This window comes from Oncorhynchus clarkii, chromosome 10, assembly GCF_045791955.1.
Source record: "Oncorhynchus clarkii lewisi isolate Uvic-CL-2024 chromosome 10, UVic_Ocla_1.0, whole genome shotgun sequence".
NCBI classification, from domain to species: Eukaryota; Metazoa; Chordata; class Actinopteri; order Salmoniformes; family Salmonidae; genus Oncorhynchus; species Oncorhynchus clarkii.
This window is the reverse complement of record NC_092156.1, coordinates 34,231,013-34,291,960: the sequence shown is the minus strand read 5'-3', so window position 1 is coordinate 34,291,960 and position 60,948 is coordinate 34,231,013. Positions and strand designations below refer to the sequence as shown.

Below are 60,948 nucleotides of genomic sequence, written 5' to 3'. Positions count from 1 at the left end.
TCCAGGTTTACGTTGGGTTATGGCAGCAGTCTGCACTGTTCGTCATAATGACGAAGACATATGTCACATAATCCAAAACACGTAAGCATGCAAGCTTTCCTGCCTGAACCAACACTTTGTAGAAGATGCAGAGCGGTGCACAGGACATCTAACAGTTTTCTGCTCTGGCATGTTTAGTTCTAGTCGTTTTTCGGTCTGACACTGCCTCCTTGAATAAAACTTCCATTGTTACTCTGGCGTTGGTGGAAGCCACATTGTTACCTTTGAGCTCTAAGTTCTTGTAATAAAATAACATTTGTTGTGTGACCCTGGGATAGGTAGAACACATTCCCTTACTTTCACCCTCCTTCCCTTCCTTTCTGATCCCTTCTTACTTTTCCTCCCCCACAAGCCTTGACTGCACTCTCAGGGCTCCAACACTGTTACTTATGGATTAAAAGCTAAAGCCAGTTGAGAAGTCAAAGCTTCCCTGTCCCCCCAACCCTTCCCTACCCTTCACCTACTCTCTTTCACCAAGTATCATTCTATCTATTTGTTACCAGACTGGGTGAATCTCACCCTTCTTCTCACATCCTGATTAGTCCCTTGCTCCTAGGTTTGGGGCAGGTCCCAGTCCAAAACAGGGGTAGTGACCACAAGGACTAAATTACAGGAAGCCTGTGGATTTGTTTTTAACAAGAGGATTCTAAAAACAAGAGGAAATATGTAAAAAAAAAAAAAAAAAGCCTTACTTGGATTACTATTTATTTCAATTTTCATGCCAAGATACTGCACCTGCTCTACTGCTGAGTGTCAATCTGCTCATCACCTGGATTCCTGCCATTCAAAGACAGAGAGCATTGATATGGCACTATAGACAAACTACTCCAGGTCAGCAACACTTCCAATCAATATGATTTAGTTGTATTATGTTTCAGTACTAGGTAGGTAGCTAGTGTTTTCATTTCAGTACATTCCAACCTAACGTTTATGCTGTTGTGCTGTTTTATGTGGTCAGTGGTTGAAATACTTACAAATGAACTTGTCAGGATACATTTTGTGACATTTCTGGGCCCACCTGCACAAGTGTGTGATCAGCATAGGTGTATGGCCAATATCAGCTATGAAAGCTGCAGTGATATCAGGATAGCTGTATTACACCCTAGACTAACATTTCAGATTCATAGAGGAATTTGTTTTTGATTGATTCAATAATCCTAGAGTCACAGCGTCACATTTTAGTTGTAAGATCAGTAAATGTCCCCAAGAGACATTACATTGTGCTGGATTTTTACATTCTATATTTATCCAGAATTTCTTTCTTATCATTTTTTTCATAGCTTAAGTCCTCACAGCTAATGTCAGTCAATTGAAATCAATGGATTTCAAGTCATAATTTGATTAATATACAACAAACATTTTATATGATGCTTGTGACAGCCATGTAGCTTAGCTACTGTTTGTACACTGTGTGTTCACTGTATGTGCTGGCCAGGGTTGAGGTTAATTCCATTTAAATTCCAGTCAATTCAGGAAGTACACTGAAATTCCAATTCTAATTCTCTTTAATGTTTTTTAATAAGGAAAATGTGTAATTGGAATTTGGTTTAATATCTGAATTGACTGGAATTAAACCCAACCCTGATGCTACCTGCAACCCACAATAAACTATAACTTGATCATGTTGTACACTCACCAAACTCAGAACAGGTCATGTTTTATCATGTCAGCAACTGAGGGGCAACCATCCATTTCATGAATTTACATTTTTGTCTTTTAGCAGAAACTCTTATCCAGAGTGACTTAAAGGAGGAATTAAGGTTAGGTGCCACGTTCAAGGGCACATCAACAATTTCCTTTACCTAGTCGGCTCAGGGATTCGAACCGGCAACCTTTTGATTTCTGGCCTAACCTATCCAACCTGTCCACATCATTTGCACATAGCTGTGTGTAGAGTTAAGGAAAGAGGGACAGTAAGCCTACACTTTTGCTGCTTAACCAATATACTACATACATAACACACTTTTAGTTTGAAGGGTTAGGGGTCAATTCCATTTAAATTCAGGAAGTATTCAGTTGAGGAAGTAAACTGAAATTCCAATTCCTATTTTCTTCAATGTATTTTCTGTTTACTTCCTGAATGGTCTGGATTTAAAAGAAATTGGCCCCAACCCTTAACTGCACAGTTCCATTGATAGGACATGTGCTAATAAAAGGTCAGTGACGATCAAATCAAAGATGGTCTTCCAAATCCAGTTATGTCTGGAGATATTACAGAGTGAGATAGAGGCCCCCGCGGTGAGATAGAGGCCCCCGCGGTGAGATAGAGGCCCCCGCGGTGAATGAGAGGCTGACCAAGAGGTCACAGGGAGCGAGTGACTTCAGAGAAAGCGATAGGAACATGGAAGACAGATTTAGAGCCACGTTACATGGGCCCCACCTGTCACAGCCTCATAGCAGCTAATCTGATTTCCATTTGCATGTCACGAAAGCTGACATTGCAAAGAGCTGGGCATTGATTCAGCTATGGTTTCAGGGCACCCTGGTCTGAAGAGACAGATGGACAGGGACTGAGCTCCTCCAACATCACATTACATTCTTATTTAATAAGGATGATTTTTGACCAAACATGTTAAGGCAGTTTTGAGAGTTTAGTGCTACAACACTGTCAGTCTTGTTCACCTGTGATTTGTCTTACATCATTACTTCATATGTATCATTACTTCATACTTCATACAGTTGTCCAAAAGCAGTTGGTAATTCAGTTTTTTTTTCTTGACATTGTCAAGCATAGATTGGTAACTTTTTTTCTAATTTGGCACACAGAAACTAGATGCCATGAGCAACTTGGCCAAAAAGAATGGCACCGATAGGTGGTTCTGTTATAAGCAATCTCACTTAAACCCTCATATCCGCGTCCCCGTTTGATCTTGAAACTTTCAACTTTGTATTGATCACTGATCAAATTGCGTCAAGGATTCTCCTCCATCTTAGAAATTTGGGAAACTTTTGAAAAATGTATTCTCATGAACATGTCCAAAATTACACAAAATTCACTATGTATGCCAATGGTAAAAAATTTTAAGTTGTGAGAAAAGCTAAGGGATCGTGTTAAGAGTTATTGATAAATCAGGATTTAAGATTTTAAGTGTCCATTGAAATCAACTTCACAATGGCCCCTCAACTTGAAACTTTTTAGGGGTCATCAGACATTTGCCTGATGGCCCAAAATGGATTATTACGCTGCTCTATGGTTCGGCTACATACTGTCAGAAAGAATTCAGACCCTTTGACCGTTTCCACATTTGATTACGTTATAGTCTTATTCTAAAATGGATTAAATTGTTTTATTTTTCTCATCAATCTACACACAATACCCCATATTGACAAAGCGTAAAAACAGGTTTTTAGACATTTTTGCAAATGTATAAAAACTAAAACTAAAACTCCTTATTTACATAAGTATTCAGACCCTTTGCTATGAGACTCGAAATTGAGCTCAGGTGCATCCTGTTTCCATTGATCATCATTGAGATGTTTCTACAACTTGACTGGAGTCCACCTGTGGTAAATTCAATTGATTGGACATGATTTGGAAAGGCACACACCTGTCTATATAAGGTCCCACAGTTGACAGTGCATGTCAGAGCAAAACCAAGCCATGAGGTCGAAGGAATTTTCCATAGAGCTACGAGACAGGATTGTGTCGAGGCACAGATCTGGGGAAGGGTACGTAAAAATGTCTCCAGCATTGAAGGTCCCCAAGAACACAGTGGCCTCCATCATCTTAAATGGAATAAGTTTGGAACCACCAAGACTTTTCCTAGAGCTGGCCGCCTGGCCAAACTGAGCAATCCGGGGAGAAGGGCCTTGGTCAGGGAGGTGACCAAGAAGCCGATGGTCACTCTAACAGAACTCCAGAGTTCCTCTGTAGACATGGGAGAACCTTCCAGAAGTCCAACCATCTCTGCAGCACTCCACCAATCAGGCCTTTATGGTAGAGTGGCCAGACGGAAGCCACTCCTCAGTAAAAGGAACATGACAGCCCTCTTGGAATTTGCCAAAAGGCACCTAAAGACTCTCAGAACATGAAAAACAAGATTCTTTGGTCTGATGAAACCAAAATTGAACTCTTTGACCTGAACACCAAGCGTCATGTCTGGAGGAAACCTGTCACCATCCCCACGGTGAAGCATGGTTGTGGCAGCATCATGCTGTGGGAATATTTTTCAGCGGCAGGGACTGGGAGACTAGTCAGGATTGAGGGAAAGATGAATGGAGCAAAGTACAGAGAACATCCTTGATGAAAACTTTCTCCAGAGCGCTGATGACCTAAGACTAAGGTGAAGGTGCACCTTCCCACAGGACAACAACCCTAAGCACACAGCCAAGACTACGCAGGAGTTTCTTCGGGACAAGTCTCTGAATGTCCTTGAGTGACCCAGCCAGAGCCCAGACTTGAACCCGATCGAACATCTCTGGAGACACCTGAAAATAGCTGCGCAGTGACGCTCCCCATCCAACCTGACATAACTTGAGAGGATCTGCAGAGAAGAATGTGAGAAACTCCCCAAATACAGCTGTGTCAAGCTTGTAGCGTCATACCCAAGAAGACTCAAGGCTGTAATCGCTGACAAAGGTGCTTCATCAAAGTACTGAGTAAAGGGTCTGGAAACTTTTGTAAATTAGATATTTCCGTTTAAAAAAAAAAAACGTTTTGCTTTGTCATTATGGGATATTGTGTGTAGATTGATGAGGGGGAAAAAATGATTTAATCAATTTTAGTAACAAAATGTGGAAAAAGTCGAGGGGTCTGAATACTTTCCGAATGCACTGTACTTTAGTCTGAGAATGCCATCATTGAAGTTGTTTGTGGTGAAGTCAAAATGAGAGTTGGTGTACAAAACAAAGTCATCAGAAAATTGATTTTCTCTAACCAATCAGAGTACCAAAGCCAATTACACATTTTCAAAATGCAGTTGTACCCACGTGTGTCATGGTTCTGGCCCAATGCATTGGTTTCTGGCACCAATTCCATTCTAGAAATCATCAGGGAGGTACTCAGATCTAGACTCATTGCAAAGAAGAACATTGCAGAGAAGAACAATTAACTTTTTTGACTATGTAACATTAAAGCTTAAAATAATAAGTCAAAATCTTCTTCTCATGGACTAAAAGTCAGATTCACTCCAAATTTGGTCTTAGGACTCATCACAATAGTCCCTAAAGAGTTTGAGAAAATAACATTGATGCACTCAAAGATGCCCAAACTGTACCAGAAGATGCATATTAGCACATACACTAATATGCTAAAATATGTTAAACAGATCAAAATAAATCTTCTCCTCATGAACCATATGTCAAATTCCCTCCAGATGTTGTATTTAGACTCGTGATTGCACATAAATGAAGGTTGTTTCTACATGATAGGGTGCCTGCTTTGTTATTCAACTTGCTTTGTTATCTTGTGTACTTTCTGTTATCCTGTGAACCCTCTTCATTGCTCCTGGCAGCTATATTTTAATATGTTATGTAATAAACCTATATTAATGGTAATATAGTTCAAGTCCAATTATTATAGAAACAGTGCATTTCTGAGCCTCTGGTGACACTGTAGCTCACCAACAAAAACAGAGTTTTGTCCTAGAAAATTGAGACAGTAAATAATACATGTGTCAATATTCTAATTTTGTTCTCTCTCTCCCTCCCTCTTTCTCATATATTCCATGGAAGCAGTAATGGCTGGGAGTCCAGTGGTGACCTTCCCAGCTCTGGGCTAGTGTCCTACAGAGCGCTAGGGGTCAGAACACACACACACACACACACACACACACACACACACACACACACAAACACAAACACAAACACACACACACACACACACACACACTTCCCTCCCTCACACTCTTCCACACACACAAACTCCCTCACTTCCAACCCTCCACTCCTCATCTGTGGTGTCTGACTAGATAGAAGCCCTGTAGGACAATGGCAACTCACAGAAACTCTAGTTTCCTCATCAACCTCTCCCACCACCCACGATGGACACAAGATCCCTCAATGAGGGAGAGAAGGAGACAAAGAAGGACAGAGGATACAGACCCAATGAACAGTACAACCCCCACATCTAAATCTGCAGTGCTACGCTCCAGAAGCTGGTGGGGCAACTGGCTTATGTTGCCCCTGCTGATGGCCACCTATCTACCGTGTGAGGCCTGGGGCGCCACTTTCACTGTGGCCGTAGTTGGGCCCTGGACATGTGATCCTATGTACTCCAAAGCCCTCCCTGACCTGGCTGCCCGCCTGGCCACCGCCCGCCTCAACAAGGACCCCTACACTAAGAAAGGCTACTGGTACGACTATACTCTGGTCAATGAGGACTGTAAAACATCCCGCGCTCTGGCCCGCTTCACCTCTCTGGAAGGCTATGGCTCAGCTTTTCTCGGCCCTACTAACCCAGGCTACTGCTCTTCGGCTGCCCTGTTTGCGAAAAACTGGAATAAGCCCCTTCTTTCCTGGGGCTGCCTGAAACCCAACATGGAGGATGGACAGTATCCCACCTTTCATCGGCCACTGCCTCTGTCCTCCCGGGTTCTGTTTTCTATGCTGCGGTACTTCCGCTGGGCCCATGTAGTCATTGTGACGTCAGAGGATGACCTGTGGGAGGCTACGGGACACGAACTGGCGGAATCTTTGAGGGCCCTGGGCCTGCCGGTCAGCACTGTGGTCACCATGGAGCCTGACAAAGATGGGCCCACAAAAGCCTTGAAAAGGATACGGGAGTTAGACCGTGTTAGAGGTGTGTATGCGCATTTGTGTTTGTTTGTTTATGTGTGTGTGTGTGTGTATTTGTTTAAGTGTGTGTGTGTTTGTACATGCGTGCATTCTTGTGTGTGTGGTAAAAGGTGAGAGGAAAGATACACAACATCACTGACTAACTGTCATCTATTCCATTGTATGACACTGCCACATTGCAATGACTAATAATTGTCTCTACTATTTCCTTCTTCTGTCCCTTATCTCTGACTTTACTAAATTTTTTCTCTCCTCCTCCTCCTCCTCCTCCTCCTCCTCCTCCTCCTCCTCCTCCTCCTCCTCCTCCTCCTCCTCTTTTCCTCCTCCTCCTCTTTTCCTCCTCCTCCTCCTCCTCCTCCTCCTCTTTTCCTCCTCCTCCTCCTCCTCCTCCTCCTCTTTTCCTCCTCCTCCTCCTCCTCCTCCTCTCCTCCTCCTATTCCTCCTCTTCTCCTCCTCCTCTTCTCCTCCTCCTCTTCTCCTCTCCTCTCCAACTCCCCCTCCCCTGCCTCTGCCTCTGCAGTGGTCATCATGTGTATGCACTCAGCTTTGATTGGTGGTGTGGCCCAGTATCAGCTCCTAACCTCTGCCTTGAATATACGCATGATAGATCGTGGCTACGTTTTTATCCCCTACGACACCCTCACATACTCACTGCCCAAGGGCACACACTTTAATGCCCTGACCAATGACAGCTTGTTGAGAAAAGCCTACGACGCAGTTCTCACAATCACCATGGATTCTGGCGAGAATACTTTCTATCAGCGCTTCAAAGATGCTCAGGAGAAATTTGAGATCCGCACCAGCACTCCACCAGATCAGGTGAGACATCCCAGAACACAGCTCCTGGGATATTCATCTAGTCATCATTAGTCACACATGCCATGGACATGCAGTACTGTAGCAAGCACCTTTGGATGAACAACAGTCCTCTTGAGTTTTAGTTCTTCACAAACAGGTTACCTATAGGTCTTTGGACCTCTCCAGCCTTAAAACCAAATACATATGAATGTTGTTGGATTGTTTCATTATTGATGATAATGACCAGTGGTTTGTCAGTGCTGTACCACTGTCTTAGTAATGGTATGTTCCTCTATTTCTGTACTCCTTGCCTCCTTGACTTCTTGACAGAGTCTTCAATAACAGTCGGTCAGATAAATGACTTATACATTATCACCACTCTTCTCCCCTGACGTAGGTATCTCCATTTTTCGGCACCATCTACAACATGATATATTACATGGCCTATGCAGTAGAGAAGAGTCGGATGGCAGCGGGGCGCTGGGTGGATGGGGAAACCATGCTCGAGAGCGATGGAGGGGTCAAATTTGAGGGCTTCAACCAGCACATCTCATCCGACAAAGATGGGTTGGGGATGCTGGCTCGCTACGTGGTCCTGGACTCAAGACGGGGGAGACAAACTCTACATGACACACACTCTGGAGCCCCCCCACACCCTTGGCAAATTTGGGGTGGTCAAGTACAATGGGCGCTCCATCCACTTTGCAGGCAGTAGCCCCAGCACAGACTCCCGTTGCTGGTTCAGTCCATACATCACCTGCGGTGGGGGTAGGTAGTCTAGCGTTGGGGTCAGTGATGTACCAGTAGCCTATGGTAAAATTAGGTCTGTGTTCCCTCAAGCTATTTCTCTTCATAACTCTCTCTCTATCCCCCTCTCTGCCTTTAGGAATGGATGCGGGTACTATTCTCTTTCTGTTTGTCCTGTTCTGTGGGTTGGTTGGAGGTGGAGCTGCCTTCTATATGAAGTAAGTTAAGCTTAAACACAGAGAGGAGTGTGCCAATCAGTGGCCAATGTTGTCTTCTGCATTGAACAAACTTTTGATTGTAAATGAGGTTACTGATGTTTTGGGGTCTTCCCTTTGTGTCTGACCAGGAGAGGTGGCCAGATTGGAATCAGCTTTGGAGGATCAGGGGAAGGAGAAGGGTCCTTAAAAATAGTCTTGAATCTGAATGACCTGATTTTCATCAATACCCAGACCAGCATAAGGGTCAGCTTGATGCCTATCATACCATAAAATGATTATAGCCTAAATACTGTATTTGTATGTGTGTGTGAGTTTTTCTGTTTAAATTCCCTTATCTTTGATGGACTGTCTATTCTGAAGCCATTGTAATCTCTCTCTCTTTCTTTCTTTCTCTCTCTCCTCTCCTCTCCTCTCCTCTCCTCTCCTCTCCTCTCCTCTCCTCTCCTCTCCTCTCCTCTCCTCTCCTCTCCTCTCCTCTCCTCTCCTCTCCTCTCTCTGAGTAGAAGCTGAATGAGGACAGTATGATGAAGAGTCAGCTGGACGTGAAGACGCCTCGCCACTCAGTGTCAGGACGCAGCTACTTTGCCTCCACCCCTGACAGCTCCAACGTCGCCGTCTTCGAGGTGGGTCACATGTTAATGTGGTGAATCTACTTAAAACTACTTTCAAACAGAGACAGCAATCCAATATTCCAACGTGTGATGCGCTGCACATGTAAGAAATAACACCCAATGTTGCTAATTTTGCCTGTCTTGGTGACAAACAGTTAAAAACAAATCCATCTCTGTTTAGTGTCCCTGTCCCTAGCTTTCGGGGTTTCCCAGATAAACATTTGCTAATACCTTTGTATTATGTATTCACTAGGGTGACTGGGTGTGGTTGAAGAGATGTCCCAATGGAAACACTGTGTCTAGTGTCAGTAATAGCACAAAAACTATTTTCACCAAGGTGAGTGAGTGACTGACTGAGTGAGTTAGTCAAAACAGCAAGACAATGAAGCGCTGTCTGAACGCTGCACTGTTCCTCTGTCATAACCTACTTCTCCTCTCTATCCTCTCCCCCTCTCTCAGCTCAGGGACATGCGTCATGAGAATCTCAACCTGTTCCTTGGCCTGTTCCTTGACTCAGGGATATTTGGTATTGTGACAGAGCACTGTACCAGGGGCAGCTTGGAGGACCTTCTCAACAACGAGGAAATGCGTCTCGACTGGATGTTCAAGTCCTCCCTGTTGATGGATCTGGTCAGGGTGAGGAGGAAAACAACTCTCACATTCATAGACATTTCTGACCATATCTCTCTCCTCGTTGTTTACACTGTCCTCAATCTTTTCTGACCCTCCCTCCCAGGGAATGAAGTACCTGCACAACCGGGATGTCATCCACGGGCGCCTGAAGTCCCGAAACTGTGTGGTGGACGGACGCTTTGTGCTGAAGGTGACTGAGTACGGCTTCAACGAGATCTTATCCACCCAGAGCATCAACTTTGACAAAGGCAGGCCTGAGGGTAAGTCCATGGGGACATGAGTACTCAACATATCAGAGACAGCAAATCATCCTCATCATTTACCAAGTAATTACAAGAACAAAAGACACTTGTTCGTTTATCCCTCTGGTTAGGTTGTGTGTGAAAAACATTTAATCTAAACCGCTACTTTTGTGCCCTAACTCCCTGGTCCACCTAACAGATCACTTAATCCAACCCTCCACTATTTTCCCCTAACTCCATGGTCCACCTAACAGATCACTTAATCCAACCCTCCACTCTTGTCCCCTAACTCCCCAGTCCACCTAACAGATCACTTAATCCAACCCTCCACTCTTGTCCCCTAACTCCCCAGTCCACCTAACAGATCACTTAATCCAACCCTCCACTCTTGTCCCCTAACTCCCCAGTCCACCTAACAGATCACTTAATCCAACCCTCCACTATTTTCCCCTAACTCCCTTGTCCACCTAACAGATCACTTAATCCAACCCTCCACTATTTTCCCCTAACTCCCCGGTCCACCTAACAGATCACTTAATCCAACCCTCCACTCTTGTCCCCTAACTCCCCAGTCCACCTAACAGATCACTTAATCCAACCCTCCACTCTTGTCCCCTAACTCCCCAGTCCACCTAACAGATCACTTAATCCAACCCTCCACTCTTGTCCCCTAACTCCCCAGTCCACCTAACAGATCACTTAATCCAACCCTCCACTCTTGTCCCCTAACTCCCCAGTCCACCTAACAGATCACTTAATCCAACCCTCCACTATTTTCCCCTAACTCCCTGGTCCACCTAACAGATCACTTAATCCAACCCTCCACTATTTTCCCCTAACTCCCTGGTCCACCTAACAGATCACTTAATCCAACCCTCCACTCTTGTCCCCTAACTCCCCGGTCCACCTAACAGATCACTTAATCCAACCCTCCACTCTAGTCCCTTAACTCCCATGTCCACCTAACAGATCACTTAATCCAACCCTCCACTCTTGTCCCCTAACTCCCCAGTCCACCTAACAGATCACTTAATCCAACCCTCCACTCTTGTCCCCTAACTCCCCAGTCCATCTAACCGATCACTTAATGCAACCCTCCACTCTTGTGCCCTAACTCCCTGGTCCACCTAACAGATCACTTAATCCAACCCTCCACTATTTCCCCTAACTCCATGGTCCACCTAACAGATCACTTAATCCAACCCTCCACTATTTTCCCCTAACTCCATGGTCCACCTAACAGATCACTTAATCCAACCCTCCACTCTTGTGCCCTAACTCCCTGGTCCATTTAACAGATCAGCTGTGGGTGGCTCCAGAGCTGCTAAGGAACTCTAAGCTGATGAAGAGAGGAACGTTCCAAGGGGACGTCTACAGCTTCGCCATCATTATGCAGGAGGTCATCGCCCGCTGTGCTCCCTTCTGCATGCTGGACATGCCTCCCAAGGGTTAGACCTCCTATCAAACAGTACCACCATACATGGGGCTAGTTGTGTCAGATGTAAAACAAATACAGCAGGAATGGCCTCCATGCCAATGTGAACAGTACAATTATTGGAGAGTATAGGTGTGTGTGTGTGTGTGTTTGACAGAGATCCTCAGTAAATTGAAATCCCCCCCACCACTGTGTCGGCCCACTGTGTCAGCGGATGAGGCTCCACTAGAGGTGATCCAGGTCATGAAACAGGCCTGGAGTGAGGAGCCAGACAAGAGACCCACCTTCGAGGAGATATTCAAACAGGTAGCCTACTTTACTATACACAAACATACACAAAGCTACATACAGTACCTTCGGAAAGAATTCAGACCCCTTGACTTTATCCACATTTAGTTTCGTTACAGCCTTATTCTAAAATGGATTAAATAAAACGTTTTCCTCAGCAATCTACACACAATACCCCATAATGACAAAGTGAAAACAGGTTGTTATAATTTTTTGTACATTTGTTATAAATATAAAAAACAGAAATACCTTATTTACATAAGTATTCAGACCCGTTGCTATGAGACCCAAAGTTGAGCTCAGGTGCATCTGTTTCCAATGATCATCATTGAGATGTTTCTACAACTTGATTGGAGTCCACCTGTGGTAAATTTGATTGATTGGACATGATTTGGAAAGGCACACACCTGTCTATATAAGGTCCCACAGTTGACAGTGCATGTCAGAGCAAAACCAAGCTATGAGGTCGAAAGAATTGTCTGTAGAGCTCTGAGACAGGATTGTGTCGAGTCACAGATCTGAGCAATCCGGTGAGAAGGGCCTTTGTCAGCGAGGTGACCAAGAACCCAATGGTCACTCTGACAGAGCTCTAGACTTCCTCTGTGGAGATGGGAGAACCTTCCAGAAGGATAACCAATCAGGTTTTAATGGTAGAGTGGCCAGACGGAATCACTCCCCAGTAAAAGACACATGACGGTCAGCTTGGAGTTTGCCAAAAGGCAACTAAAGACTCTCAGACCATGAGAAACAAGATTCTCTGGTCTGATGAAACCAAGATTGAACTCTTTGGCCTGAATGCCAAGTGTTACGTCTGGAGGAAACTTGGCACAATCCCTACGGTGAAATATTGTGGTGGCAGCATGAGCCTGTGGGGATGTTTTTCACCTGCAGGGACTGGGAGACTAGTCAGGGTCGAGGGAAAGATGAAATGAGCAAAGTACAGAGAGATCCTTGATAAAAACCTGCTCCAGAGTGCTCAGGACCTAAGACTGGGGAGAAGGTTCACATTTGAACAGGACAACTACCCTAAGCACACAGCCAAGACAATGCAGGAATGGCTTTGGGACAAGTCTCTGAATGTCCTTGAGTGGCCCAGTCAGAGCCCGGACTTGAACCCGATCAAACATTTCTGGAGAGACCTGAAAATAGATACACAGCAACGCTCTCATCCAACCTGAGAGAGCTTGAGAGGATCTGCAGTGAAGAATGGGAGAAACTCCCCAAATACAGGTGTGCCAAGCTTGTAACGTCATACCCAAGAAGACTCAGTGCTGTAATCGCTGCCAAAAGTATTTTTAAAAGTACTGAGTAAAGTGTCTGAATACTTATGTAAAAGTGATATTTCAGTTTATTTATTTTTTATACATTTGATAAAATTTCTAAAAACCTGTTTTTTGCTTTGTCATTATGGAGTATTGTGTGTAGATTGGTGGGGGGGGGGGACAATTTAATACATTGTAGAATAATGCTGCAACGTAACAAAATGTGGAAAGGGGTCTGAATACTTTCTGAAAGGCACTGTATACACATACACATGCAGTGGGGCAAAAAAGTATTTAGTCAGCCACCAATTGTGCAAGTTCTTCCACTTAAAAAGATGAGAGAGGCCTGTAATTTTCATCATAGGTACACTTCAACTATGACAGACAAAATGAGGAGAAAAAAAATCCAGAAAATCACATTGTAGGATTTTTATGCATTTATTTGCAAATTATGGTGGAAAATAAGTATTTGGTCAATAACAAAAGTTTATCTCAATACTTTGTTATATACCCTTTGTTGGCAATGACAGAGGTCAAACGTTTTCTGTAAGTCTTCACAAGGTTTTCACACACTGTTGCTGGTATTTTGGCCCATTCCTCCATGCAGATCTCCTCTAGAGCAGTGATGTTTTCGGGTTGTTGCTGGGCAACACGGACTTTCAACTCCCTCCAAAGATTTTCTATGGGGTTGAGATCTGGAGACTACCTAGGCCACTCCAGGACCTTGAAATGCTTCTTACGAAGCCACTCCTTTGTTGCCCGGGCGGTGTGTTTGGGATCATTGTCATGCTGAAAGACCCAGCCACATTTCATCTTCAATGCCCTTGCTGATGGAAGGAGGTTTTCACTCAAAATCTCACGATACATGGCCCCATTCATTCTTTCCTTTACACGGATCAGTCGTCCTGGTCCCCTTGCAGAAAAACAGCCCCAAAGCATGATGTTTCCACCCCCATGCTTCACAGTAGTTGTGGTGTTCTTTGGATGCAACTCAGCATTCTTTGTCCTCCAAACACGACGAGTTTAGTTTTTACCAAAAAGTTCTATTTTGGTTTCATCTGACCATATGACATTGTCCCAATCTTCTTCTGGATCATCCAAATGCTCTCTAGCAAACTTCAGACGGGCCTGCACATGTACTGGCTTAAGCAGGGGGACACGTCTGGCACTGCAGGATTTGAGTCCCTGGCGGCGTAGTGTGTTACTGATGGTAGGCTTTGTTACTTTGGTCCCAGCTCTCTGCAGGTCATTCACTAGGTCCCCCCGTGTGGTTCTGGGATTTTTTCTCACCGTTCTTGTGATCATTTTGACGCCACGGGGTGAGATCTTGCGTGAAGCCCCAGATCGAGGGGGATTATCAGTGGTCTTGTATGTCTTCCATTTCCTAATAATTGCTCCCACAGTTGATTTCTTCAAACCAAGCTGCTTACCTATTGGAGATTCAGTCTTCCCAGCCTGGTGCAGGTCTACAATTTTGTTTCTGGTGTCCTTTGACAGCTCTTTGGTCTTGGCCATAGTGGAGTTTGGAGTGTGACTGTTTGAGGTTGTGGACAGGTGTCTTTTATACTGATAACAAGTTCAAACAGGTGCCATTAATACAGGTAACGAGTGGAGGGCAGAGGAGCCTCTTAAAGAAGAAGTTACAGACCAGTTAACTAGGCCTTAGACCCCTACACTTAGAGAGAGCAACAATATTAGTATGCTAGTTAATAGTTTTCGTAACAACATTTTGTAGAAGAATGGTGTAATATGCTATTCTTAAGGACACCATGCCACTTCCTCCCGATTCGGACCATACCTGGCGCGAACTCGGGACCTCTCCAGCTTACTAGCACACGTGACTGTCCTCGCTTAGCCGATTTCTCCACCTCAAAATCTAGCTCATGAGGCGACCCAAGCCGGACACATAAGGCTGAGGAATAAGTTTCACACATCCCCATGTGCTACAGTATGATACATGTCTAATTCATTAGGTTATTAATTGACAATATTACCTGTGAAGATCGAAGCACCACCTACTCTTTTGTAGTTGGTAGGAAACTATAAATAGCTACAATTATACAGGGTAGGTCCTTGCCTGTTGCCCTGGGCCAGACCTTAAAAATACAGATTTTCCAGGACGTTCAAAAGGCATATTTTCTCGATGTTGAAAAATACATATTTTCCGGACATTGAAATCAGGTTCATTTTCAGTTCTGAATGAAAGTTGAAAATATGTCATTTATAGACGTCTATATTGTGCCAAATCCAGACCGGACAAAATCTGAACCAAAAATGTATGTCCGTGGACGTTGAAATCAAGTCCTGTCTGGACCGCACCAAATCTGAACCAAACATAGACATCCTATGATTGGTTTAGATTTTGTATGGACCAGACCAAAAACCAATGTCCATGGATGTCCAGACTGTACCAAAAAAAGATGCCCAAAAGGCATGGTGTCGGACCGTGCTTACTGAGGTGTAGCCTAGTGGTGCCTGAAATATACTTTTATGAATGTCCATCTACGTGGTAAGCCTACTGTTTGTAAAACACAAAAAATGACAAAAAAAGACATACAAAAGACGTCGGCTCGTGCTTACTGGGATGTAGCCTACCATGTCAACCGCAAAGAAATTTGATGAATGCCCATCAATGTGGTAGGCTCACCACTTGTAAAACAGGCCGTTGCATTGGCATTATTAGTCCTGAATCCTGTGAATAATCCGTTTGGCTATTTAAACTCTGAATATCAGCTACCCAACTTCATCAGGAGGTATCGTGTCGCTATTTGCAATGTGTTTATATGGCGGGAAATGCAGAAGTATTTTCTTTTTCGCTATGATCAGCTTGTTAGAAATGGACGGATGAAAACGTGAACCCACTGTTCATGACAATGGGGTGAAACTCCTGGACAACAGTTGTGATAGTCCATTCCATTTTGTCCATTTTACATTGACCTGTTCTGTTTTTCTGATATGTTGTTTAACATGACAGCGCATTTCTTTATCGATTGGGTGCCATTTTGGTTAGGCTATTTGAAAAAAGTATCCGTCTCATTATATTGTCATCACATTACACTGTCACACATTTTATCTCCAGCCTGTAGGCTACAGAAAAAGCTGCATACTCTTTCTACCATATCTAACATGATTTATGTTAGATAGTTTCTTTGATGGAACGCCTCTCCCACAGCACCCTGCCCAGACCTTTGACAAAATTGGCTTTTTTTTAAACCTTTATTTAACTAGGCACGTCAGTTAAGAACAAATTATTATTTTCAATGACGGCCTAGGAACAGTGGGTTAACTGCCTGTTCAGGGGCAGAACGACAGATTTGTACCATGTCAGCTCGGGGGTTTGAACCTGCAACCTCCCGGTTACTGTTTTTTGGACTGGCTGACAAGGTGCCATCAGCGCTCAACTAAAAAACCCATATTCCACTGGTAGTAGAGAGTATGTCATTGTTTTTGTGCAGAATTATGTGAGGTTTTATGTGTTGTTGGAGGTGCGTTTTGGTCCGTTTAACTCAGAAAATGCCGCCCTCGTCAATCTCTCGCCATTGGCAGCCACCTAATGCTGCCTAATGTGTGGGCCGATCTTGCAATTATAACTAACTACAATTATTATAATTCTGAAAGCAGTTGAGTTATTGAACGACAAGACAAATTAATCTCTCAGAGGCAGTGAATGCTTTATAAACGAATAAGACTTATTTTAAGCGCATCAAGATAAAGCAATTCATTTTACAGGATTAATGATTAATGAAGGATTTGGATCAAAATTATACAATAGGGTTACAGATTCAAAATCAACAGGGAAAAGGGGAATTAGATAGCCCAAAAGGGTCAGGCAAGCAGTTGTTCTAATAACTCTAAAATGAAACAAGGAATTTCTATGAGAAAGATAGTAATAATATAGATGTACACACAGATTTACATGCTCAAACCAATCAGGGATTTAAGGGATGAGAAGACAACATTGAATGCATTAAAGTAAACTCTGTAGTGGCTCTGGGTCAAATTGCGAATGAGTCCGAATGTGTTTCTACCCTGTGTTTTGTATACGTGTTTGTTTGGTATTCGTCTCCATGCCTTTTACACGGCACGCTGTAATTTGGGAAATAAAACCCCCTATTACGCATTCCTGCGCCTGTCTCCCGATCCTTCACACCAGCGTGGCAAATAAGGCACCTCGGGGGTTTGTGATATATGGTCAATATACCACGGCTAAGGGCTGTATTCAAATGGCTACCCAGACTATTCACATTGCCCCCCCTCCCCTCTCCACACCACTGCCACTCTCTGTTGTCACCTATGCATAGTCACTTTAATTAATTCTACCTACCTAACCAGTGCCCCGCACATTAACTCTGTACCGGCACCCCCCTGTATATATTGTTCTTTTTTTAACGCTCCTCTTTAATTACTTGTATCTCTTATTCTTATCCGTATTTTTTGAAACTGCACTGTCGGTTAGGGGCTTGTAAGTAAGCATTTTACCTACACCTGTTGTATTCGGTGCATGTGTAACGGTTTTCGTCCTCCTCTTCTGAGGAGGAGTAGGAAGGATCGGACCAAAGTGCAGCGTGGTAAGTGTCCATGTTAAATTGATTCAATAACTGAACACTGAAACACAAAGTAAACACAAGAACAACCGAAACAATCCTGTCTGGTAGAGACACAGAGACAGAAAACACCCACAACCAAAATGGGGAAAACAGGCTACCTAAGTATGATTCTCAATCAGAGACAACGATCGACAGCTGCCTCTGATTGAGAACTATACCAGGTCAAACACAGAAATACAACATAGAAAAAAGAACATAGACTACCCACCCCAACTCACGCCCTGACCAAACTAACACAAAGACATAATAAAGGAACTAAGGTCAGAACGTGACAGCATGTGACTAATAAAATTTGATTTGAAACAGACGGTAGGCAGCAATAGTCCTAAAAGCTCGGCAGCTTGTAGTCCTAAAAAACAGAAATAAGTTACCTCTGGTTCATTCAGCCATTCATATGAGGGAAATTAATGCGGAAATAATGGGGTTTTGGAATAAATGCCGACAATAAGGTGTGAGGTTAACAGGTTTAGGAGATTATATGTTTTGTTCAATGAGATAATATCAGTCAGTTAACATGACCATAATGAATTCTGAAGCCTTTATGTGCTCATTTTGATTATAGAAATGCTTCAAAATTCACAAAATGATCGAAATGCCAAAGAACAAAATGTATAAGACCCTATTTTCGGTGTTTATCCCCCCCAAAACTACAAAAAAACATACATTTTGTATTTATTTTTATTTAACTAGGCAAGTCAGTTATTAAGAACAAATTCTTATGTACAATGACGGCCTATGAACAGCAGGTTGCCTTGTTGTAAGGGGTGCGTACTGGCAGCAGAGAAGCCAGGCGCAGGAGAGCAAAAACTGTGTTTACAACGGAACAGTTTAATAACAAAAACCACCGGAAACAGAACAAACAATCAATCAATCAATCAATTGGTACAAAACCCGTCGCACACCAGATAAACGTGCACATGCACTTACAAGAAACTATTCCGGACAAGGACATGGAGGGAACAGAGGGTTAAATACACAACATGTAATGATGGAATTGAAACCAGGTGTGTGGGAAGACAAAAAAAACTAATGGAAAATTAAAAGTGGATCGATGATGGCTAGAAGACCGGCGATGCCGAACGCCGTACACCGCCCGAACAAGGAGTGGAACCAACTTCGGGGGAAGTCGTGACACTTGTTCAGGGGCAGAACAACAGATTTACCTTGTCAGCTCAGGAATTCGATCTAGCAGCCTTTCGGTTACTGGCCCAACGCTCTAACCACCTGCCTCCCCAATTTCCCAATAAGCTTTGGCCAAACAGCCATTGTGGAGTTAGTGCCTACAAAAAAACACTATTACTAGTGCTCTTTATGCGCTGTTTTCGTGAAATTCTTATGTAGTCCAGTTTGAATGGAGAGCAAGGGTGAAGTCAGGCATGCATCAACAACTAAAAATGGTTGATTTTGCCCCACCGATATTTAAATGCTAAAATCCCCACTTATTGAGATGCATGAATACACCACACCAACAGCTTGATTTTTATGTCTGTTTTAAAATGAATTTCCTGCATTTCTATGTAGTAATGATTTAGGTTCACTTTGGTCAATTGATTTGATAGCATGTTTAATCTATGTAAATAAATTATATTAATTGATAGTTCAACTCTGTGTTTTTTTGTCTTTAATTAAAAGGGTAGATTGTAACCCTATGTTCAGGCTAATCAAAGTGTATTTATGATACAGCGTGTAAAAGCTACTCAATACAATGAAATGCCTACTCACAATAAAGTTCTCCTTGCAAACAGTGCAATTATATGAAACTATATGTATTTGTATTTACATTAGTCTATAGCCTACTGCAAATTATTGTTTGTTCCTGAACTGGCCAAATGCGCAGAGATATCCTTCAGCACCACAAGTTGGTTCAACTTGTTAACATCAAATCATTTTATTTGTCACATGCACTGAATACAACAGGTGCAGCAGACCTTACAGTGAAATGCTTACTTACAAGCCTTTAACCAACATTGCAGTTCAAGAAACAGAGTTAAAAGACATTTTTACAAAATAAACTAAAGTAAAAAATCAAATCAAAAGTAACACAATAAATAACAATAATGAGTCTATATACAGGGGGTACCGGTACCAAGTCAATGTGCTGGGATACAGGTTAGTCAAGGTCCTTTGTACACAGGGGTAAAGTGACTATGCATAGATAACAAACAGGAGGGGGGTCAATGTAAATAGTCTGGGTGGCCATTTTATTAATTGTTCAGCAGTCTTATGGCTTGGGGGTAGAAGCTGTTGAGGAGCCTTTTCAACCTGGATTTGACGCTCCAGTAACGCTTGTAGTGCGGTAGCAGAGAGTACAGTCTATGACTTGGGTGACTGGAGTCTTTGACATTTTTTGTGGCTTTCCTCTGACACTGCCTAGTATATAGGTCCTGGATGGCAGGAAGCTTGGCCCAGTGATGTACTGGGTTGTGCGCACTTTCCTCTGTAGCGCCTTATGATCGGATGCCGAGCAGTTGCAATACCAGGCGTTGATGCAACCTGTCAGGATGATCTCTATGGTGCAGCTGTAGAACTTTTTGAGGACCTAGGGACCCATGCCAAATCTTTTAACTTCTTATGGCTGGGGGCAGTATTGAGTAGCTTGGATGAATAAGGTGCCCAGAGTAAACTGCCTGCTACTCAGGCCCAGTTGCTAATATATGCATATTATTGGTAGATTTGGATTGAAAACACTCTGAAGTTTCTTAAACTGTTTGAATGATGTCTGTGAGTATAACAGAACTCATATGGCAGGCAAAAACCTGAGAAAAATCCAACCAGAAAGTCGGAAATCTGAGGTTTGTAGTTTTTCAAGTCATTGCCTATCGAATATACAGTGTCTATGGGGTCATATTGCACTTCCTAAGACTTCCACTAGATGTCAACAGTCTTTAGAACCTTGTTTGAGGCTTCTACTGGAAAGGAGGAGAGAATAAGTGCTGATTGAGTTAGGGGTCTGCCAGAAGGCCATGAGCTGATCACAAACGCACACGTGAGAGTTAGCTTATTGCATTTCTACAGACAAAGGAATTCTCCGGTTGGAACATTATTGAAGATTTATATTAAAAACATCCTAAAGATTGATTCTATACTTCGTTTGACATGTTTCGAATTTGGCGTCCTGCACTTCCACTGGCTGTTGTCATATTGATCCCGTTCGCGGGATACTAAGGCATATGTCCTGAGGCGTTGTCGTGCCCACTTCATGACTGTCTTTGTGTGTCTGGACCATGATAGTTTGTTGGTGATGTGGACACCAAGGAACTTCAAACTCTCGATCCACTCCACTACAGCCCTCCTTTTCCCGTAGTCCATGATCAGCTCCTTTGTCTTGCTCACGTCGAGGGAGAGGTTGTTGTCCTGACCTCCTCCCTATAGGCTGTGTCATCGTTGTCGGTGATCAGGCCTACCACTGCTGTGTTGTCAGCAAACTCAATGATGGTGTTGGAGTCATGCTTGGCTATGCAGTCGTGGGTGAACAGGGAGTACAGGAGGGGACTAAGCACGTACCCCTGAGGGGCCCCTGTATTGAGGATCAGCGTGACAGCTGAGCGCTGAGCTGCTTGAACAGCTTTATCACATAGGTGTTCCTATTTTTTTTTCTTTTTACCCCTTTCTCATGATTTCCAATTGGTAGTTAGTCTTGTCCCATCGGTGGAACTCCCGTACGGACTCGGGAGAGGTGACGGTTGAGAGCCATGCATCGTAAGAAACACGACCTTGCCAAGTTGCACTGCTTCTCGACACGCTGCTTGCTTAACCTGGAAGCCAGCCGTGACCGGGAATGTGTTGGGGGGGAAACACCATACAACTCGTGTCAACGTGCACTGCGTCCGGTCCGCCACAGGAGTCACTAGAGCGCGATGGGACAAGGACATCCGACCGCCAAACCATCCCCTAACCCGGTCAACTCTGGGCCAATTGTGCGCCCCCTCATGGGTTTCCCGGTCGTGGCTGGCTGCAACACAGCCCAGGATTGAACCTGGATTTGTTTTGACGCCTCAAGCACTGCGATGCAGCGCATTAGACCGCTGCACCACTCGGGAGGCCCTATAAAAGGTCTTCCTTTTGTCCAGGTGGGTAAGGGCAGTGTGGAGTGCGATTGAGATTGCGTCATCTGTGAAACTGTTGGAGTGGTATGCGAATTGGATTGGGTCTGGGGTTTCCAGGATGATGGTGTTGATGTGAGACATGACCAGTCTTTCAATCAAAGCACATCATGGCTGCCGACGTGAGTGCTATGGGGCGGAAGTCATTTAGGCAGGTTACCTTTGCTTTCTTGGGCACAAGGACTATTAAATTATTTCATATTTAGATAAAAATGGCTGCATTGGACCTTTAATCCTGAATGTGGTTGGGAAGGGGGAGAGAGTGATTAGGTCCTGTCTTTCATCTCTGCTGTTGGTGAGCAGCTCTGCTGGTTCCAGGCACCTCGGATCGGCCTGGTATTCAGTCAGCCAGATGTACAGAGGGGTTGAATTGACCCTACAGTTTTTTCATAGACATGCATGAGCACACATATGAACACAATGAACTCAGTCTCAAGCTAACAAGAACTCAAAACAACATGCTTTTTGTTAACTATATTACAGTAATATGTAACATACTTCACCTCCTCACTGCATGCTGTATGTTTCCCTTTCATACTTTAGTTCAAGAGTATAACCAAGGGGAAGAAGACCAACATCATAGACTCAATGCTGCGTATGTTGGAGCAGTACTCTACTAACCTTGAGGACCTGATTAGGGAGAGGACAGAGGAGCTGGAGGTGGAGAGGAAAAAGACTGATCAGCTGCTGGCCCAGATGTTGCCCAGGTCAGTCCCCCCCCCCCCCCCCACTCCTCCCACTTTACATTAAAAGCTGAACTTCTATTTGCAACATCAAAAATAAAAAAAATCTCTGTATTGAGAATATTGAATTGTATTACTGTGCAAGGCAAAAAACAATTTTATTCATAGGCCGCTGGTAATTTATTCTCCTAACCTCTATCCACATCCCTCTATCAACTCCCTTGTCTTATCTTACACCATAGGTCTGTGTGCCTGGCCCTGAAGACGGGCAAGCCTGTGAAACCAGAGCACTTCTCTGAGGTCACTCTGTACTTCAGTGACATTGTGGGCTTCACTACGATCTCTGCACTCAGCGAGCCCATTGAAGTGGTAGATTTACTCAATGATCTCTACACACTCTTTGATGCCATCATCGGGCAGCATGATGTCTACAAGGTGAGAATCCTGCCCTGCTGCAAAATAGTTGTGTCCTATTAGTGATGCAATGGAAGCTTGTTCTACTTTCAATACAAATCCTGGAAGTAAATGGCTGCATTCCTTAGTGTGCCAATTGGGACAATAAAGATATGGATTGTGTGGCCTTCAGGTGGAGACCATCGGAGATGCCTACATGGTAGCCTCTGGAGTTCCAAACCGGAACGGTAGACGCCACGCAGCTGAGATGTCCAACATGTCCCTGGACATCCTCCACTGTATTGGAACCTTCAAGATGAGGCACATGCCTGATGTCAAGGTCAAGATTCGTATCGGCCTTCACTCTGGTGCGTGGACCATCTAAAATTCTTTGTCATATTTTTATCCTCTGCCTCATCGTTCATAATGTAGACTAATTGACTGGCCTTTTCTCTTGAAAACCACAATTCTTCATTCGTTTTTTAGCTAAACGGTAGCCCTGCCACTTGGTTGGCTATTAAGCTGGGGGATAATATAATAATAACAACATATTCCATTTACTAGATACTTTTATCCAAAGCGACTTACACTCATGCGTGCATAAATGGGTCTGGAGAAATGTTACTGGCAAATTCATAGATGGAGCTATAGACTGGCAGTCCATGAGATCAACTGCTATACATTGCAGTTCATGCATATGCAACAAAGTCATTAGGTGAATAGTACAATTCAATACATAAGCAAACTATACTTTTGACATGTTATATTTAATGAAATTTGAGAATGAGTATTGGAATTCTATAGAACATGGCATTAACGTCAGACTATTGGAGCAAAAGTGTATTTTTACCTGATCCCCGTCTGGAACATATTCCTGGAATGGTGCAATGTCATCCACTAAGCCCTGTCATCCTATTAGTCTTCACTGCCTAATGCTTTCTTCTCGTTACTCTACCCTACCAATTAATATAGAAGGTTTAGCATGTTTCTAGTAACACAGAAGTGACTACTTTTAGGTATGGTAAAGGACAGCTCAGGAAAAAAACACAATTGACATACAATAAAAATATTCGAACATCTCTGCTAAATATTGAAAGGATATTCTGCAATTAAACTAAATTTGCCATTTTTTCTCCAGAGACTTTTGTGAGATATTGGAGGCTTTTTGAATGTCATGAATCACAAGTCATAAATCAGGACAGATGCTACTTCTTATCTTATCAGTATGTCTGTGTGTTTCTGTGTCCACCAGGCCCTGTGGTGGCAGGAGTGGTGGGTCTGACGATGCCTCGGTACTGTCTGTTCGGAGACACTGTCAACACGGCTTCTCGAATGGAGTCAACAGGGTTGCGTGAGTACCTCACTCTCGTTGTTGGCCCATCAAGCCGTGGAGGTCACTAAGGATAGGGACAGGTGTATTGCCGTTTGTGTGCATGCAACAAGAGGCTAAGGAGGGTTACGATGAGCAGTCCTGACTAATCCTTTAAGACTATCAGTAGAATTAGTGGGCAAATTTAGGGTTCAATAAAAATATCCTCCATGTACGGTCTTGCCTCAGATATCCTTTCACCACCAATTCTGCTGGTACAGCAATGGTAAACTTCATAATGTGTTGAGATTTGTATGTGTTATGAGTTAATGTAACAACTATAAAAACCATTGGCGTGATGATATGAATAAACAATCTCATAATCTTTTAATTTTTCAAGACAATATATGCTTATTTAACTGCTGATTGCTAGCAACACATAGGGTATTTCATGGAGTATAAACTGTATATACTAGTCCGTGACATGAGTACAGGAAATCTCACATCTACTCCCATCAAGTGGCCATACATATGAATTGCTGCACAAAAAAACTGCTCTTGTGAGTATTGTCAATGGGCTCACAATAAATGATATTTTGTTACTCTATAATAAATACATTTATGATCAACCAGTGAATGAAAATCGAAATATATGTAGGATATGCGAGTACTCTATGATGTCACAAGTGTTGATACTCTATAGACATGAATAACTAATGGTAATTGTTTACACTGAAAAAACTGTCAGAATTATATGAAGACTAATGCAGCCTTTGTGGTTGCTGTTGTTGTTTGATATCCCAGCATACAGAATCCATGTCAACCAGAGCACAGTCGATATCCTACATGAACTGAAAATGGGCTACAAAATAGACACCAGGGGCATGACAGAGCTGAAGGTAGACACGCGCGCGCACACACACACACACACACAGACCCAAATAGTGAATTCACTTAACTTTCCACGGAAATATCTAATTTTTATTTGTCACATGCTTTGTAAACAACAGGTGTAGACTAATAGTGAAATGTTTACTTAATTCTGTTATTTCCTACTTCTCTTTCAGGGGAAGGGAATTGAAAACACATTCTGGTTGGTTGGGAGAGCTGGGTTTGACAAGATTCTCCCAAGACCGCCTGACCTTACTCCAGGGTAAGATTTAACAAGCCTTCCTGCTCTATTTATGTTGTACTTTATGTTTCTCCTAACTATACTCGTATTGACTCTCAGTCCTGCCAGCTGCTTGTCCCAGGCCCCTTATCAGTAGTACTCATGAAACCCGTTCACATCAAAGTTGATTTTCATCTAGGTCATTGTGGATATAGAGGATAAGATGTCCGAAAATAATTGTTAAAAATCGGATAATGTGCTGACCCATTGACCATTTGTCAGATTGTGTAACTGGAACTAAACGTTTTATAAATCATAATTTATATGTGCTGCTGACCTGACACTTGTGTTATAGTTCAGTTCACATGTTGACCCAAATGTAAAATTCTTCATCTACTACCTGTCTGTTGAACTTAATTAATCCTTACCTCCCACTACCACTCCATATGTGATGAACGCTCTCCCTGCATTCAGCAAACATCGCTGTAATGTTTTAACACACTACCCTGGTGGTTGCCTCATCTAGACCTGTCCAGATGAACATGTTATATCTGTGTTAAGAGTTCAAACTCAGTTGTAATGAACATTCTGAGACCCGGTTGTCAACAGCAGTCAGAGTGGACATTGCTTTTGTTGCTTCATATGCTGGGATTGACATGTTTAATGCCTATTCCAAGAGTCTGAGTGCTCAGTGTGCACTGCCAATCAAACAAGACATTAAGCCTTCTGTCTTTGACTTTCCTCAGGGCAAGTAACCATGGCATCAGTTTGGAAGAGATTCCTCCAGATAGGAAACAGAAATTCCTTGACCGGCAGGCGAGGAATAAGTAGCCTCTAAGGTACGCCTGGTTTAGCCATCATATTCTAGATTTACAATGACTTTATTTCCAAAATAATTTGTAATGTAAGTGATGTCACTGATGTCACTGCATTTATGATATCCCTTTATGGTATCCCAGTTCAGGTACATATGTACGCTATCCCTGATGCAGTGAAAATAATTACAAAAATGTAATAAAGAAGTAAGCTTTATGCGACAAACCCATTACACCTTTTTGTTTGTCTCAATTCAGGTACATACCAATGAATGCTGCATTTATGATATCCCTTTATGAGATAATATATCAGATTTTTTTCCACAGATTGTGTTGCCCAGTCCTCCTCCTACCTGTTGGAGTGAAAGACCAGATAGGTGAATTGACCAGGTTGGTTTAGAGGATGGGTTAGGGGTGTGTCTGACAGACAGTCTGTCGCATCACCCCATGTGTCTTGTCGAGTGCTGATCCACATTGCACAAATAAGCCAAAGTCGGAGAGACACTGTCTGTCTTTAACACAATACATTTGTTTGCACAGAGCAAAGATGAGTTAAAATAAGAGTATTTCTTAAATTTAGCAAATGTGGGAAATAGGAGGGATAAATAAAGGTGTATTACAATCATGCACGAAATACCAAATATATTGATTTAGGAGTCACTGTAGAATGAAAACATCACAACACAAACATGGGAAGAGATTGGCTCTTTGCTTGAAATAAACTATAAATGACCATGATATTGTGTGTAATATACTGTATGTATCTCTACGGTCTCTTTTGTTTTGTAGAAATATTTGACAGAGTATAGAAAAGTGTTCATACTCCACTATATAACAAGGGTATATTTAAGCAATAAGGCATGAGAGGGTGTGGTATATGACCAATAAACCACTGCTAAGGGCTGTTCTTCAGCACGACGCAACGCAGAGTGGCTGGATACAACCCTTAGCCATGGTATTTTGGCCATATACCACAAACCCCAGAGGTGCCTTATTGCTATCATAAACTGGTTACCAATGTAATTAGAGGAATAAAAATAAAAGTTTTGTCATACCTGTGGTATACGGTCTGATATACCACGGCTGTCAGCCAACCAGCATTCAGGGTTCGAACCACCCAGTTTATAATAAAATGTAGCACATGCTCTATTTCAAATGTGGTACTGTAATCTCTCTCAATGATACATTCATCTTATAAGTAATGTATTTCCTTAAAGGTATAAGGTAGGCTGTGGAAGAATCTGGTCCAATGCGTTTTTTAAATTTCCTTATTGTCATGCTTCAATAATTAACGCCTTCTGATTGTTTGAATGATATTTGAGAATAATCAACCCATTAGAAAATATTCATTTATATTTTTTCAAACATTTGCCAGCTGGAACATTAATTGAATCATTTTCAAATCAAATAAATGTATTGCAAAATCACTGTTCCCAAAATGAAGCTTCACGTAAACAGATGATTAGTAAAAACGTTCACTCATACATTTATCTCCATAGAGATAAAACTGTTTCTATGCCCCTCTCTTTAAAATCATGCTTCATTCATGTTATTACTGTATTTATTTTCTTATTCAATAAAATTCACATGTATAGGCAGTATATATATATTTTTTAACTGTAAATTTGTTTTAACAATATGCATTTTCTTACAACAAAGAAATAAACTGAGCAATGGGTTGAATAAATGTTCCAATGGGAAACATTTAGATGAAAAGAATTTGACCAAATTGTAAACTTTTCAGGTTACATACGCATACCAGCAGCATACCACCCTGCATTCCACTGCTGGCTTACCTCTGACGCTAAACAGGGTCTGTTTTGGTTGGTCCTTGGATGGGTGATTAAATGCTGCTGGTAGTGACGTTGGAGGGCCAGTAGGGGCACTTTGGTCTAACAGAAATCCCAATGCCCAAGGCCAGTGAAGGGGACATTGCCCTGTGTAGGGTGCTGTCTTTCAGATGGGATGTTAAATGGGTATCCTGACTCATTGGTCATTAAAGAATCCCATGACACTTATTGTACGAGTAGGCCCCATTCCATCATGGCCACCTAATCATTCCCCTAATTGGCACAAATCAAACCTCACCTTTCCAGCTGATGTGTGATGAGTGTTCTAGTGCACAAAATGGTTCTAGTGCTTCACCCAGGTGGGTTGGTGGTGGATGATGTGAGTTTCTCCCTTGCTTTGAGTACCTCAGTTGCTAGATAAGTGCTATATAAAGCCAATCAACTACAAACTCAATTCTTATAGGGTCTGGTCAACAGCATGTTGCCTTTCACTCAAGCTCTTTTCTGCTCTATGAATTGGTTCAAATATTACACTTATTAAGTCACGTAAAATGTTGGGGGAAAATAATGCCAGCACTCTTTTTGATTTCTACATATTCTACACCTTTGAGTGATAGGGGACTGCTTACAATGTGCATAAACCACGGTATATGGCTACCCATCTACATCGCTCCGGCCACATGTTATGCCCACTAACGTTTCTTCTCCATGATGAGTCAGGACTTGCCTCCCTCCTCGACAACTTCTGGAATGCGAACACATTCTGACTGTTCTGATTGATCTCAAAACCGATGGGTTTGTGATTAAACGATGGGTTGGGCCAGAGCCGGCCTACATGATGACGATATCAACTTTGATACTCTGACTGGTTAGATTTGTTAGAGACAATCCAATCGCTGATGAATTTGTTTTGTTACGACGCCCCTCGTTTTGACGTAACACAAACAACTTCTATGATAGCAGATTCATACTAAATGTAGGTAGCGTTCAATAGAGCAGTGGAATTAAATTCAAGATGGGTCGTCAGGCAAAAAGTAAACACCATCTTGTCCTGTACATGGTTCCTATTAGGAATGAACTTATTCAAACAATGAGCTACATGTGTTTGGTCTAACATATTTAGACTTTGTCTATTAAACCCAAAAAGCAATGTTTAGTTTGGCATTATGATGACTGAATTGTACATCTTGATGTGTGGTCTTATGTGTGCTTGTGTAAATAAATAATGGTTTTAGTGATGTTTTTTGTCTAAATGTACTTCGGTTTTTACATACAACACTTTTACATACAACACATAACATGACCTCATTACCAACTGCACATATGAACATGGACAGAAATCCTTGACCTTGATCCCCTTGGTTGATGGTTTCAGGATTTAGAGAAAATCTTAACGTTTAATTGAATGTTCATAGTATTGTGAATGACTACACATAGTAAAGGTATAATACGTTGTCATGATCAGCGATGATCTCATTCTGTATTCTCTGCAATAAACATCCATCATTTTTGCTGAATTTCCAATTCCTGGCTGGTTTAAGAAAAGTCATATAAAGAAACATTATGAAAGCACAAACAATATACAACTCCAAGGAGTACATATAGTTTTATCAAAAGGCGTAGAGGTTGAAATGATGGTCCTGGGAGGGAAGACCTATGTCATGACTGCACAGTGGGATAGAGCCCTATGTCATGACTGCACAGTGGGATAGAGCCCTATGTCATGACTGCACAGTGGGATAGAGCCCTATGTCATGACTGCACAGTGGGATAGAGCCCTATGTCATGACTGCACAGTGGGATAGAGCCCTATGTCATGACTGCACAGTGGGATAGAGCCCTATGTCATGACTGCACAGTGGGATAGAGCCCTATATCATGACTGCACAGTGGGATAGAGCCCTATGTCATGACTGCACAGTGGGATAGAGCCCTATGTCATGACTGCACAGTGGGATAGAGCCCTATGTCATGACTGCACAGTGGGATAGAGCCCTATGTCATGACTGCACGGTGGGATAGAGCCCTATATCATGACTGCACAGTGGGATAGAGCCCTATGTCATGACTGCACAGTGGGATAGAGCCCTATGTCATGACTGCACAGTGGGATAGAGCCCTATGTCATGACTGCACAGTGGGATAGAGCCCTATGTCATGACTGCACAGTGGGATAGAGCCCTATGTCATGACTGCACAGTGGGATAGAGCCCTATGTCATGACTGCACAGTGGGATAGAGCCCTATGTCATGACTGCACGGTGGGATAGAGCCCTATATCATGACTGCACAGTGGGATAGAGCTACAGAACACTAAGAGCTAGGAACTATACCATCCAGTGAAATTGGAGTATGCTTATTTAGGATGCACACTAAGCAGCCACCTTCTACAGGAATTTAACGACTGCATAGGGCTATGTTTTGGATGACTGGCTGCGAATGTTTATTGAATTGTTTTATTTCTGCCTTTTCTATTCCAGACATTCTGAAATTCACTAAAGCATCCCATGTATGTAACTTTAATCTTTCACTTTTCAATGATTTCTTAAGGCTACAATCCTGAGTTTGTATTTCAGCCAAACAGCAGCCCCACCACTTGATTTAGTAAAAAGCTGAGGGATGGGGCTGGAGAAATGTAACCACTCTCAAAATCAAAGACTGGGCCAATGGATGCAAGGACTGACAATCCATGAGATTATGAACATTAAGCCTATTTACATATTTTGAAGCTATACATTGACTCAACTGACAACAAAAAAAAGACAATATCACCTATTTTCCTTGTCTTATTATAGGGCAATTAGGCAGTTGTAGTCCAAACCCATTAAGTGTATATTCTTAAAGAATAAATGGGTATATCATTATTCAAAATGTGTCTTCAAGGTAATACATGAGTAATTACATTGGTGTGAGTATAAGGCAAATTCTATGCACATAAATACTTACTAATAAATAAAACACCTAAAAGCAATTTTGGTTATCTGCCTTCTGTAATATATAATCTGCCATGTAGGATTATATATGAGTGAATGCGTGATATTGCCCATCCCAATGGAGAGGACACTATCTGAACTGTATTTTGAGCGCGAAGGCTCCGCCTATTAAACTATAACTAATTTGAACATTGGTCTGCATTGTTTTATTTAGATAAGGATTCTGTGGGCGTGGTTTGACTGTACTAAATCTGATTGGTTTGAGAGTCTATCAGTCAAGGTAGCAGTAGCGCTACAGGCTTTTAGAGATACATCATTTAATAACTGTTACTGGTGAGCTGTCATTGACATCGAACTTCGAACATCGAAGCTATTTTTTTAAATCTGAAACTAACCAGTAGCAGGTGTCTTCAATCACACTCAAAGAGTCAGCCATCCAGCCTGGGTAATTTTTCTATTCGATTTGCGGCAAAACCGAAACGTCTGAGCAATTAGGCTACTGGTTGATTTGCATCTTGTAACAACACTATTTCATTGCACACAATGCAGGACACAGCATCACCAAGAATCAGATTCATTACGCGTTTCACGGATTTCCAGGAAGACCTATAACGAAAGGTAAAACTTGGATAAAGAAACGCATGGCATAGACACATTTTATTGTACTGCTAATGATTATACATTTGTCAATTTACTATGTTTTGATGTGTATATGCGCCAGTCGCCCTCTAGAACTCGCGTTATAGCCCATTGGACATAGTCGGTATGAATTACACAGTCCTGACCCCGCTTTTAAATGCATATTTATGAATTTACAAGTGAAACACTGTGATCCATATGGAAATAATGCAACCGTTTGCCTCCACAGTTATTGCGACATGTCATTGTATTTCTACTACGAATCTAGGATAAATGTCATAAAATGGATATGGAAATTATCAAAACGTAAGGGTCCTTTTTGTTTCAAATATGGATTTTGCTGTAGTCCAGTTACTTTTGTGCTGTTGAGCCCACGAGGGCGGGGCCAGCCCAAATATATGTGGGGAGGGAAAAACGAAGACAACAAATCCTCCAAATGTAGGCCACCGTGCATGACCCAAATCCTCTTGCGAGTGTATATGGAACACGGCGTTCCCCCCGCCCCTCGTCACCGTTCCAGAGCAAATCTTTCTGTGTTTCACTGTGCCAGGATGGTACAGTAAAAAAATATAAAAAAATAAGTAGGTTATCACGCATATATAAGATTATATTGGGATTCCTCCTATTGCTGTTATTTCACTGTCTCCAATGACGATGGCAACAAATTTTAAAGAAACAAAATAAAAAATATATTGTGAATCAAAATGCTAAATGTGTATGACATTTAGAAAGTCATGCGTGCATACATTTGATGTAGTAGTCAAGTTTAGCTTCTCCGTCTAACCTTCCATGTCTTCCCTTGAATCTAGCCATACTTATTGCAGTGAGCAGGGTGAGGTTTGTATAAAAGTATTGTGGCTCAAGCTTGGCATTTGTTGCAAGGCCAATAGATTGTGCTGCTGTGTGACAGATATTTTGTTTTGGCCCCCTGGCAGTGTGATCAGTCTGCCTCTGACCTACTTTCCTCCTAACTTCATACCTGCAAAGCCATGTATCTCCCTGGGGTTGGAGGAGCAGCACACAGCATCTTCAACTGGACCCAGTTTGACCCTTATTGTCAGCATCTGGTCAACCTATATTGGTCACACTGGCCAACTTACTGTACACTGATTGTACAAAACATTAAGGACACCTACCTAATATTGATATTCACCCTCTGATTGGCACACACATAAAAGTGGCACTACAGTCTGAAGACAGCCATGTTTCAGTGACATTACAATCAACATTGCGCTCAGTAATGAGGTCATTCACGAGAAAGGTTTTACTAGTGATTTCTCTAGTGATCTACATAGAGGTAACCAACGGAATAACAATCACATTTTTAATGTTACAACCACGTTTTCTGACAGTCTCCAATCTATCAGAATGGTAGGAGATGACAGTTTGTATGAACTCACTAGAAGGTAGAGTTAAAGGAACATAAATGAACCTATATTGGTCACACTGGTCAACTTACTGTACACTGATTGTACAAAACATTAAGGACACCTTCCTAATATTGATATTCACCCTCTGAATGGCACACATACACACTCCTTGTCTCAATTGTCTCAAGGCCTAGAAATCATTATTTAACCTGTCTCCTCCCCTTCATCTACACTGATTGAAGTGATATCAAATGAAGCTTTATTTATACAGCACATTTCAGACATGGAACACAGCGGCAGGTAGCCTAGTGGTTAGAGCGTTGTACGAGTAACTGAAAGGTTGCAAGATCGAATCCCCGAGCCGACAAGGTAAAAATCTGTCGTTCTGCACTTTTCTTCAGAAGGGGTTTCACCATAGCAGGTTTTAGTGCAGTGGGGAAAGTGCCTGTGAACAGGGAGTGATTAACAATAGCTTGCATTTCTTCAGATATGCAATTGAAAACTGTTTCAAAAGAAGGTGGTGGGGATAGGATCGAGCAGGCAGGTAGAAGGTTTAAGTTGTGATATCACTTTTCTGAGCATGTCTGTTTCAACCAGGGAAAATAAATCCATAGAGCCTTTGCGTGGTAGGCTAGGGCACAGGTCAAACTTCTCATTAGGTCTTGCTTGACTGATACCCAGCCTAATGTTTGTTATCTTATCTCTGAAATATGCCGCAAACTCATCACATTTACATATGGAAGAAAGTTCACATAAGTTTGCAGGGGTAGGATTTATCAGGCCATCAATGTTCGAGAAGAGCACACTCAAATTATTCTGATTATTAGGGATAAAGTTAGAAAAATGAGCCCGTCTGGTATTTCTAATTGCTTTATTGCTCTCTCAGAATACCATAATAGACCTGCAACTTTGATTTCCTTCACTTCTGCTATTCTGCAATTTCCCTTTAATCTATTAGTTTCCTCACTCATCCCAGGGGCTCTCCGTTTGAATGTGGCCTTTTTCAACTTTACTGGAGCTGTAGAATCAATGGTTGCCCTTAATTTTCTATTAATGTGATCTACTAAATTATCAAAAGAGGAAGGCAGAATAGATGATGGAGTATTGCTCATACATACACTCAATGGAATCTGTGGAGGTAAGATCTTCAGTGGTAAGATAGCATTTCTTGAGGGGGCAGGATTTTTCGTTTTGGGGTAAAAAAAACGTACCATTTGAAACTGCCGACTTCTCAGGCCCAGAAACTAGAATATGCATATAATTGTCAGATTAGGATAGAAAACACTCTAAAGGTTCCAAAACTGTCAAAATATAGTCTGTTAGTATAACAAAACTGATATTGCAGGCGAAAACCTGAGGAAAATCAAACCAGGAAGTGCTGTTTTTCCTGAAAGCTCTCTATTCCATTGGATGCCTTCCCTCCATTTAAAGGGATATCAACCAGATTCCTTTTCCTATGGCTTCCTCAAGGTGTCAACAGTCTTTAGACATAGTTTCAGGCTTTTATTTTGAGCGAGAAAGATAACATTGCGTCAGTGGATAGCTAGCTGGGTGTTCGCAGAGTTTTGCTTGCGCAACAGAGTGGGTCAGCCATTGTCTCTCCCTCTCCTATTGAAAAAGCAACAGTCCCGGGTTGATATATTATCGATTATATATTTTAAAAACAACCTGAGGATTGATTATAAAAAACGTTTGACATGTTTCTATGGACATTACGGATACTATTTGGAATTTTCGTCTGCGATGTCGTGACCGCTCGAGCCTGTGGATTTCTGAACATAACGCGCCAAACAAATGGAGGTATTTTGGATATAAAAATAATCTTTATGGAACAAAAGGAACATTTATTGTGTAACTGGGAGTCTTGTGAGTGCAAACATCCGAAGATCATCAAAGGTAAGCGATTTAATCTATTGCTTTTCTGACTTTCGTGACCAATCTACTTGGCTGCTAGTGTTTGTAATATTTGTCTACTGAGAGAGATGTTCCTACATAAACGCTTGTTATGCTTTCGCCGAAAAGCTGTATTGAAATCTGACATGCCAGGTGGATTAACAACAAGCTAAGCTGTGTTTTGCTATATTGCACTTGTGATTTCATGAAAATTAAATATTTTTAGTCATTTAATTTGAATTTGGCGCGCTGCAATTCAGCGGGTGTTGATGAAAATGATCCCGCTAAAGGGATGGGTGTGTCAAGAAGTTAATAATGCGTTCAGTATTACCCTGTGCTATGGTTAACAAGGTAGTACAAAATACACAGTGGTGATCAGATAAAGCATCATCAACAATAGAGAATGTCAATAGAAAGCTCCTTGGTAATAACCAGGTCCAGAGTATTGTTGTGGTTATGGTTGGGCCCAGTAAAGCTCAAAAGATTCAGAAATGCAATGGCCTTGGAGTCAGTCTCTTTGTCAACATGAATATTAAAATCACCCAACACAATGATTTTGTCATAGTTCTCAAGGACAATAGACAATAAATAGACAATAAATAAAAATCAGTAAAGAACTTAGGGCAGTGCTTTGGTGACCTATACAGAGTTATGACCAGCACATTGAAACAGTATAGCATGATGCTCAAAAGACCCAAAGTGGAAATGAAATGTCCTTACAGCTGAGAGCATGAGTAAAAATAGAAGCTATCCCCCCACCCCTTTCCTGATGGGGGGGGGGGGGGTAGGAGTTTGTATAAACTCACTAGAAGGTAGAGTTAAGGGAATATAAATTAGGTTATTTACAATAACCATAGTGCAATTTCTATAGGAGTTGATATGGTTTCCAAGTCCTCTGTTGCTTATTCTGACAGGAAGAACGGGAGCACTACCAGACCCTGTCTGTCAGTCTTTAAAACAGTTTGCGATGTTGTTGGAAATAATCCATGGAACCCCTGCGGTTAGGGTGAATCCCGTCTCTTTTGAAAAGTGCTGGTTGCTCCCACAGCAAATCAAAGTGGTCACAAAAAGAGACATTCCTGTCGTTGCCAAGTTTCTTCAGGTACTCGTTTAGGGCAAATAGTCAGTTGAAACGTCCGGGAGAACAGGAGGGGGCCAGAGATAACTATTATCTTCCCTGCGCTAACGAGGGTCTTTAAAAAAAATTGTGGTCCTCCCTCAGTTCCTCAAATCGCCTAAAGCGAAGGTTCTTAAAACCTATGTGAGTGACGATGGTGTCAATATTGGAGTAGTTGACCAGAACCGTGGGCAGGAGAGATTTGATGTCATGGACATGGGCTCCTGGGTAACAGTGGACCTTGGTCGGTCCACAGACCATAGGCAGGCCAAAATCTCTCTCCATCGGGCTGCCCACAATGATGGGGGTAGTGATAGAATCCGATGGATTACCTGCTGACTCCCGGGGCTCGTAGGTCCGTCTGAAGTGGGGCAAAGCTGTTTGATAGCTGGATCGGATCTTCTTGGACAGACGGGTGGCCAGACTGCCTCCCCGATCTCCTACGCCTTGCGAGTGTCCTGTCTCCCATGGGCCATGGAGTTGAGCCTAACGTCTGTCCGTTGGATTGGGACAGATCAACGCCGCCGACTCATCAACAGCTTTGCTATAGGAGGAATTTAAAACTGAGATTTGGTTTGCCTGGGTTACAGCAAGGTCGGTGTACTTAGAAAGCAGGTGTTCCTTTTCTCGAGCTGAGCTAACAGCCAGAGAATCTCTTTCCTAAGATGCTTGATGGTGGTGCATTTAGGGGAGACAAATCCCTGTCCAGTTTCTAGTTCCACCGTATCTTCATCTTGTGATTGTGTGGAAATTTAATCTCATACCTTAAGTCTTTATGCCCAGCGGTGGATAAAAACACCTGTGGGCTAGCACTGCTCCATTTTCATGATGGCTAGCAGCTAACTGCTACTTAACAGGAATCCGGGACACAAACTTGTGGTCCCAACCGCATCACGAATCAGTAGCAATACAAAAACTTGAGCTATTATTGAAAACGATTTAATTTAAATTATTTCATAAAAACAACAAACCGAGTGTAGGCAGTACACTGTACTGTTTGTTGCGTGCTCTGATGACGTCTGTTCAATAAAGGATTATAGCTTTCACCTGGATTCACCTGGTCAGTCTGTCATGGAAAGAGCAGGTGTCCTTAATGTTTTGTGCACTCAGTGTATATCTGTACTATACAGCTGCTTATGGCTATTTCTGAGAAGAGAAAACCCCTAAACTAATTATTGTGGTCAGGTCAGGACAGCATACTTAATAATATGTTGCTTAGCAGAGAGGAACTGGACAGGACATGCAATTCTAAGTGAGGAAAAAGACAAACAGCTGTGAATTTACATGTATTTGATTGACACATCTTAGGCAGAAAAGCAGGACGTACATTTAAGCAAAGTAGAACAACCTCCATTATTGCCACAATAACATTACTGGATATATTTGGAAATGGTTTCCGATATTTGAAGCCTGGTTTTACCAATTGGGGGTTAACCAAAATGTTATATTTAACTGTGTTTGGTGTGTTTTCAGAGGCCAGCCATGGAGGACAGGAGACTTCCCCCTACAGTGCCCTTGGTGGTCAAAACTGAGCCAGACACAGAGACCCGTAGGGTGAGAGAGGAGGAACAGCCTACCATTCCCATCAGGGTTAAAAAAGAGGACCTCTCTGAAGTGCCCCTCAAATTGCCCAGATTCAAGTACGTGGACTTCCCTTCGCTACACCAGTGCATCCAGCAGCTCACCGTGCCACCCCTGGACAGCTGGCTGGAGGGCTTTCCCCTGGCTCTGGGAAGACCCTCTGGAGGACACACCCCTGTCACTTCCAAGGAGAGAGTTCCCAAGTTTCGGTATGTAGATTATCCCTCTCTGCACCACTGCATCCAGCAGCTGTCTGTGCCGCCTCTGGAGAGCTGGAGCTCGGGGTTGGCCAGGTCAGGGTGTGGGGTGACAGGGGGACCTGGATCCACCAACTCTCATCCCAGCTCTGTGAGGGGGAACCAGACAATACAGGGAGATGGTTCAGCATCGGCTTACAAGCAGGACGAGTATACTGCTTTCCCCTTTCCTGGGCCTGACTCCGGCTCCATCCAGTGTGTGACCTCCTCAAGCAAAGCATCCCATAAGCCTCAGCGGCTTCAGCTGCTCTTGAGCAGTCCACCCGGATCCAGGCCTGCTTTAAGCTCACAGGGGGAAGAGGTTCGCCATAACGTGGTGTGTTCAGATCAGCTGTCTCAAAAGTTCTCTAATCCCAAATCTTGGGTTGCTGGAATGAAGCGTGTCAGAGGAGCGGGACCACTCCATCAGAGCAATAGGAAGTCAGCTGGTGATGATGAATGGCATGCAGACTTTAAAAAATCTACACAAAGTCATCAAGAGGCCCAAGTAAAGCTAAGTGACTCTCCTGACCTAGGACAAGGGTTTTGGAGAACCATCCCAGAGTCTGTCTGCCCCTTTTGCCAAAAGATGTTTTCAGATCCAGAGGAATTGCAGATCCACCAGAAGAGTCACAGAGAAAAGGTGAGTCTGTAGTACCCTGAACATTTTCTGGATATGTGACAAATCCTTCTTTAACTGATCAAATTGTGTATCAAAAAATGATGAATCTTGTCTCATGTTTGTCATATAATTTCAGAAGCCTCATTGATGTCTTGTCCAAGGAAATGTACAGCTGACAACAATGAACATCTTAAAAACTGTGCATCTACTTCAGTACTTGCTACACAGGCGTGGACTAGGGCAGGCTTCTCCACAAATTATTGGTCACCTGATAAGAGTTCCACTGAGGTTGTTTTGAGTGTTCAGTGTTTATCTTGATGACCTAAGTGACTGACTACAAACAAACCACTTTAGCTAAGGGCTTCATTCATAATTCAGTCTAGCAATTAAGCTCTCAATGTGAAAGACTGACCTGCAGTGGCTCTTGGTGGTCTTACAACTCCTTATTTACCAATGGGTTAATTTGCCAGGAAGTGGTACACATTAGATGAGATATAACAAGGAAATTAGCCATTTGATGTTGTTTAAATTAAAATGTCAGGAATTAGATTGAAATGCATTGTAGTGCATACATTTTTGTATTACTGTAGTTGAGATTAGGCTTTCATTTATATTCCTTAAAAGGGATGCCAATGTTTTCCTGTTTACAAGCTGTTTTTGGCAGAAACATGAATAAGTGGGGGTATCAGCACCTTGTTCACTGGAGATGGCTGCCTGTTCCAATATTTCAACATAATTATCTAGATTTGGGTGCCTATAAAACCTTTAACTTTTGGCTTATGCTGTGAAACAACACATGCTTCTTAATAATTTCTTATCTAATGTTTTTATGCTTTGTATTTTAATGTTTCTTTTTTACAATGACAATTATATATATATTATTGATTGTATTATCTAGAAATAACTTTAAACTTTGTTTTCAATTCTGTGTGCATTAAAGATTTTCTAGTAAAGATTACTCTACTTTACATCTCCAACAAATGCTTTACACTTACAAGTGTCACATTATTTTCAGTACATACTATACACTACAGCATCATCTAGAAATTTCCAAGAAAACAAACCATGATTATTTAGAGCTCATCCTTTATTATTACTTTTGTTAATTTACCCCGTTTTCTCCCCAATTTCATGGTATCCAACAGTCTTGTCTTATCGCTGCTCCTTCCGTACAGAATCGGGAGAGGTGAAGGTCGAGAGCCAAGCGTCCTCCGAAACACAACCCAACCAAGCCGCACTGCTTCTTGACACGATGCCCACTTAACCCTGAAGCCAGCCGCACCAATGTGTCAGAGGAAACACCGTACACCTGGCGACCGCGTCAGTGTCCACTGCGCCCGTCCCGCCACAGGAGTCGCTAGTGCGCCGTCCCTGCCGGACAAACCCTCCCCTAACCCAGACGACGCTGGGCCAATTGTGCGCAGCCCCATGGGTCTCCCGGTTGCGGCCGGCTGCGACAGAGCCTGGACTCGAACCCAGAATCTCTAGTGGCACAGCTAGCACTCCACTCGAGAGGCCCATAACAAAATGATTTATAATGATGTATGGCTCTGATTAAGATCTAGGCCTATAACATTAAAAGTTGTAAAGTAAACCAGTCCAGACCATAAATAAATGTTTTTATGTAAACAATGTGGCATCACTGTCATCCCATATTAAAAAATACTTACGTTTACTGGAATACTACAGTACTTACTATAGCATTCTGTAGTAAACTGTAGAATACTATACTACAAACTGTAGTATCCCTCGAGCATGTGTAGTACATATAGAATGTTGTAGCATACTGTAGAATACTATAGTAAATATTGTAGTATACTGTAGAATACTATAGTAAATAGTACAGTAATGTTTCCAAAAACACTAGTCTGCCAAAACAAAACTTTTTAAACTAAAGTAAATACTAGTAAAATACTAAAGAAACCCAAGGGGTATGAATACTTTTGCAAGGCACTGTACAGGTTATAGAAAATGTGCTCTTTTAGTATTTATCCAGTATGCTTCCTCAAGGAGATCGCTTCCACTGCTATGTCAAAGATAAAACAAAAAATACTATAGTAAATACCACAGTAATGTCTGCAAAAACACTACAGTAAATACTTCAGTATACTGCAGTATGTAAAACATTACAGTAAATACTACAGTATACAACAAACTGCAAAAATACTACATTACTATAGTATGCACTACAGTTATTTTAATACAGGATTTATACTATAGTTAACTGTAAATACTACAGTAAGGTCTGCAAAACCACGACAGTGAATACTATAGTATTTATACCATAATATACTACAGTATTTTTTCCATATGGGATGGCACTTTCCATTTAAATAATGCAGTGGTATAAAGTACTTAAGTAAAAATACTTTGAAGTACTACTTAAGTCATTTGGGGGGTATCTGTACTCTACTATTTATAATTTTTCACAAGTTTTACTCCACTACATTCCTAAAGAAAATAATGTACTTTTTACTCCATGCACTTTCCATGACACCCAAAAGTTTCATTACATTTTGAATGCTTAGCAGGACAAGAAAAAATTCACACATTTTTTAAGAGAACATCCATGGTCATCCCTACAGCCTCTGATTTTGGGGACTCACTTAACGCAAATGCTTAGTTTGTAAATGATGTCTGAGTGTTGGAGTGTGCCCCTGGCTATCCGTAAATTTAAAATACAAGAATGGTGCCCAGGGACGTCATGCACCCAAAATCTGAAGCCACAAACTACATGAGGATGGCTGGTGGGGTGGTCCGGAAGGGAGTTAGACCCCGTACTTAAGTTGGAGAATTTTGAATTTTTCAAACACATGAAAAAGCTTTATCCTGCAATCTAGAGCCATAATCATTATGCTTAATTCTATGTAAAAAAATATACTTATTTTTTCTGCATATCTGAGCTGTCTGTATCCTTTGTTGTCCTGGTGGTTATTTGTTTAAAGAAAAGATTGAAAGGAATGCAAGTCTTATTCAGTACATTTAGATTTCGCTTGCTTTTCTAAATTCTACAGTGCATTCGTAAGTTAAGACTCCTCGACTTTCCCCCCATTTTGTTTACATTACAGCCTTATTCTAAAATGCATTAAATTGCTTTGTTTTTTAACCTCATCAATCTACATACAATACCCAATAATGACAAAGCAAAAGTTTGACGTTTTTGGAAGTTTAAAAAAAATAAAAAACTGAAATATCACATTTACATAAGTATTCAGACCCTTTACTCAGTACTTTGTTAAAGCACATTTGGCAGCAATTACTTGGATATGAGACTACAACCTTGGCACACCTGTATTTGGAGAGTTTCTCCCATTCTCCTCTGCAGATCCTCTCAAGCTCTGTCAGGTTGGATGGGGAGTGTCACTGCACAGCTATTTTCAGGTCTCCAGAGATGTTCGATAGAGTTCAAGTCCGGGCTCTGGCTGGGCCCCTCAAGGACATTCAGGGACTTGTCCCGAAGCCACTTGTGCATTGTATTGGCTGTGTTCTTAGGGTCAATGTCCTGTTGGAAGGTGAACCTTCACCCCAGTCTGAGGTCCTGAGCGCTCTGGAGCAGGTTTTCATCAAGGATCTCTCTGTATTTTGTTCCGTTCATCTTTCCCTCAATCCTGATGCTGCCACCACCATGCTTCACAGTTTCCTCCAGACGTGATGCTTGGCATTCAAGCCAAAGAGTTCAATCTTGGTTTCATCAGACCAGAGAATCTTGTTTCTCATGGTCCGAGAGTCTTTAGTTGCCTTTTGGCAAACACCATAAGGGCTGTTATGTGCCTTTTACTGAAGAGTGGTCTCCATCTGGCCACTCTACCATGAAGGCCTGATTGGTGGAGTGCTGCAGAGATGGTTGTCCTTCTGGAAGGTTCTCCCATCTCCACAGAGGAACTATGGAGTTCTGTCAGAGTGACCATCAGGTTCTTGGTAACCTCCCTGACCAAGGCCCTTCTCCCCCGATTGCTCAGTTTGGCCGGGCAGCCAGCTCTAGGAAGAGTCTTGGTGGTTCCAAATTTCTTCCATTTAAGAATGGAGGCCACTGTATTCTTGGGGACTTTCAATGCTGCAGAAATGTTTTGATACCCTTCCCCAGATCTGTGCCTCAACACAATCCTGTCTAGGAGCTATACAGACAATTCCTTCGGCCTCATGGCTTGTTTTTGCTCTGACATGCACTGTCAACAGTGAGAATTTATATAGACAGGTGTGTGCCTTTCCAAATCATCTCCAATCAATTTAATTTACCACAAGTGGACATCTCAAGAATGATCAATGGAAACAGGATGCACCGGAGCTCAATTTCGAGTCTCATAGCAAAAGTTCTGAATACTTATGTAAATAAGGTATTTCAGTTTTAATATTTAATACATTTGCCAAAATGACTAAAAACCTGTTTTCGCTTTGTCATTATGGGGTATTGTGTGTAGATTGATGAGGAATTTTGTATTTATTTAATCAATTTTAGAATAAGGCTGTAACCTAACAAAATGTGGGAAAAGTCAAGGGGTCTGAATACTTTCCGAATGCACTGTACCACCTTGCTAACAGGCATGCAAGCTAAGATAGTTCGACAAACTAGCTACTCCAACTTGATTAATAGCCTGAATTGGCTTCTTGCTAGCTAGTTATGAGGTTAGGAGATTGGTAACCTATCTGGGCTAGCTAAAGCCAACTTCATAAAATTGGCTAGTAGTATTACAGAGGACAAGAAGTATTACAGAAAAACAAATGTAAATAAAAAATGTACAGGACAAATCTGAGGGGGCCTGTGTCCCGTCTGGTTTGCTTAATATAAGGAATTTGAAAGGATTTATACTTTTACTGTGGGTACTTAAGTATATTTCAGCAATAATATTTACTTTTGATACTTTAGTAAAAGTATTTGGTTTTAAGTTTACTTAAGTAGTATTTTACTGTGTGACTTTTCACTTTTACTTGAGTCATATTCTATTAAGCCACAGTATCTTTACTTTTACTTAAGTATGACAGTTGGGTACTTTCTCCATCACAGAAAGAATGGCGATATTCCAAGGTGGATCAGTGGTGGCCGCTGACTGGCTGAATACCCGGGCCGTGAGGTGGTTGGAGTTGTCAACAAATCAGCATGACAGAAATACGATGCCAAGTTTTCGAACTACCGGCAGTTTCTTTGAGAATAATAATAACTTGTTATAATTTGTTCAAAACTGTTAAAACTATTCTTGTTCTCTCTCTCTCAAGTCAACTACTCACCACATTTTTTGCACTGCAGTGCTAGCTAGTTGTAGCTTATGCTTTCACTACTAGATTCATTATCTGATCCTTTGATTGGGTGGACAACACGTTGGAGGACGTCCTCTGGAACTTGTCATAATTACTGTGTAAGTCTATGGAAGGGGGTAAGAACTATGAGCCTCCTAGGTTTGTATTGAAGTCACTGTACCCAGAGGACGGAACCTATCTGTCCTCTGCCAACACTATGGCGCTACCCTAAAGAGTGCTGTTGAGGCTACCTTCATTGCAAAAGTGTTTTTATCAATTATTTGGTGACATTAATATATTTAGTATAGGTATGTCTAAAGAAAATAACTTTAAATGTTTTGCCATTTTTCCTCCTCTGAGGAGTCTCCACTGGTGGTGGTATAGCTGGATCCTATAATTCTCCTGACCTTAGATTAAAACTAGGGAGGAAACCTTTTCCATATACATGCTGAGGCATTTAGATCCTCAACTAAAGCTGAATCATTGAGGAACTCCCAGATCAGTACAGTAGATTGCAGTAATCCGGGCTTCCTAAAGTTGGTCCTGGGACCCCCCATGGGTGCACGTTTTGGTTTTTGCCCTAGCATTACACATTAAAATAACCAACTCATTATCAATCTTTGATTACTTGAATCAGCTGTGTAGTGATTGGGCAAAAAAACAAAATGTGCACCTAGAAGGTGGGTGGGGGGTGGGCGCAGGACAGAGTTTGGGAAATCCCGAAGAAATATTTAAAGATCATGTTTCTGTATTGAAATCTGATTTGTTTTGACAGAATACATCTAGCATGAGGTAATAAAGACAAAGGACACAAAATCTGTTTTGTGATGTATTAATACATAAACATGTCAATCTCCATGGGACTCCTTCATTACAGTAAAATAAGCGAGGCCATAGTACAAAACCAGTTGATTTCATGTGTCTGGGAATAGACTGTCATTTAACAGGATATTTCAAGCCCTACATTAGTCTACATCAATGATCCATCTCATCTCACCTTGAATGAACCGGACTAACAACTGTGCTCCACACAAAGTTCTGCCTCCTTTGACTCCAATTATTTCTGTTCCTTCCAGTAAAACACAGGATAAATGTATTAACATTTACAGTAAGCTTTAATACATAAGAGCTACACCATCGAGAGCATCCTGACTGGTTTGCATCACTGCCTGGTATGGCAACTGCTCAGCCTCTGACCACAAGGCACTACAGAGGGTAGTGCATACGACCCAGTACATCACTGGGGCCAAGCTTCCTGCCATCCAGGACCTCTATACCAGGCGGTGCCAGAGGAAGGCCCTAAAAATGGTCAGACTCCAACCACCCTAGTCATAGACTGTTCTCTCTGCTACCGCATGGCAAGCGGTACCAGAGAGCCAAGTCTAGGTCAAAAAGGCTTAACAGATTCTACCCCCAAACCATAAGACTCCAGAATAGCTAATCAAAGGTCTACCAACCTCCTCCACTGCTGCTACTCTGCTTATTATCTATGCATAGTCACTCTACCTACATATATACATATTACCTCGACTAACCTGTGCCCCCGCACATTGACTCTGTACCGGTACCCCCTGTATATAGCCTCGCTACTGTTATTTTACTGCTGCTCTTTAATTATTTTGTATTTTGAACCATTTTTTATTTAACACATTTTTCTTAACTGAATTTTTGGTTAAGGGCTTGTAAGTAAGCATTTCACTGTAAGGTCTACCTGTTGTATTCAGTGCATGTAAAAATTTGATAACAGTAAATGTTTCCCCCTCTGCGTATATCCCCAGTGCATTTCTTGCTCCCTGTCTTTCCATCCTTTACAGTCCATCATGAAGGCCTTATCAGCCGAGCCCTCCCATTGAGTGAGTACGTTGGTGAAAGCGCAGCCCCCCACAGTTTCGGAAAGTCTTGCCACACTGGCTGCAAGTGTAGGGCTTCTCTCCTGTGTGAATACGGAAGTGTCTTGTGAGAGCCCAAGAGTGACGGAAGCGTGCATTGCACACGGTGCAGGCATAAGGCCTCTCTCCAGTATGAATACGCTGATGGATCTTCAGGTGCTCCATGCGGTTGAAGTCTCGACCACACAGGGAGCAGTGGTACGGGCTCCGCCCAGGGGGGTAGAGGTTGCGCTTGGGGAGCTTGTTCATATCCTTTGGGTGAATAAGACTACGATGTCGCCGCAGCTCCTCAGACAGATGGAACTTCTCTCCACAGATCTTGCAGATGTGCTGTGCTGCAACCATGTTGTTCACATCACCTGTCTGAGGGCTGTACATCTGGTGTGAGTGAGAGGTGGAAGCCCCAGCAGTCTCTCTGGGTGGGTACTGCTGTTGTTTACCAAAGCCTGCATGGAGACCTATAGCTGAAGAAGATGATAGGATGTCCAAGTCTGGTATGTTTGGGGTGAAGATGGGGGAGTCCGCTTCAAAGTCAAAGAAGAGAAAATGAATTAACCATTACCCACTTGAAATTCTATCATCATCATCACTGACATGAGATCAAAACCAATTTACTACAGAACTACTTGGGCTGGGGTCCCAGACACAACTTAAGGCTAGTCCGGGACTAAACATTCTCTATTGAAATAGCTTTTTCAGTCCAGGACTAGGCTTAATTTGTATGCAGGTTCTTAGTGCAGGACTTACATAGAGAGTGGCTGGTGGAGGGGGTGAATGAGTCTGGGTCACTGAGTGGGAGCTGCAGTGCCGCTGGCCTCCAATCATCCAGCAGCCTGGTTTGAGCCAAGGAGAAACCATCTGGACAGTAGTCCTCTTCTCCCCCTCCAGTATTGGGACCACAGTTCCTACTGCTTCCCAGGTCTACAGACTCTACCTTCACCTCAACCAGACACTTCACATCTGCATCCTTCATGGTACCGTCAGGGAAGGGATGGCCGTCAGCATGGGCTCTTGATGTATCATGTCCCGTGGTTGGCTCTGTGCACGCTCGGTTAAAATCTTCATGGTTGTCTGAGTACATGTTTGAGACAACCTCTTCTTTAGTCCCTGTGAATAAATATTGACATAGATAACATGCATCATAGCTTTGCTGAAATAATAAGTTACAGAACATTTTAAATGTAAATCAATAGTAGTGAGTGACAGTCCCAACTTACCAGCTTCATCTTCCTGATTTAAAGTTAAATAATCCGGTTTAATATCTTGAGTGCACACCCTACCATCCTCACGGATCTCACAAAACGACTCGTTAAGAAATGCAGGGTTATCAACAACTTCTGATTCAAATTCTTCATACCCATCCCCAACATTTGTTGTACCAAGAGACTGATTGGATTCAAGAACTCTGTGCTCTCCTTCGCTTCCTGATTTTATTTTATTTTGTGAGACGTTTAGAGAATTCAGCTGCTGATGAACCTGTTGGATTCTACTATTGGTGCTGTTTTTTTCCCCTATTATTGATTGTACTTGACGATCCTCTCCTCGCGCTGCACATATTTCAAGTTCGGCTGCTTGCAAGCGAAACTTTAAGGACTTATTGTCCCGCAGCGTCTCGTGCATTTGATCCCGCACGTCCCTCAACACTTGGCCGACTAGTTTTGTAATCTCAACCACCGCTATCTCCACTGCTACTCCTAGTGCATTTTGAATAGTAGCAGTCAATTCATCCTGAAACGAGAAAGATAATTCCGCTACTAAAGCGGTGTTTGGAGGACTCACGTTTGCCGACATTTTCGTGTTACCCTCGTCAAATTCTGACCTCCGAAGTCATTACTTATGAAAAATACTGATGTCCAGAGATGTTTTCAAACCAGGTAAACAAGCTAACTAGTACCTAAGTGTGTTAGCTTGGCTAGTTACATAGGCCTGCATAATAAGCAGCTCTATCTGGCAGGGAGCGTACTCACTATAATCACTCCTTGCCTAAACGCTGTCCCTTCGCTTCTTCACTTTACTTACCTAGCGAGTAAAGCGTTTAGACTGTACCTAACACTTAGTTTCACATTCTTTTGTGACTATCATTTCAAGTTACGTTTAAATAATTATTGCACGCTTTCCATTTCGTATCTTTCCTCGACTCTAAGCGGAAGTTTCTTCCTGTTTGCGGTTAGGGCCAACCGGTGTCTGTACCTTCATAATTGTAGACTACAACAGCAATATCTTTCAAGAGGATAAATAATAGATCATGTAACTATAATTCGTTTAATAGAAACTCCGAATTTAGAATATACACGACGAATGTTATGTGTTTATCAAGTCATGTGAAAAACAAACGCAAATGTTAAACTCTGGGCTGAGTCTTACTTGGCCGTCTATTTCACATCAAATGGCCCTGTTCGAATACGTGTTCGCCAAATGCATCCTTCCTTCCTTCCCTGCTTGAAATGATGACTACTTGCAAATTAGTGAGTAAACCATTATTGTTTTGATCATTGTGGGGAAAGAGTTAAACAAATTAGCAATTAATGCCCTTTTAAAGGGCGTATGATTTTTCAAAAAAATATACATAATGTCTTATGCCTTTGTTAGCCACACAACAACACAGGTCATTTAGAGCTGACCACGGTGCTGGTCAAAGAGCCTATACAGAAACTGTTTTTCCAATAGAAATCCCCGAACATGCTTGTAAGCGATGTCATGGCAACATGCTAGCTAAACTCATGCACAGAAAGACGTCATTAGGCCTAATGGTTATGTTTTACTGAACTGTGCATGTGCAGGCCATCAAATCAAAGGCATTACTTCACTAAACAGTTGTTTTTGATGAAAATTCAAACGTGGGTTTGTAACTAAGTTTTCAAGATATATAATTTTCTAAATACAGAAATACAACCAGTATGAAATACAGCCGACTCTATTTCTGTATTTAGAAAGTTAGATCTCTTAAACTTGATTGCTGACATGCAAAACATTTTTGGAACAATATTAACAATGGACTAATGAAACAAATACCAAAAGATAGTTTTGGGATGGAATTTTCCTTTAAGACATTGACTCAAATCTAGATGGTGTCTTAGATTGAGAAAATGTACAATTTAGGATGCATTTTTCACTCCCATTGACTTCCCAAACCCCAGTCTGGTCTAATAGAAAGAAGAGGAAGGGAAGTGCTACTAAGGTTCACAATAGTACATTTTGGTAGACAGAAGGTGCTCTTTGGTAAAAGGGGTGAATTGGTCATCAAAAAGAAAGGAGGACCAAGGCCCTCTTCATATAATTAATTAAAATGCGTTTATTTGTATAGAAACAAAGTTTTAAAAATCCGCCGCGTTTCAGGTGCATTGGACTTTGTCTGTCCAATGTAGAACACGTTGCACTGTGGACATTCCAATCTATAGATGACATGAGTGGTTTTGCAGTTAATGAAATGTGGCTCAGGGAAGACTTGGCGTAGTAGCGTATCACTTTGGAAGATTCCCCAATTATTTTGACTGATTTAAAAAATATATATATATTTCACCTTTATTTAACCAGGTAGGCTAGTTGAGAACAAGTTCTCATTTACAACTGCAACCTGGCCAAGATAAAGCATAGCAGTATGAACAGACAACACAGAGTTACACATGGAGTAAACAATTAACAAGTCAATAACACAGTAGAAAAAAAGAGAGTCTATATACATTGTGTGCAAAAGGCATGAGGAGGTAGGCGAATAATTACAATTTTGCAGATTAACACTGGAGTGATAAATGATCAGATGGTCATGTACAGGTAGAGATACTGGTGTGCAAAAGAGCAGAAAAGTAAATACATATAAAAAGTATGGGGATGAGGTAGGTAAAATTGGGTGGGCTATTTACCGATAGACTATGCACAGCTGCAGCGATCGGTTAGCTGCTCAGATAGCAGATATTTGAAGTTGGTGAGGGAAATAAAAGTCTCCAACTTCAGCGATTTTTGCAATTCATTCCAGTCACAGACAGCAGAGAACTGGAACGAAAGGCGGCCAAATGAGGTGTTGGCTTTAGGGATGATCAGTGAGATACACCTGCTGGAGCGCGTGCTACGGGTGGGTGTTGCCATCGTGACCAGTGAACTGAGATAAGGCGGAGCTTTACCTATCATGGACTTGTAGATGACCTGGAGCCAGTGGGTCTGGCAACGAATATGTAGCGAGGGCCAGCCGACTAGAGCATACAGGTCGCAGTGGTGGGTGGTATAAGGTGCTTTAGTAACAAAACGGATGGCACTGTGATAAACTGCATCCAGTTTGCTGAGTAGAGTATTGGAAGCTATTTTGTAGATGACATCGCCGAAGTCGAGGATCGGTAGGATAGTCAGTTTTACTAGGGTAAGTTTGGCGGCGTGAGTGAAGGAGGCTTTGTTGCGGAATAGAAAGCCGACTCTAGATTTGATTTTAGATTGGAGATGTTTGATATGAGTCTGGAAGGAGAGTTTACAGTCTAGCCAGACACCTTGGTACAAATCTGTCGTTCTGCCCCTGAACAGGCAGTTAACCCACTGTTCCTAGGCCGTCATTGATTCTTTTAATGTTCTCTGCTTCACTGCTGTATTGTGTAACAAAATACACTCTCTCTGATGTATCACAAGGCTCTCCCCTTCGCAACAAGTTCTCTCTGTCATGTAATCCAGACCTTTTTTAAACATTTGTTTTATACCTTTATTTAACTAGGCAAGTCAGTTAAGAACACATTCTTATTTTCAAAGACGGCCTAGGAACAGTGGGTTAACTGCCTGTTCAGGGGCAGAACGACAGATTTGTACCTTGTCAGCTCGGGGGTTTGAACTTGCAACCTTCTGTCTTCAACCAGAAGGCCCTACGGAGGATGCATCACAATACATCACTGGGGGCGAGCGACCTGCCCTCCAGGACATCTACACCAGGCGGTGTCTGAGGAAGGCCCAAAAGATAGTCACCCGAGCCGCGGAGTGTTCACTCGGTTACCATCTGGCAAGAGGTATCGGAGTATCGGGTCACAGACAAAAAGGCTCAGAGACAGCTCCTACCACCAGGCCATCAGACTGCTGGTAGGAGGCCATCAGACTAAACCTAGCTGTCTCTCTGCACAGACTATCTGCACCTTTGACCTGCACAGACTATTTGCATCGAAGAGACTATCAGCACCTTAGAAATTATTTGCACTGACTACACACACACAACCTTACACACAAACACCCATAAACACACACACACACAGTCAATGCTGCTATTCTATTCTATAATATTGATTCCACAACACACTTAATACAAGTCCCTGCAGCATTTTTCCAACATTTATTGGACGGCCTTCCGACAGCAAGGATGACTCCTTGCTGTCCCCAGTCCACCTGACCGTGCTGCTGCTCCAGTTTAAACTGTTCTGCCTTATTATTATTCGACCATGCTGGTCATTTATGAACATTTGAACATCTTGGCCATGTTCTGTTATAATCTCCACCCGGCACAGCCAGAAGAGGACTGGCCACCCCACATAGCCTGGTTCCTCTCTAGGTTTCTTCCTAGGTTTTGGCCTTTCTAGGGAGTTTTTCCTAGCCACCGTGCTTCTACACCTGCATTACTTGCTGTTTGGGGTTTTAGGCTGGGTTTCTGTACAGCACTTTGAGATATCAGCTGATGTACGAAGGGCTATATAAATAAATTTGATTTGATTTGATTTGACTACATTACCTAAAGTATGTGGACACTTGTTTGCCGAACGTCTCATTCCAAAATCATGGGTATTAATATGGAGTTGGTCCCCCCTTTGATGCTATAACAGCTTCCCCTCTTAAGGGGAAGGCCGTCCAATAAATGTTGGGAAAATGCTGCAGGGACTTGTTTCCATCCAGCCATAAGAGCATTAGTGAGGTCGGGCACTGATGTTGGGCGATTAGACCTGGTATGCAGTCGGCGTTCCAATTCATCCCCAAGGTGTTTGATTGGGTTGAGGTCAGGGCTATGTGCAGGCCAGTCAAGTTCTTCCAATCTCAACAAACCACTTCTGTATGGACCTCGCTTTGTGCAAGAGGCATTGTCATGATGAAACAGGAAAGTGCCTTCCCCAAACTGTTGCCACAAAGTTGGACGCACAGAATCGTCTAGAATGTCATTGTATGCTGTAGCGTTAAGGTTTCCACTCACTGGAACTAAAGGGCCTAGCTCGAGCCATTAAAAAACAGCCCCAGACCATTCCTCCTCCTCCAAATTCATTGGGGCAGGTAGCGTTCTCCTGGCAGCCGCCAAACCCAGATTCGTCCGTAGGACTGCCAGATGGTGAAGTGTGATTCATCACTCCAGAGAACGCATTTCCACTGCTCCAGAGACCAATGGCAATGAGCTTTACACCACTCCAGCCGACGCTTGGCATTGCGCATGGTGATCTTAGGCTTGTGTGCTACTCGGCCATGGAAACCCATTTCATGGAGCTCCCGACAAACAGCTATTGTGTTGATGTTGATTCCAGAGGCAGTTTGGAACTTGGTAGTGAGTGTTGCAACGGAGGACAGGCAATTTATACGTGCTACGTGATTCAGCACTCTGCGGTCCTGCTCTGTGAGCTTATGTGGCCTACCGCTTCGCGGCTGAGCCGTTATTGCTCCTAGACATTTCCACTTCATAATAACAGCACTTAACAGGGCAGCTCTAGTAGGGAAGAAATTTGAGGAACTGACTTGCTGGAAAGGTGGCATCCTATGACAATGCCACACTGAAAGTCACTGAGCTCTTCAGATCGGGCCATTCTACTGCCAATGTTTGTCTATGGAGATTGAATTGCTGTGTGCTCAATTTTATACACCTGTCAGCAACACCTGGGGCTGAAATTGCTGAATCCATTATCTTGAAGGGGTGTCCTCATACTTTTAGTTTATTTGTAAATAGTGTAAATAAAGCATTATTACTATGCAAACTACCTCTTCTATTACTTCATCTACTTGTTACTTGACTCTTTTGATTGTTATTGATGATTAATGTAATGTTTTGTTGAGGAAGATAGCACATAAGCATTTCGCTGCACCTTTATACCTGCTGTAAACTGTGTATGTGGTTTGAAAACTCTGTGGCAAGGTGCTGAGTAATTGACTGTGGCCCTGTCCGCAGATGTGGTGCTGAAGCGCTGACCACGGCGCTGTTCACAGTCATGGTGCTGAAGAGTTGACTGCAGCGCTGTTAACGGTGGTGGTGTTGAAAAGCTGACTGTGGCGCTGTTCACGGATGTGGTTGCTGAATCAGCATTAATCTTTTTGCTTTCAGCGCTGACCTCGGTGCTGTCCACGGTGCTGAACGTTTACTTATGCGCCCAAAAAGGGATACTGTTGGTATTGCCTGTAGCTTCTCCTGGGCAGATCAATGCAGTCTGCTTGATGTATAGCCCACAAAATGTTCAAAAATATAAACCCATACAGGGAGTGACCAACGGGTGTCGCAAACGCTCTGATGAAAGCATGATTTGATAAATATGTCAATGCTCAGGAGAAAGGATTCGGCATTGAATAATTTAATAAAAAATGTTGGGATAGAAATTGAGTGATATGGCTAGCAAAAATATATTCCGTAGTTGACTGCTCTTATTTTCTCCTTCTGGCTAGTTAATTAAGAGGTGCACTTCTGTAAGCACATAAATAGGCTAATTATAGGACTTAGCCTATTGGCTAACATATGGATATTTATTGATCAGTCCATCGGTGAAACATGCGATAACAGGCTATCACTGTGCAGTAGATGAACATGCATCAATGTGAGAGTCCATGCAGAGTAGTAGGTCAGGCTACAGTAAATAGACTGAGTAGGAGTAGTCCTAGTACTCCAGCAAGCAGCATAGGTTGGCTATAGGGAGCAGTGTGCAGACGTCGCTCGCCGCATGTGCACGCCTGTGTGTGCACGCAGACGAGGGAAAAAGCTGATTTGATATAAATAGCACATGTTCAAATTAGCTCGCTTATTCCGGGCACGCACGTTTAATGCTTCACTCTATGGATAATATGAGAAGGAGAAGAGGAATGTGGCTATAATTAATGAATTGTCTGCTCGTTTTAGTGGGGAGATTTTAAGCAAGCAAAACAAGAGACCTGTCTAGTAATGGAGAACCATGCAGCAGAGCTGCTACAACAGCAGCAGAGCTACGAGGACGTTCGGAAAAGCGGGTATCTCCGTAAGCAGAAATCTATGCACCGGCGATTTTTCGTTTTGAGGGAAGCCTCGGAAGAGGGCCCTGCCCGTCTAGAATATTATGAGAACGAGAAGAAATTCCGAAGCAAGTCACCTGTCCCGAAAAAAGCGCTGAATCTGGAGACTTGCTTCAACATCAACAAGCGGGCGGATTCCAAGAACAAGCACATGATAGTGATGTATACCCGCGGGGAGAGCTTTGCCATTGCAGCAGACAGTGAGGATGTCCAGAATGAATGGTACCAGGCCATGCTGGACCTTCAGTGGAAATGTAAGTCATACAAGGGTTTACTATGCCCAATATTCTCCTTGCACATTTAGTCTCCATTGGCCAGTGTTGGTCCAGCTAGCCATTCTGGATTGACATCAATTACACATTCAGATCTGTAACGCGATAACATGTTTTATTTTTTTTATTGCCCATCACACGTGCGATGCTCTTTGTAGAAATTTGGCGTATATTACCTTAAATACATGATATTGCTATTATAAATATTACATACAGGCCTATCCAATGAACAGTTGCATATCAGTTCAAGAGAGGTGGTGGACCACTGCATGCGGTGTGTCTGAGCAGTAGCTTATCTGAATCATTTATTGGTATATTAACCAATATTTTTTTGCCATTTTCATTTTGCTGCATGTTAGCCTACACAATTATTGCAACGTGCATGAACCAATAGGATTTTTTCTTCGCATTCGCGACCAAATAGGCTGCAGCACAACATCGTTCAAAGCGTTTACTGCAGAGGACGCAGCCATGCACCCGAGTGCTCTCTGTTTTTGTTTTTCTACACGTCCCTCTGCATGTCGTGCGCATAACCTACATTTCTGTGCTATGGCGTTGCCTGGCAGGGAGGAAATCCGCAGCGTCTGCGTGCTTTCATTGAAAAACTGGTTTCTATCGGTTTCCCTCGTGTTTAGGTTGTTATGCTGTAACACTAACCCCAACCCTGCTATCGTTTCAGTAGTAATGTGGAATCAATCATCTTAATAATGATTGTAATAATGTGGCTATATTTTATTGCATATGATTTGTATTATTTCTTCTTTATTTTACACCTCTGGTTATGGTATTTTTTTAATTTTTAAATAGGCCAATGTCATTAACGTCTATAGACTACAGCTTTTACACAAATTAAACAGTAGACCTAGGAATAGATGTGGGTTTCTTCAGGGGAGCAATAATGTTGCTAAATGAAACACATCTGGAGTTACAATGCGATGGTCAGTATTTTATATTTACATTTGACATTTTAGTAATTTAGCTGTCTCTTCTTACTCGAGCCATTCGGGTTAAGTACCTTGCTCAAGGCCACATCGAAATATTTTTCAGCTAGTGGGCTCAGGGATTCGAACCAGCAACCTTTCGGTTACTGGCCCAAAGCTCTTAACCGCTAGGCTACCTTTTGTAATAAATCTGTAGTTACAGAGTATTTACATGTTGTAGGTTATAAAGATTGACAATTTTCATGATTATTAACAGTCTTTATTGTACCAACCCAATAATATTTTTTATAGAAATAGTGTTGAAGAACGGCCTTATTCACACAATATCAAATGTCAATCCAACACACGCTCTAAACCATAATGCAGCAGGATGGGTTTTTGTTACATGAGTGTTTTTGTTCAATGAATGTTTATTATGAATGCATTCATGAAACAGAACCTGCATGGATGAATGATGAGGCTCGTCACATATTTAACCAGTCAGAGTTCAGTGTCTAAATGTGCTGATTGTGCTACAACTGATGGTCACTCTAACCTTGATAATATATGAATATTGTATACAATATTTTTGTCTCCTGACTGTCAACTCTCGTCTTGTGCTACCCCACGATTCCTACGAATATTGTCAATTCTATTTCCGAAATTTGTCTTGCTTTCTCTGTCTCTATATCTATTTGCATAGTTTTATGTCTTGTTGTTTATAGAGATGTGTCTTCATCCTGATTTTCTGCAGGTAAAAACCCAGAGGACTGTGGTAGTGGTGGAGAGTGTGGACTCCCCTCTCCTCCAAGCCCCACCTTCAAGGAGGTGTGGCAGGTCAAGGTGTGGCCTAAAGGGCTTGGCCAGGCCCGAAATCTAGTGGGCATCCACCGTCTGTGCCTGACCGACAAGACGGTCAACTTTGTTAAGCTCAACTCTGACGTGGCCGCCGTGGTCCTACAACTGATGAATGTGCGTCGCTGCGGCCACTCAGAGAACTTCTTCTTCATCGAGGTGGGCCGCTCGGCCATGACGGGGCCTGGGGAGTTCTGGATGCAGGTGGAGGACTCGGTGGTGGCCCAGAACATGCATGAGACCCTGCTGGAGGCCATGAAGGCACTGAGTGAGGAGTTCCGCCAGCGCAGTAAGTCTCAGTCTGTGGGTGCTACAGGCGGCGGGGGCACCGCCTCCAACCCCATCAGTGTCCCCACCCGCCGCCACCACCCCAATCTGCCCCCCAGCCAGGTGGGCTTTGGCAGACGAGCCCGGACTGAGACCCCTGGAGCAGGTGGGGCCAACTGCACCAGCACTTCACCAACGCCACGCCACGGGTTCCCCAGGGCACGCACAGCCAGCATCGGGGGAAGGACGGAGGAGGGTGGAGGTGGAGCCAGAGGGGCATGGGCAAGCTCCAGTCCCAGCCTGAACGGATCTTGTTCCACTACACCCACCCTGAGACCTAAGCCCACCAGAGCTCCAACCCCAGCTAAGATCACTCTCAGCCTGGCCCGCTACACCCCCAACCCAGCCACCTCCCCAGCCCCAAGCCTCTCCTCCAGCTCTGGTCATGGCTCAGAGTGTGGACTAGTCGGAGGGGCAATGGGAGGTGTAGCGATCTGTTCTTACACCCGCGTCCCTCAGAGAGTATCTGTGTCGGGTTCCCCTAGTGACTATGGCTCCTCAGACGAGTATGGCTCCAGCCCTGGAGAGCACTCCCTACTGGTCCCCAGTCTACCTGGAGGGTCCAATGGTGGAATGGGACACCATGCTCATGTAGAGGGCTCTTCCAGCTACATAGTGATGGGCCAGAGAGAGAGCCTCCCTGGGTCCCATCAGCGTCCTCAGGGCCGCAGGATGCTGCGGCGCTCCTCCAGCAGGGAGTGTGAGGCAGAGCGCAGACTCCTCAGCAAGAGGGCCTCCCTGCCCCTGACTGCCCACGAATGCCTGGCCCCTCGTAGGAAGGAGGAAGAGGAGGAAACGGACCAAGAGTACGCCGTCATGTCACGGAGTGTTAGCAGGGACGCCTTTGTGTCACGGCGGCGCGGATCAGGAGGCTTCGCAGCAGGGGGCTTGGAAGCAGGGTCCGTCGTTGGGGAGACCCAAGTGAGGGTTGATGTGGTCCGAGGAGAGGCGGGAGGAGGAGGAGGGGGACCAGTGGACAGTGGCTACATGTCCATGTTACCTGGAGTGACGGCTCCTCCTTTTTCCCTCTCCCTGTCTGTGGCCGTGTCTGACGTCAGCGCCAAGCCTGGGGCTGATGATGAGTACATGGCCATGACCCCCAACAGCAGCGTGTCCCCCCCCCAACACATCAGTCTGCCTGTCTCCGAGGGCTACATGGTCATGTCCCCCAACAGCAGCTGCTCCCCAGACATGCATGGAATGGCCATATGGGGGAGCCGGGGCAGCATGGAGAGCCGGGCTGGCAGTGACTACATGAACATGTCTCCTATCAGCATCCGCTCGGCTTGCAGCACACCCCCCTCGCAACCTGAACAGAACCCGCTACAACACAAGATGGTATACTCCTACTTCTCTCTGCCACGATCCTACAAACACACGCTCTCCACACGCTTTGAGGATGACTTGGATCAAGGGAAAAGGAAGGAGGGGGGTCATAGTGACCAAGACAGTGCTGGAAACCGGGGTGGACAAGTGGGCTACAGCAAGAGGGACACAGCCACAGTTGGCCCTGCAGGAGGCTGTCAACTCTCCCTCTCCTCTTCCTCCTTCTCTTCCAGCTCAGCTAGCAGTGAGAGCCTGGAGGATCGGCCCATGTCAGTGGCAGCTGGGGGAGGGCTACGACTAACAAGAACAGGGCCAGGGTTCAGGAACGGGGGAGCACGCTCTAAGGATGGATCCTATCAGCAGAAACGTGTATCGCATGGCCCAGGGGGCCAGCAGAGGAAGCCTCGTCCCCTCAGTGTGTCTGTGGACATGTCTAAAGCTAACACCTTGCCCAGGGTTAAGGAGAACCTCTTCCCCACAGAGCCTCAGAGCCCTGGGGAGTATGTCAGCATAGTGTTCAGGGGTGGTGACGTGGGGGGTAGGAGAGGGGGCCAGTGGGGGCCAGAGCACGGACTGTCAGTGACCCATGGAACCCAGAGGCCCCGTCACCGTCCAGCCCTCTGCCACGGTGGCTCCACCAACCTCCCCCGCAGCTTCTCTGCACCGCTGGCCACCTCCGCTGCCTTGGCTGCCTCTACTGAGTACGTCAACATGGATTTGGGGTTGGGAAACTCCCCTTGCCCATCCACTGGGACCCCTGTTAAATCACCTTTTTGCCCGCCCCCAGCTATTGCCCCCAAGCCCCCAGTTGTGGCCCGTAATAGGCCCTCTCATAGGGCAGCAGAGGGCATTGTAGGTGGGCATAGGGCTGCAGTGCCAACAGACTTACCCACTTCATATACAAACTACACAGAGATGGCCTTCAGCATAGTTTCAGAGCCTAACCCTGCAGCGCCCGCCATGCATGCTGCCCAAGCTTCATCAATGGAGCAGGAATCAGGCTTGGACTTCCCCTCAGCAAGGTCCTACTCATCTCCTGACCAGAACCAGAGCAGCAGGCTGGCCAGAGACAGGGTTGGCAGGGGCGACCAACTGGGACGGAGACGCCACCGCTCTGAGACATTCATCATTACTCCTCCCCCTCTCCCCCTCCAGCTGTCCTCCTCAGGCTCCTTGTTCTTGGATAGTGCCCAAGCAGCAGCACCTCATCGACAAGGAGGACTAGAGAGGGGTTCACTATGGGAGAATGCCCAGTCAGATGCAGTCGCATCCCAGGCTTCGTCCTCTGGGTCTGCTAAACAAGGCCTTAACTACATTGATCTGGACCTGGCCTTTAATAAGGACAGCTCTCAGAATGAACTGGAGGGGGGAGCCACTGCCCCCCATAACATCTTCGCTCCAGTCCACAATGGGGCTGGTGGGGGAGTCATGATGGGAGACATTACTGGTTTGGGGAACAACCCTGGCTACGCCAGTATTGATTTCTTCAAATCAGAGGAGCTGAGGGCACTTCACCAGAGCAGCAGGAAAGATGGAAAAGGTAAAGGTACTCTGTGTTATCACTCAAACACACACTAATGGGTATGTTAGTCATTTATTTTACCAAAAAGAGGGTGTCTTGTCCTGCTCCTTAAATCTGCTCCTGCATTCATCCCAGTCATTAGCAACAGAGCATTGTGGTACATTGTCTGACATCAATGTGTGCGTAAATACAATTATAATTTAATATGGTCAATAAAAATATATATATACAGTGCCAGTCAAAAGTTTAGACACATCTACTCATTCTAGGATTTTTCTTTATTTTGACTATTTTCTACATTGTAGAATAATAGTGAAGGTATCAAAACTATGAAATAACACATATGGAATCATGTAGTAACCAAAAAAGTTTTCAACAAATCCCAAAATATTTTATATTCGATTCTTCAAAGTAGCCACCCTTTGCCTTGATGACAGCTTTACAACCTTTTGGCATTCTGTTATGACGCTGGGTGTCAGAGAAAGTGTTACCGAAATCTTTGTTATGGAGTAAATTTCTTGCACACAATTTCTTCAAATCAAATTTTACACATGCACTGTGAAATGCTTCTTTACTTCCTTACAAGCCCTTAACCAACAATGCAGGTTTAAGAAAAATAACAGTTAAGAAAAGATTTACTAAATCAATTGAAGTAAAGAAATGTATACAAAAATGCGCAGGGTTGAGGCTCAGAGTTGAGGTGTTGGCTGGCATCCTTACTTAAAATGACTTCTGCCTCCCTTGAGTTGAAAAAGCATCTTATATCACCATCAGAGTTTGCAAGGGCAAAGTCATTTTTATACAGAGGGAAGCATGTAACACAAATACTCCTTTCTCAAATAAACCATGTCACCTTTTTGTCCTTCTCTGAGCAGCCTGGTCTCCTAGAATACACGTAACATAGTAAACTTAAATCCGTGACACTCAAATTAGTATGATATGTTACATTTGATATGGTCACATAACACAGATGGTTACTTAAGGAAAAATCTAAAGTGGAGTGGATAGGTGGGCGTATAACGCAAATGTCTACCAACCCAAAAGTTGTGTTCAAATCTCATCGTGGATAACTTTAGCATTTTAGCTAATTAGCAACTTTGCAACTAATTAGCATGTTAGCTAACCCTTCCCCTTACCTTAACCCTTTTAACTAACCCTTCCCCTAACCCTAACTTTAACCCCTTTAATCTAACTCCTAAACTTAACCCTAACCCCTAACCCCTAACCCATAGCCTAGGTAACATTAGCCAGCTATCTAGAATTTGTAACATATGATACATTTAGCATATTCGTAACATATAATACAAATTGTAATTTGTAACATATCATATGAAATGGGTGATGGACATTCACAAAGTAACACATATCATACGAATTGTAACATATCATTAAATGGAGAGTCACGGATTTACGTACATAATAATATGAAATGCTATGAGATCAGGATGTTCTAGACAATGGATTGTGCTGGCTTATGAAAGCTAAAATGTAGCCCAATGATGGCTGGATAAATAATGTCTTCCATTGTATAGGGGTTGCAGTAGATCGGAGTGGCACTGGCACCCAACTATTATGTAAAATTCTTAGCATTAATAGCCTAAGAACACAGCAGATGCTCTGTGTGGTAAACTAGCACTGTTTTAGTTTATACAACCTGATAAAGGCCTACCCTGGCCCCACCACCTCTGGATTACACTGGTATTTAATTGGGTAGAGAGAGAAATACACACAATATTTACCTCCCCCTTAATTCTACCCAAATACAGTTAATGAATTCTTAATTCTGGAGTACACACAGAAAACAAGTTTGACTGTTTGTTTCGTTGTAACCTTTACCCTCTTAGCTGTTTTACATGATGATTGCCTTTATAAATGCTATTGTTACTGTTGCAAGGACACCCTTTTCTAGAGTGTTTACTGCTGGTCTAATTAATGACTACTTCTCAGGTCAAGGAGACCCTTTAGGGTAAGCCGTGTTTAAAGAACTGTGGAATACAGGTTAGGTTACATGATATCCTCCTTTAGAACCGGATGACTGAAGACCAGTGTCAGTGGTCTTCATTACCTGTGGTAGAGATTGTTTGCTGTCAGCGTACAGTGGGGCAAAAAAGTATTTAGTCAGCCACCAATTGTGCAAGTTCTCCCACTTAAAAATATGAGAGAGGCCTATAATTTTCATCATAGGTACACATCAACTATGACAGACAAAAT

The 60,948-nt window shown here is 43.0% G+C and overlaps 3 protein-coding genes and 1 pseudogene across 3 annotated transcripts in view; 3 read left to right on the top strand and 1 right to left on the bottom strand.

The window, feature by feature from the left end:
• Window positions 1-553: 553 nt before the first annotated feature.
• Window positions 554-26,051, top strand: LOC139419518 (retinal guanylyl cyclase 2-like; annotated as a pseudogene).
• A 4,983-nt stretch (window positions 26,052-31,034) lies between these two features.
• LOC139419517 (uncharacterized) lies at window positions 31,035-39,163 on the top strand. Its single transcript, XM_071169477.1, has 3 exons — window positions 31,035-31,370; window positions 37,245-38,231; window positions 38,347-39,163. The coding sequence occupies exons 2-3, from the start codon at window positions 37,254-37,256 to the stop codon at window positions 38,356-38,358; spliced, it is 990 nt and encodes a 329-aa protein (XP_071025578.1). The 5' UTR covers window positions 31,035-31,370; window positions 37,245-37,253; the 3' UTR covers window positions 38,359-39,163.
• A 5,095-nt stretch (window positions 39,164-44,258) lies between these two features.
• Window positions 44,259-47,494, bottom strand: LOC139418318 (uncharacterized). Its single transcript, XM_071167683.1, has 3 exons — window positions 46,549-47,494; window positions 46,079-46,438; window positions 44,259-45,855 (listed from the first exon to the last, which is right to left on the bottom strand). The coding sequence occupies exons 1-3, from the start codon at window positions 47,120-47,122 to the stop codon at window positions 45,275-45,277; spliced, it is 1,515 nt and encodes a 504-aa protein (XP_071023784.1). The 5' UTR covers window positions 47,123-47,494; the 3' UTR covers window positions 44,259-45,274.
• Window positions 47,495-53,387: 5,893 nt separating this feature from the next.
• Window positions 53,388-60,948, top strand: part of LOC139419216 (insulin receptor substrate 1-B) — an 11,341-nt gene continuing 3,780 nt past the window's right edge. Inside the window, exons 1-2 of the mRNA XM_071169196.1 lie at window positions 53,388-53,769; window positions 55,462-58,755. Of these exons, the coding sequence (XP_071025297.1) occupies window positions 53,409-53,769; window positions 55,462-58,755 (3,655 nt within the window). The 5' untranslated portion in view covers window positions 53,388-53,408. The remainder of the gene's footprint in view (window positions 53,770-55,461; window positions 58,756-60,948) is intronic.

What these genes read in the sequence shown, in the direction of transcription:
- LOC139418318 (XM_071167683.1), bottom strand. Translation starts at nt 47,122, where the DNA reads ATGTCGGCAAACGTGAGTCCTCCAAACACCGCTTTAGTAGCGGAATTA. An exon ending in AAATCAGGAAGATGAAGCTG is followed by an intron (nt 46,439 to 46,548) that starts GTAAGTTGGGAC and finishes ATTTATTCACAG; the next exon opens with GGACTAAAGAAGAGGTTGTC. An exon ending in CTCCACCAGCCACTCTCTAT is followed by an intron (nt 45,856 to 46,078) that starts GTAAGTCCTGCA and finishes TTGACTTTGAAG; the next exon opens with CGGACTCCCCCATCTTCACC.
- LOC139419517 (XM_071169477.1), top strand. Translation starts at nt 37,254, where the DNA reads ATGGAGGACAGGAGACTTCCCCCTACAGTGCCCTTGGTGGTCAAAACT.